Here is a 72,089-nt window from a genome sequence, read left to right as displayed (position 1 = left end):
CATACCGATGAGACATCATCTGAGACAATGAATATAATAAACTTATAAGGATATAAATGAATGCTTAGAAGGCCTAACCAAAGATGTCCACAAGTTTCTACGAATACTACAACTCAACTAGTAGGCGTAAATCTCCAACGTCACCAAGAACTATATACAAAACTCAAGTATGTAATATCTATAAACAACAAACAGATCCAGGAAAAATGGAGTTTATGAACTCTTAATTGAGAGGACACCCCTATGGAAAAGGCCGATCAAGATATCTGTTCAAACTTGCAACAAGACATGCAACATTCCCAGGCAATGAGACATTAGTACGAATTTAGAGGTACAAATATGTAAGGTAGGAAATGATGTCATAAATAGATGTGATCGAATGTTTAATAGATATACCACTTGAAACTGTAACTCTAATAGCCTCCCTGAATGGCATCTAACTTTCTAGTGTTTAAATATGCATTATATAATCGTTTAGTCGTATATCGTGAGTACATATATATATATAGTTAGAGATCTAAATGCATGACATACCCAAAAAAATGCTAGAAATTGTGGCGCCTTCCGGTAGAGAATCGGCATCATATTCGCCAACTTGTGGCCATATGTGTCTCATACTTATAAATATAAACAATAGGTCCCATACCTTTCAATTATAACTCGGATGTAGAATGCATAGCATGTCATGTAATGAATTTGTAATGCATTTATGTTACCTTACACATGTTTACAACCTTGGACCATTGGAACATATGTTCTCATAATTCGGTGTTCATTTTCATATAACATGTAAAGGCCTCATAGAACCTCATACAATTTTAAAACAACCTAAGTGCCTAACTTGACTTAAGAAAGATATCTTAAATATGAGGATATAGAAGAGGAAATCAAGGTGCTGAAACAATCTTTTCGCGAAGTCATTTAAATCCCTTACAACCATTTAGGTCTAAAGAGTTATAATGGATTCAAAGCTCTTCAATCGACTTCAAGTTAGAAAATCATTCTTCTAGAAACTGATAGGCAGAGTAACATGCTTAACTTGATTTATATGAATGACTCCAAATTGATATTAGTATGGTCCGTGTTAGAAAATATGTTTCTTCACAAGCATATATTAACAAAAACAATAGGGTACAAGGTTTAATATTCGTATCATTTTCAAATAAAATTTTTGTAAAACGTTTTGACAAGAAAGCGTGACTTAATAACTCCCCAGGTATAACACGATAATTCTCCAATATTTTTACCTAAATTCATAAGAGAATAGCTCGCTAATAGACTTAAGAAATAAGAAACTTGATGGAGGATAAATTTACCAGCAACACACTTCACAATTACACAAGTATAAGAACAATACGATAGAATCAAAGCATAACATCAGCTCACTTCCCAATGCCCTTCATAGAGGGTCTTTCTAGGAATATAATAGTAAAAACAATTCATAGATAATCTATAAATTTTTAGATTTTGTGCGATACGAAAAAGATAATTTTGTCTTTAACATACATGGAATAAAACCTTGCAGAACCTGGTGTAAAGCAAACAATTTTATTTAGATGGTAGTATCTAACGGTAAACATATTTCCCCCCCAATTTCCTTCACCGAATAGACAACAACAATGACTCAACCATCAGGTAGCGTTATAAAAATTTCACATTAGCACAAAAAATCATGGTGTATTTTATCATCAGTAAAGACGTTGAATGAATATGAATATATATATATATATATATATATATATATATATATATATTTATGTATGTATGTATGTATGTATGTATGTTATCCCATTATGAATAAATCCAGATATTGTATATATTTATGATAAAATACATGCACTTTTTTTAATATATCATATTTAATAAAAACCTTGTATCAATAAAGCCTATCTCATACCATAATAATTTATTGGTACACCTAGACTTACCAACTCAGTTAAGAAAATTCTATTTATTTCTAATTCTTTTATAAACTAAATAAATATGATATTAACTAAAGAATTTTTCCAAACAATATTTAAGAAATTTTAGGAATATAGTAACATGCAAATATAATTTTTTTTTACATAAAAGTTAGATTAAAAAATCAGTATTATAGAATAACACATGGTGATGTAATAAAAGTCTCAAATTTTTGCTCTCGTAATCCTATGATGTGTACGACGGATATCCAAACAGTCAAGGTGTTATAAGTTCTCTTTGATTTCCTCTCCATTAATGACACTAAACCAAAAAAGGTTACATTTATAAGGTCTGAAGCATATGAAAGAAGTTCACAAAAATTGAAGGATAGACTTTATTCAACTCTAGTGTTGACATTACCAAAAGGATCAGATTGATTTGTTATTTATGTGATGCCTCGAGGGTTGGATTATGATGTGTCCTTATGCAAAATCAGAAATCCATTCCATAATTGATGAGTCCACAATTTGGACTCATTTAGGATTTTATTTTAATATATTTGGTGTCCTCAAATGCATAGTTTGTGCCAATAAATTATATAAATCATTGAATTTAACGTATTTTGATTAACAAACAAAGAATGAAGACTGATAAGAAAAAAAGGAAAAAAGTAGCTTAAAGAACGAAGAAAAGATGTCATGATGATTGCCAAAACAATTAGGCAAGTCGCAGAATTACTACGATCTCGCCTAAAGTTCTAGTGCGCCACAAAAGGAGAAAATCAACTTGGCAATGCAAAGGAGAAGTTAGCATGTCACGGAATAGTTCCATGATGCACTTCTAGATCTCCCAAAGTTAGAGAACTTAAAGATGCTAAAGTCCAAATCAACAAGCCAATTGAATTGACTGAGGAGCGAATCGTCATGTTATTCGGCGACCTCAACTTATTGCATCAGATGGATCTTTGCAACATATTTTTGGCGACTATAAACGCATGTTTGATTTATAAATTTAAAAAGGATATTGTGAAGAAGAGATTTTTTGAAGCAATTATACATTATTATTAAGTTTTCAAGTTTTTGCAGTGGAGAACTTAGGATAAATGACAAATTTTTCCTAGCTTTGAAGATTCAAAGATTTCCATTTTTGAGAAATAGGAAGTGGGGTGTTGACATTTCTTCATCTTTGAACTTTATGAAGATGATATTCATATTAGTCAGTTTATGGAAACACAATATGGTATTGATTTCTACCTTTTTATGATGTTCAGATAAAATTCTAATACTTGGGGTGTGATTATGTGATTATGAGTTGAATCGACGTTGTCGTATTGCTTATTGATAGTTTAAATGTTGTTTAAACGTGATTTGATTCAGCAACTGTGGTTGAATCAAAAGGGTTGTACTTTCAAATGCAACATTACCTTCTTGTTCTTAGCTTGTTCGAGAGAGATGTTTTAAAATAAAGATTACTGAATTGATGGTCTGTCGGTATTTGGGTTTCATGGGTTCAACTCGAGAGAGTGAATCGTAAACCCTCTTCCACACATTCAGCTTAAGAGAGTGAATGGATTAAATCAAAGGTTGATCTTAATTGCTGCTTATGGTGTTTGAGAGTGTTTTCAGGTAAATTGTTCGAGGGAAAGGTTGTCCCTATTAGAGTCTAGCTAATTCATTGATGTACAACAATTTACTATTAATTTCAAACATGTTTACCTTCTCCTATAATCCAATCACATCCCTAAACCCCATTTCTATATTTGTTACTTTCGTGTTATTCAAAACCCTTTATTATTTGACACTTGTGTCACCCTGAACTTCTATCATGCTATTATTCCTTAATGTTTTTACCTATGCTTGATTTGAACATATTCGTGCTTTCGTATTAATTCTAAAATATTTACCCCCCCCCCCCTTGTGAGTTCAACCCTAAGCCACTTAGTTGGGTTATATTAATGACTAAACACCGTTGACACTTAGAAATGGATAAAATGTTGTAATATGCAAAATCAAAATGGCTCAACTACCGGGGAGTGGTGTAATTTGAGAATTTCTGGTTAAGATAAATTTTGTTCTTGTTTGTTATAATTCAGCTTACTTAACTTTAGTTTTGATTTGCTTGTTTATGTGTTGAAACATGAAATATGTGTGAGAACAGAAGAAATGGTACACAAGTATACCACCAAGATTACACCGGAAACCTCAACGATGTTAATGGGCCTAATTTTATTGACACTTATCTTATAGGAGGGATTTTTTTCATTCGCTTGCCTCTAGTCAAAGTGTAAGGAACCTTAAATAAACTAGTGAAACTAGAGCCTAACCTATGCGCATTTGAGTTTGGTGTGTTGTATGATGGTATTTGAGGTTGTTTTATGTTGTCCCTAGTCATGGTTGAGGTGTTTAGGGGTAAGAAATTAAGCTATGACTCCCAAAGAATCACCCTAAGGTTCCTTGATGAGGAACCTAAGTTTAAATTCTAAGAGCAAAATGAAAATACAACGTTGGACATACGGATGGGGTTCAGACCTAGTAGGTCCATCCATGCCAAGTTGTTGGCCTCCGTAGGTCAATTGACATAAAGCAAAGTTTTTGACTCAGACAATGGGCAAAGTTTCTATAAATATATGGACGACTATTTTAAGTCATTTAAGGTATTTTAATTGTATTAAAACATTAAAAACCTATTTTGGATTTCATTATTCACAAATTCCTAAAATGAAACCCTTCAAACTATCTTCACTCTAGAACTCCATGGGAGATAAGGGTCATGTTAAAACTAGGGTTGATGATTTCAAGGGCTTTATTCTTCAATTTTGTGGGATTCTTCAAGTTAAAGGATGGTGATTCTTCATCCTTTATTAATCTTCCATTAAAGGAGACAAACCAAAAGAGATTTCAAATTATTTTAATGATCAAAATCCTTTTTTCAAATCTAAGCATGGGTTTATTGATAAAACTATTTCAAAGAAGTTGTATTGATTAATCATGGTTTTATTAATGATTATATGTTTATTTTACATTGAACTCCTTAAAGAACCCATGATTTCCCTAAATCTCTCTATTATTTAATTTAATTGGGAATTGGTTTATTTTGAAAGAATAATGTATAGAATGTGATTGCATGATGTTAGTTTGTGAATTTATGTCAATGTTCATGTCTTATTATGGTAAATTATTGATGTTTTAATGATGTGAAAATCATGCCCTTGAAAAGTAACATATGAATGATATCATAATGAATTGCTTAGAAGGATGATGAATTGTTTTGGAATTGTGTCAATCATCTTGTCTCTGGTAATATCTTAGATTTATGGGTTGATATTGATCTTAATTATATATAATTTTTATAGATTGATGTGTGATCAACTTTAGGTAATTATATGAGGAAATTGAAGTATTGTCATGATGTTGTGTATATTATTGTGATGTGAACGTGGTTAATGTGGTTTAAGTTGTAGAATATGGATCCTATGTAGATGTTAATTTATTTTGATAGAAAGTATACTCTCTTAATGCTCATGAATATTAATGATGAAATAGGAATTAGTTTTCTATAATGTAATATTGTATCCTGGCTTTGTAGACTTAGGTGGCCTCTCATTGATAAATTAATACTATATTTAATGTGATCTCTTAAACTGGTTGGCTTTGAAATCCTCTTCTTGATTAATGATTGTATTTATAAAGTTTCCAAATGAACACATCATGGTATACCATAGGTTGGTAGCCTCTTTTTGGATGAATGAATGTTAAAATTGTTAGACCTCATTTTGGTAATATCTTCTTAAATGGATGTCTTTTTCTAGTAGACCTTTACTTGGTAGCCTTATGTTGAATCACAAATTAATTTCTTGGTTTGGGTGAACTAATGTTTGTAGACTCCCTATAATTGACTTATAAGGTATTTTAGACCATATCTTAACCGGTACACCTAACGTTTGTTGCCCTTCATGATGAGTCTAGAACTCTATGTGAATGTAAATCCTTGAAGGGATAGAACAAATGGCGGTGGACTCCTTCTTGTGTGAAATGATTAACCTAAGGGTAGACCATAATGTGGTGGCATGTGGTGGTTGTTTCTAATGAAAATCAATGAGCTATCCCCTATACCTTGAAGAGGCAGACCCAATGGTGGTGTCCCTTCATGTATATGTGTCGTGGGTTGGTAGGCCTAATGTTAGTGTCCCTTTGAAGCACACCAAGATTTTTTTAATGGAACTACCCTAGGGGAATTTCGGGTAAGCACCGAGGAGATATGGTTAGATGGAGGTTGTACTAACATTAGGCCAAATCTCAATGAACTTCTTGCATGTCCCATAATTATGTTTCCACATAGGATATAATCTAGTGCATTTATTCCTAGCTAATGTTACTGGTCTACCTTGTGCCAGTAGAACACTTTTTTATAGTGTGGGGATATAATTCTATATTGCATGACTTTTATCTATTGGTGTATTTCAGTTTATCATTTATACCCATCTTGTGCGATGTTCACTCTAGCTACTTGATAAATACTAAAATGTTTAGGTTGTAGTATGGGATGCTATCTACACATGGAACGAGTAGAACTGAAGGTGCTTGAGTGAGTTCCTTAAGTCTTAATGAATAATGTGTGAAGTCCTCTAAATGAATAAATGTACTCTTGTATTAGGTAAATGAGGATGGTGACTTGAGGTCTAGTGAATGAACAGGATTCAATTTTTATACACATAAATCTAAATATGCATGCTACTTGCACCTTGCACAAGTATGACCTAGAGGTTTTCTTTGGTAATACCTCTAATGTGCCAAGTTGATTTTATGTAATGTTTACGACTCTCTTATATTTATGAAATAAGTTACTTAACATTTCATGTTGAAATGTAAAGGTTCTTGTCAATTATAGCCTTTACGAATACATAGGTCTTGTATAAAGAAGTAGTATGGGCGGCCACTTTATGTTTTACTAAAGTTTGTCTTAGGGTAACTTTATACAAAGGTCGTAGAATGTTTAAATGACTTAGTTAATGTATTCTGTTTATGTAGTGAATGTTTGTACCTGTTGATTTATAAATTCTTTGGGGTGAAGTTGAGAAGGTAAAGATAATGGCTTACATGAGATAATTTCATTTGCATGTTTGTTGTGACTGATGTGATTCCTCTTTTGCTTATAACCGTGATGTTTTACTACAATGACATAAAGCATTATTTTCAATTCAAATATCTGTTTCATCATGTTTTTGCATGGTCATCATACTTTGTACATAATTGTCCTAACCCTATTCTTATCCAATTTTACTAAAATGTAGCATTTGAAGATATAGGTTTCTATGCTTGAAGGATATCTTTGTATTTACTTGAACATGTTGACTAGGCGAGTCCTCATAGTTCGAGGACAACACCCATTGTGTTCTTTTATGTTTTCTAGTTTTGTTAAAGCTTTTGTATGGGATTAGTCCCAGTGTTGTATTCAATGTCTTAAATGGTTTGAGACAAAGTGTTCAATGTCTAGAAAGTCTTCCACTTTTAATGAAAGATGGTTTCGATTGTAAAAGAAAGATTAAAATTCTTATCTATTCAAGTATCTTATTCAATGACTGATAATAGAGTCTTCAATAATAACCCTTTAGGGTTGAGTATGTCATGTTACGAGATAGGGGTGATTTTGGGTGGTGAAAAACATGGTATCAGAGCACAAGGTTTTGATAATGTTCTTAGGTTATCTCTAACAACATCTAGAAGAGTTTTTTCATAATGTGAAGCGTGCAACATAACGAATAGGATGATATTGGATGCTAAGGAAGTTTCACTTATAGATTCTTCAATCGTGCCATAGATTTTAACTCTATAATGTCTTTCTATTGTTCCATATGAGTAAGTCATTAGAGTATGACCTCTTTAATGGAGTACGTTAGAAGGTGTGGAAATGGAAGTTTAATTATGATGTCAACTATGCATTTGTGACTTGTTATGTGTGAGATGGAAAATTATATTTTTTTACCTTATGTTAACCTTATTGAGGTTCACCCTTTAGTGGGGGATAACATGATGAATATAATGGTGTTGAGAGTTTCAGTATCCTTGTCTTTTCCTTCTATAAGCTTGAGATATAGAATTTCCTTGTAGCTCATTTCATGTTTTTGGGTGATGAGTGGCAATGAGTATTCCATGTCTTCTTTATGATGTTCATGTTGTTGCTGACATCTTTCTTAAATGAGAAAATGAACCTTATTATATGTGTTACTCATAGTGATGTGCATCTAGCATGGTTTGCCTAATCGCTTTATGAGATTAAATGTTGAGCATGCTTAAAGTTGTTCTTGAAACAATTGCATATCTTACATAACGTTTTTGCGGTGAGCATGGTGTTTTTTTGGAGAATGAAGTTCCTCCTGTTAAATGAAGAATGTGATGCTTTGATGCATAATGAGTTTGTAGATGTGATTCCTACCTCTTTGTTGTTTTTTTCAGACTATGAATGTGTAGTTGATGGTTCCTCCTAGTTTTGTGTCATGTTTATGATGGTACATGCTTTATTGGGGGCTGTATTGAGTTGTTACCCCTAATATGTTTAAGTTTCATTCGAGGACGAATGTTCCTAAGTAGGGGATAGAGTAAGGAATCTAATAACAAAGTAGTGAAGCTAGAGCATAACGTGTGCACATTTGAGTTTGGTATGAAGTTGTAAGGGGATTGAGGTTGTTTTATTTTGTCCCATGTCATGGTTTAGGTGTTTACGGGTTAGACATCAGGTACGACTCCCCAACAACCACCCTATGATACCTTGAGGAATACCCTAATTTTAAGCTCTAAGACCCTAATGAAACCACGATGTTTCCTAAAACATGGTGACATACGAATGGGGTTCAACCACATTTGTCCATCCGCCTCCCGTATATAGCCTCCGCAAGTCAAGGGGAAGAAACCCAAGTTGCAGCCTCAAACCATGAACCATCAACACAGTTCGTCAATGGACTCACGATACATGAATCCATGGCGTGAATGACAACTAGTTTGCTGATGCAGTCTCGACTAGTGGGGGGGTGAATAAGTAAATTCACCCCAAGTTCCTACAAAATTTATGGACGGTTGTTTTATGTAGTTTAAGGTACTTTAAGAGATTTTAAACATTAAAAGTTATTTCGATTTCATTATTCACTTTTCCCTAAATCAAAACCCTTTGTCCCGAAATATCTTCGCTCTAGAACTCCAAAGGAGATCAAGGTCTAGTTAAAACTAGGGTTGATGATTTCAAGGTTTTTCCTCTTAAATTTCGTGGAATTTTTAATGTTTAAGGTTTGGTAATCCTTCATCCTTGATTAATCAAATATACGAACGATCCAAACCAAAAGATATTATAACTTGATTTTATATTGTTTAATCATATATTGAAAGAGATCAAAGTCTTTCAATGATTAAAATCCTATTTTATAATCTAAACATTGGTTCATTGATAAACACAATTTAAAAGAAATTATATTGATGAATAAAGATTTGATTTGTCATTATAACTTAATTTTATATTGAACTCCTTCAAGAACCCATGATTTCCTTAAATCTTTTTATCATGGAATAATATAGGGAATTGGTTTGTTATGGATGTATAATGTATTGAATGTGATTGTATGATTCTAGCTTGTGAAATCATTTCAAATGTTATGTCTTATTATGGGGAATTATTGAAGTGAGATGATGTGAAGATCACGTCCTTGAGAGGTATGGTATGAATTTTATCATGTTGAATTGCTTATCAGGAAAATGAATTGTCATGGACTGATGTCAATTGTATTCTCACTTATAGTATCTTTGATTTATGGGTCGAGATTCATGTGTAATGATATACAATTTTGATTGGTGTGTTGACCACTTATGGTGGAGGTTCTTACTTACTTTGTACATTGTAATAATGTTCTTGAAGGGATTATATGAGGAAATTAAAGTATTGTCATAATGTTGTGGATATGATTGTGATGTGAAGGTGATTCGTGTGGTTTTAATGGTAGAATCTGGATCCTATATATAATATTCATGTATTTTGATGGAAAATATATTCTTTGTTAATGTTAACCACTGTTAATTATGAAATAGGATTTTTTTTCTAAAATTTAATGTTGTATGTTTGCTTGGTAGATTTAGGTGGCATCTCGTTCATAAATGAATGCTATATAGAATTTCATCTCTTGACTAGGCTTTGGAATCCTCTTCTTGATTGATGAATGTATCTTGACTAAATGTCTAAATGAACACATCTTGGTAGACCTTAGGTTTGTAGCCTCTTTGTGAATGAATGATTGTTGGAATTGGTAAACCTAATGTTGGTAGCCTCTTCTTTAATGAATGTTTTGGTTTGGTAGACACATAGTTGGTAGCCTTGTCTTAATGAATGAATGTCTTGGTTTGGTAGACCTAATGTTGGTGGACTCCGTATGAATGAATATTAAGTTATTTTAGACCATGTCTTGAACAAGTAGATCTAATGCTGGTGGCCTTTCATAAGGAATCTAGAACCCTATGTTACTATAAAACCTTGTAGCGATAGACTCAATGATTGTGGACTCCTTCTTGTGTGAAATGTTGAACCTAGGACCGATATACATAAAGTGGTGGCCCTTACTAAAGATGTTTTTAATCCTTTACACCTTTAATAGGTCGACCTAATGGTAGAGCCTTTCATGTGAATGTATGTTGGGTTGGTAGAACTAATGTTTATGACCATATCAAGAACACAAATATATTATTAATGAAACTAATCTATGGGAATATAGTCTAAGAACTGAGCAGATATGATTAGATGGAAGTTCTCACAACGTTGGGCCAAATTTCAATGAACATATTTCATAACCCATAACTATGTACCTAGATATGATATTAGCAGCGACAGATTCCATCTAAGCTAATGTTACTGTTCTACCTTAGGCAAGTGGACCACATTTTTATGTTGTGGGGATAGAACAACAAATTCCATGATTACCTTTCATATTCTATGTTAGTTAAATACTTATTCCCATCTTTTGGGATTTGAACTAGTGCTACTTTATAGGTACTACAACATGCAGGTAGTATTATGGAATGCTATCTACACAAGGAACGATTACGCTTTGAAGGTTATTTAGTGAGTACCATAAGTCTTAATGACAAATGTGTGAGTCTTCTAAATGTATAAATGTCCTCTTATAATAAAGTTAAAGAGAATGGTGGCCTGAGGACTAGTTGATGAAAGGGATTTAAATGAAGTGATTGAATAATGTTGACTCTTATATGTGTAAATGTAAAGATGCATGCTATAGTTGAATCATGTTATGAAATGTTTCCTTATAATGTGTTATAGGGTATGATTGTGCCTTGCTTATGGGGACTTCAAAAGAGTACTTAGTTTGAGTAGTATTATAGAATGCTACCTGCACCTTGCACGAGTATAACATAAGGGTTGTCTAAGGTAATGCTTCTAATGTGTCGAGTTGGTTTATGTAATGTTTATGCATCTCTTATATTTATGAGATGAGTTACTTAGCATGTCATGTTTAAATGTAAAGGTTTTTGTCTATTGTAGCGTTGAGGAATATCTAAGTGTGGTATGAATATGAACATGTAATATGGGTTTCCACTTTATGTCTTAATTAAATAGGGTAACTTTAGACAAAGGCCATAGAATTTTTAAATAACCTACATAATGTATATGTTTATGTATTGCATGTTTGTACTAGTTGAATTATAATTTCTTGAGGTGAAGGTCGAAAGGTAAAGGTAACAACATACATAAGATACTCTAACTTGCATGTTGGTTGTGACATATATTATGCCTCTTTTACTGATGTTCATGATATCTTACTAAAATAGCATAAAAGCATGACTTTGAACTCAGATTTCTATTCCTAACATGTTTTTGCATGGTCATCATACTTATTACTTAATTGTGCTAACTATATTCTTCTCCAATTTTACTAAAGTGTAGGGTTTGGAGATATTGGTGTTTTGTGCTTGAAGGATAGGTTTCTATTGTGCTTGTAGATGAAGAGTTGATGAGTCCTCATAGTTCGAGGACAAAAACCGTTGTGTTCCTTTATGTCTTTTAGTTTTATTAATGCTTTTTATGGGCTTAGTCACAATATTGTATTCAAAGTCTTAGATGGTTTGAGACAAAACATTCAATGTCTAGAAAGTCTTCCTCTTGATATTTAATGAAAGATGTTTTCGATTGTAAAATAAGTTTGTCAATTCTTCTTTATATTCAAGTATCTTATGAAATGAATCATATATGAGGATTCTATAATACTCCTTTGGGGTCGAGTACGCCATTTTACGACTTGGGGGTGCTCTCGGGTTGTTACATGAATGGAAAACGGTGTTCTGTATCACTAGTACTGTGTTGCAACTCTTTCAAAAAAAGGGGGTTTTCAGTGGTTTTGCTCATGAGGTTTCTCATGAGCACATTAGAAACTTTGTAGAAATTAGTGGACCATTCTTCTTCGAGAATTCCCAAGAGTTTATTAGGTAAAGATTTTTCCCGGTCTCTTTAATGGGAGAAACATGTAAGTAGTTGGCTGAATTTCCACATGAATCAATCAAATCATAGAAGGAGTTGTTCCCCTCTTTTCAAGTGCAATTTTTACCTCCATCGAAGATGATAAATTTTCAGGATAGCATGCAGAGGTTTAAGCGATTGGACGGTGAGCCAATTCATGAGACTTGGTTGCGGTTTAAAAGTTTGTGCTCAAAGACAACCTCATGGCTTGTAACCCTCCGAAAGTCCATGACTAATGCTAGAGCCTCACATAATGAACTAAACCTTAAAACAATGTTTCTAAGCCTAAAATAATTTTATAAACAATTTAGGAAGTTTTAGAGTCAACATGTCAAGAAACGCCTAATATGTTCGGAAGCGAGTCTAATTTAATTAGTGAAACGTCCTTAGATTTCAAGTAGGTTTAGAGGTTTCGTATAAGGTATAATGGTATTAAAATGACATTAAATAGGTAAAACCATGTATATAGGGTGAAAACGTCCAGGTACGACCCCCCAAGGGTCCCCCTAGGGATCCACGAAAAGATCCCAAACATGGCTTGGCAAACTGCCAAAGCAGTAACAAAAAGACACAATGAATAAATGTGTCCACTTCGCGGATTTGAAGGGACGTTGGTAAAAAATCACGTCTACGTCGCGAGCAGGTCGCAAACATTACTGTCTAGAAAATTTTAGAAAATAATGCAGGAGAAGCTCCACGTCGCGGACTTCTTCCCACTCGAAAATTTGAAATTTGGAATTCAAGTTTGACTTCATTAAAGAGTCAACTTAAGTAAGGGTCTTTAAGATATTTCATGGGAGATCTATGTATTGATTTTAAATTAGTTTTTTCTGACATTCACTGACTTAAATCAAATCCCAAAATCAAAACCAAAAGCTCTCACCTCTCTCTACTTTGTCTCTCTATTCAACCTCCTTTAGAAGAACAAGAAAACTTGAAGAAGAAGACCAAATCTCTAGGATTTCACTTGAATTTCATGGATTAATATTCATTAAGGTATGGGTTCTTCATGGAACACTTCAACAGTCTAAGAATTATTATAGAGCCTAACATGAGTGTTAAAAGGTTTAGAAAGTTTTTGAAGGTCTAGTATAATGTATACAAGTCAGCTATGAACTTTAGAAACTAAAACGTCAAGTAGCATCCATGACGTCCGGAAACTGGTTCAATGAGGTGCTAGTGTGACATAGCCTATTTGAATAAGTTTTAGGAGTCGGAAAAGGATAAAAATTGGTGGAAGGGTGTCCAACACGTATTTGAGTTAGTTCATAGTCAAAACATCTGGGACCAACTCCGCAAGGAACAACCAAGTTCCCTTGAGGAGGACCCTTGCATTTGCGGTCAAAGGCACTAATGTCGACCAACGGATGCAACACACAATCGGTTGTCCAATTGACGAGGCGTGGAATGCTTATGTTGATGGTACTGGCGGAGGGGCAAACCGTCTCTATGCAATCACTAGCTTCCAATAGCAAGAGAATTTTCCAGATGTTGTCACGAGTATGATCAAAGTCTTTACTTTTGATGTTTATGTATTTTTAGACCCAGTAGGAAGTTTATCCTTTGTAACTCCTTATGTTGCAAATATGTGTCAGATTCTTCCGAAGAAACTTTGTGAACCTTTTGGTGTTTCTACCACTGTTGGCGAGTCTATTCCAGCTGAAATAGTCTATCGTGAATATCCTATCTCTATCAATCACAACAACACTATAGCTAGCCTAGTAGAGTTGGACATGGTAGATTTTATGTCATTCTAGGTATGGAATGACTCCATTTTTGTTATGCATCAATAAATTGTAGAACTTGAGTTGTCACGTTTAAATTTCCTAATTATCTAGTCATAGAGTGGAGTACCTCCTAATAGAACATTAGACTTTGCCATAGACATCATTCTAGATACTCGTACTATCTCTATTCCGCCATATAGAATAGTACCAACAAAGTTAAAGGAGTTGAAAAAGTAACTAAAAGATCCAATAGATAAAGGTTTTATTCAACCAAATGTCTCAACTTAGGGAGCTTCGGCCTTATTTTTGTGAAAGAAGGACTATTCCCTTAGGATTTGTATGGATAGACTATGGACAATTACGTAAGGTGACCATCAAGAATAAGTATCCTCTTTCAAGGATAGATGATCTTTTCGACAAAGTTCAAGCTGCTTCTTGCTTCTCTAAAATTGATCTTAGATCAGGCTATAATAAGTTTAAAGTTAGGGAATGTGTTGGTCAAACGATAACCTTTAGAAATAGATGTGAGAATTATGAGTTTTTGGTTCTCTTTTGGGTATACAAATGCACCTGCAACATTCATGGATCTTATGAACAGATTCATTTAACCCCATTTTGATATGTTTGTAATTGTTTTCATTCATAAAATACTGGTTTATTTAAAAAATGAAGAAGATCATTCTAGTCACCTCATGATTGTTCTGCAAACTTTGAAAGATAAGGAGGTATATTCCATGTTGTCGAAGTGTGAGTTTTTGCATTAGTATGTGGCATTATTGGGCCACATTATATCTGGTGATGTGATTAGAGTTGATACTTAAATGATTTAAGCGGTTCATAGTTGATTTAGACCCACAACTCTAATAGATATAAGGAGTTACTTGGGTTTGACTGGATATTATAGGAGATATTTTGAAGGGTTTTCATCTATGTTGTCTCCTTTGACCTAGCTAACTCAGAAGACTGTCAACTTTCAATTGTATGAAGCTTGTGAGAAAAACATCTAGGAATTGAAAAAGAGATTGACTATCGCTGCAGTTCTGACCTTTTCGGAGGATACTCAAAGTTTTGTTGTGTACTGTGATGCATCAAGAGTTTGTTTGGGTTGTGTGTTAATGCAGAATTGCAAGGTTATAGCGTATGCCTCTACACAATTAATTGTTCATGAGAAGAATAATTTGAATCGTGACTTAGAATTGGCTGTTGTAATTTTTTCTTTGAAGATATGACGCCTCTACTTCTATGGTGTTAACGTTGACATATTCACAAATCACAAGATCCTCAAATATATGTTCAATCAGAAGGAGCTAAATATCAGACAAGGGAGGTGGTTAGAACTACTCAACGATTATGACATGAGTATTCTGTACCACCCGGATAAGGCTAATGTGGTTGTTGATGTATTAAGTAGGTTATAAATGGGGATTACCACCCATTTTGTTTAAGACAAGAGGGAGTTAGCTAAATATGAGCACAAACTTGCACGCTTGGGAGTCAGATTTATGGATTCCACAGAAGGAGGGGTATTGGTGACTAATGGGGCTGAAAAATCTCTAGTGTTAGAGGTGAAAGAAAAGCAACAGAAAGACCCCATTCTTCTTGATTTTTAGGAGAATATTATAAGTAAAGAGTATTGGCTTTTGAACAAGGGGGAGATAATGTTTTAAATGATTTAGGTAGGTTAAGTGTACCTAGGTCAATGGATTCCAAGAGAGGATCCTGGAAGAGGCTCATAGCTCCATATACTCCATTCATCTAGGTTCCACCAAGATGTACTGCAATTTGAGAGAGGCATATTTGTGGGAAGGCATGAAGAAATACATCGCTGAGTTTGTTGCCTATTTCCCGAATTGCAAGCAAGTTAATGTGAAACACCAAAGGCCTTGAAAGTTGGATCTGAATATAAAACTTCTGTAAGGTAAGTGGTAAATAATTAATATGGACTTCATCACGAGATTGCCAAGGTCTCGTAGGCAAAATGATTCTATTTAGGTGATTTTCAATAGAATGACAAAGTCAGCCCATTTCTTGCCGGTTACGATTACCTATCCGGCCTAGGATTATGCAAAATTGTATACTCAAGAAGTGTTAAGAATTCATGGAGTACCCATCTTCATTATTTCATATAGAGGTGCACAATTTACTGCTCGGTTCCAGAAGTCATTCCTGAAAGGTTTGGGTTCGAAGGTGAACTTAAGTACTGATTTTCATCCTCAGATAGATGAACAAGCAGAGTGTACTATCCATACCTTAGAAGATATATAAAGAACTTTCGTTATTGATTTCAAAGGGAATTGGGATGATCACATACCTCTTATTGAGTTCGCATACAACAATAGCTACCATTCGAGTATCTAAATAGCTCTATACAAAGGTATTTATGGGAGAAGATGTAGATTTAATATTGGGTGGTTCGAAGTTGGTGAAGCAGGGCTGATAGAACAAGATATAGCTAACCAAGCTATGGAAAAGGTGAAAGATTGAAAACGGCAGAGAGTTTCCAAAACCTACATAGATGTTATGAGCCGACCGTTAGAGTTTGAGCTGGATGGATGGGTATATATGAAAGTTTCACCCATGAAGGGTCCTATGAGGTTTGGTAAAAAGGGGAACCTGGTCCGCGATACAATGGTTCTTACAGAATCTCCAACAGAGTTGGCAATGTAGTATATGAGTTGGAGCTACCTTAGTAGTTAGTAGCGGTTCACCCGATATTCCAAGTGTAGTTATTGAAGAAGTTCTTGCGTTATCCTTCATTGATTGTACCAACCAATAATGTTCAAATTAGGGATATCTTATCCTATGAAGAAGTTCCGGTTAAAATTTTGGATCATCAAATTCACAAGTTGAGAAAAAACGAAGTTGCATTATTAAAAGTCCTTTGAAGGAATCAATTTTTAAAAGAAGAGGCTTGGGGAGCTAAGGATGATATGACCAATAGATATCGACATCTCTTTGAATTCAGAGAGAATACACATAAAGTTACTATATTCTCTTCTTAGAACATTACAAGACTGTGTGTAAGAATGCTAGTAGTCACTTTTGGTTGTTTAGTGTCGAAATGATTTTACTCTCCTTAAGCTAGTGAAAGAGTTCTCATTCCATGATGAATGTTCCCAAGGGGGAGATATTGTAATATTTGTTAACCCAAAATAGCTAGAATTAAACAAATAAGCTGAGATTGTTATTTTTGGAAAGAATTGGAGAAATACTCAAATAAGTGTAAAAGTGAGTTTTTTTTAATCATTTTCAAATGTCCGTAATTTCTAGCTTAGGATGAGTTAGAGTCATTTCATTATTTTTTTTGAAATCCCCTGAAGAGATCTTTCCAACGCTACCAAGTTTGCTTCTTCTCGATATTGTATAAGAGAGATATATATATCAGGGGCTGTTGGATTGAGAAAAATCCAATTCCGATTTTAGTAAGGGTAAAATTGTCTTTTCACCCTACTATTTCCTAATTTTTTTAAGGGTTCATTACGGGTAACATGAAGCCTAAATTAACTTTTAGAAAATTGAAATACATTTAATGATTGGGAGAAAAGACAAAAGAAGAAAGAGAGAGGAGAAAAGGCTAAGAACTCATCAAGAACGCCAAGATCGTTGATTGAAAATCGTCGGGAGTGTTCCCCATGAAGGTATGTGAGATATTTCTCTGTTGGGTTCATTCACCCATAGACAAACATGTTTCATTATTTGATTTTTAATAGATTTGTTTATGAATATTTATGTTCTTGATAAAAAATTATTCAATTCTTATTGGTTGGGTTGTAGCATGTTCTAGTTGATTTGGTTCCTTTTTTGGGTTGTTTTTTCGAGTATTATCTATTGGTTCGTAAGGTTATTTGTGATCCTAAGTGATTGGGATGAGATGTATGGAAGGTTAGAAGGTTTATAGATTAAAAACGTATAAGAAAAGTCAGAGGTCCCGTTTTAAAGGCCATGGGGCGCCACACCTACAAAAGCCGCTTTGGACAACCTTACTCTGATAGGTTATGTAGTGTCGCACAAGCCAGAGCGCCTCCCAGCAGAGTTCATTCATCAAGCTTTAGCGTTCATGCCTCTTAGAGCGCCTAGGATCTTTTTTTGTAATAGTTCCTAAGTGATGTACATACGTTCCCTAGACGATTTCAATACTCTAAGGTACATCTTAACATCATTAAATCATCAATGAACATGAATCCTGAACCTTGAATCCATAATTTAATTCAAGGAAAGTTGGGATCAAAGTAAAGGAACTTAAGAAGTCCAGTCTAAAGCTATGAAGTAAGTTAAAGTAATGTTTCTCAAAACTTCCAAGAGTATTATTTAAACGTTTTTAACTTTGTTTTAAGGTCAAGTTTATAGTTAAAGAGTTGAGTAAGATCAAAAGTTTCAAGTCAAGTTAAGAGTAAAGAGTTGGGTTTATTTCTCAAAATATACAAGGGAACTAAGTATTTCCTACAAAGTTTATAAGTGTTCTTACATTTAAGCTAAGAGGAAATTAAGATTTCCTTACAAAGTTTTGAACAAGAAAAAGGAACATAGATTCTAAGAGGACTTTTGAAAGCTAAAAAGGGTTAAGAAAATTATCTCAACCCATAGGAAGGAGGTTTATTTAAAAAGATGAGCTAGAGAATATTTTGGGAGAAGTCTTGAGCATCGACGAGGGGATGAGAGGTCATATTAACTTAAGTCTGCATGTAAACAACGTAGCCATCATGTTTATTAATCGGTCATACTTTTTAGATTATCACATGAGTTTAGCAAGTGGATCCACTAGCTTGAGGATGGTTTATGCTATGGAAAAGTATAGGACATTTCTAGAAGCGTGGGTGAGACGTTGTATCACGACATAAGCTCATAATGGTGGTTTTGGGTTAGACAAACTTCAACATAACTATATTACTTTCATATATACATAAAGTTGAGTTTTCTACTGAATTTTCTTTGATAAATTGAGTTGCTTTATGGTTTTACCAGCTTTTTATATATCCATGTGTTCTAAATTGCTCTACGTACATACATTGAGTTGAAAAATTCTTGAGTGGAGTAGAGCTAATGTAAGTTCATCCTATACTCATACACCGTAAGTTGTTGTTTAGAATTACAACTCGCATACTTGTACATTCAATGTACTAATGCCTTTTGGCATAAATCGTGTTATGATGTAGATGGAAGAAACTAGGATCAACATCATGCGCCTATTTATCCAGTTTAAGCACTCAGATTCATTGATGAGCCTCCTTACACTCCATAGGATCCTTTTTATGCTTTTCAGACTTGTTTCTTATTTAGAGTGTTGTGGGTTCTGTTCAAAAATTCATCTTAGTAATTATGGAACCTTCATAGATAGATATTCAATTAGTTTAGGTTAGTCTCTTTTATTTCAGATATTTCATTTTGATACTAAAGTGTCATTTCAGCCAAGACAATAATTTTAGTCAATTCTGATATTGTGCTTGTTTTATTATTGAGTAAGTAATCTGGTAAGTTAACTAAGTTTGACCAAGGGTTCGCTCAAGACCAACAATGGTCATTGGGTGCCAAACAGGTCTAGGGTTTAGGCTCGGAGCGTGAAACATTCACCGAGAAGCTTGAGGTTGCCGAAGGAAATTATTAACTTGCCAATGGCACTGAATTCCTCACTGAAATTCTCCTTGATCACCCATTGTGTCCACCCGTGTAACATAAATTACACTTTAACTTTCGGTGAAATAATACTTGCTCGCTGAATGTTATAGGCGATACGCCAAAAACCTTCCCATTTCCTAGTTGCGAAATATTTTTGAAATTTTAGAGTCAATCCGTTTGGCGAGCCAGACCTAGCTTGCTATAGTGATTTGGCGACTCACCACCAAAAAACATTCCCATTCCCTTGAATTTTTTCCCTATGATTTGCTTATATTGTAAGGAAAAAAATTTGCATGCCACCCCATAAAAAACACGAGGTATCATGATGAATAAAGAGGGTGAAATCCTAGAATGATGAAAAGGAAAGAGCTTCCATAGGGAAAAATGGCAAGAGCTAGAGATCCATATCTGAACGAGTTACTACTTGCTCCAAGGATGCTCTACCTGAGCCCGAGGATGAACAACCTTTACAGTACTGAAGCACTAAGATCTGAGCTAGATCTTGTTGTCACTCCACTAGGGTCCCTCCTTCTCCCACACAGGCACACTTAGTGTTAGCTAAGGCACCTCATATGGATCCAATGCAACTATTCCCTCCCCCTAGGCTTCTCAACACGTTGAAAGGTGATGGCTTGCAAACCATCCTTAAGGTGAAGATCCTATCGACAGAAGGCCCTGAGATAAAGTACTCAAATGTGAGGTGATACAACATTAGCACAAGTTTCAGATTTTCACCAGACCCCGATGCGTCTATGTTCCTTCATTGGTTCGGGAACAATATGCTACATATGGTTAGTTGGTGCAAAAGAGTAAGAAGAAGTGAACTTAGTTCAAAAAGGTTAATTAAGTCATGGTCCGAGCCATGGAAGTTAGGTGGTGCAGTTTTCAAGAGATCCACGGGGTTTGAGAGGTCTTGGTGAAAACTCTATCCCTGGATGAATTAAAGGGTTACATTAGATTCCTCTTTTCGATGTCAACCCGAGATGGATACAGTTTGTCTTTAAATCGTGAAGAATGAATTGAATGTAGTTGCCCATACTTGTTCAAATTCATCAGCAACTCCATTATGCCTTCCCTGAATGAATCCATCCTCGGATATGTGAAAGAAGATTTCCTAGGATTGATTTTATAAAGTAGGCGACTCAACTTGGGGTTCATCATTGAGCATGACACGGACAAGAGGTCCAAGAAGACACAAACTTCTGTACTATTTCTGTGAGTGATCACAGAGTATTATAGGCGTGTTAGAGTCCCTAGGGATCCGACTAGTGATACTATGGTCACTCTGTCTTCCTTCACAAACATCTGGTGGATTGAGCTTTACCCGCAAGAAGAGATTGATCGAAGGAGCAAAGCTTCAACGGATACTTCTTTAGAGGCTAATGTTGATTCTACACTTGTATAGGTATCTTTGCCTACACCAGCCTCCAGGCATTCAGGTATCTCTGCTTCGACTTCCTCTACTTCAACGACTCTAAAAACCTCTACTTCATCCCAGCCAACCAGTATTACTCACGCAATGATTCCGAAAATGTGGCATCTAGCCCATTCAGCTTATGACGGCGACCCGGCTTGAGAGATCCATCACATGGATGATCAAGAGCAAGATTTGTGTTTCAGTACCCCTTTCAAGACATCCACTAATACTCACACCCCGAGAGTCAAGATTCGCGAGAGTAGACATGGAGAGAGCTCTGACATTACGACTTTGAAAGATAAAGTAGTTGATCTTATGATGGACGAAGACTATCAAAAGTTTACCGACTTAATTTTATTTCAGAGGCTGGAGATAATATGGATGCTCTTGAGGTTAGAGATTCATCCGGTTATCAAAGGAGAATTACACAAGAATAAGGCAGAAGCTGATAAGTCGAATGTAGATGCCAATGAGGTACAGATAGTGATACGAGAGAAGAGCATATACGAAGACTTTCCCGATCATGAAGATACAATTGTATACTCGGTGATCCAAACATCGCGTCCAGAGATATTTACTGTATTCTATTGTAGAGAAAGTCTTTCTAAGGTTATTCTGGGTACTAAGGCCCATGATCCAAGTGATTCACCAGACACTCATGCCAAGATAGATGGAGCGAGTGTTTAGACATGATCTCTTTTTACCTCCCTCTGTGTCGTTCATTATTTTGTCTTTTGGATATTATATTTTTTTGTATTTTAGAACAAATGATATTTATTCTGGGTGGTGAGACCCACATTTATGACGTTTTGTGACTTTGGTTTATTTTATATATTAGGTTTTTCAGTGATAATTGTGTCTTGCACAGTTTATGTGAATGATTGAGCTTTGACTCCTTGTTTTTATTGAAAATGATTTCAGACAATTCCAAAAAAATTATGCCACCTCTTATGTGTATTGAATGTGTATGTTCTTTAGAAAATTTGAGTCTCAATCTTGATCAACACCATTGACTTGAATAGTGCTCATAATCGAACAAAAATTAATGTGCAGCTAATATGAGACCAAATAAAGTTGCATAATATTATGTGAACTTTTTTCATCTCATTGTGACTAGCAAAGTATTGAATGAAGTCTCTTGTGATGACAATTGCACAATAGCAAAAATGCGGAGTCTTGTTAAACATTGGTATCAATGTCTTGTTTGATGATCTTACCATGAACCATGTTTCATGTCGCCTATTAATTGAGACGTTGGTCCTGTTTACTAAGTGATTCTACATCATGTTATGACCATAAGAAAATTTTAAGAGTGTAAATCAATTTGACATTATACCTCTTTTTATGACCTACCTTATCAATGTGTGGACCGCACATGACCACCCTTTGAGCCTTAACCTTTTCTTGGAAGAAACTTTAGGAAAATGTAACCTTTCTATATCTATTACCTAGAATTTTAATGATTTGTGGTTTTCTTAAATAGCAAACATGTGACAAACATTTAAGTTGGGGGTATGGTGAAAAGAAAATTTAAATCAAGAAGTATATATAAGTCTCTGTTGACTTAAAGTCTTGAGAAAAAAATAGAACCCTTCCATAAAAAAAAAGAGAAAGAAGAAAAGAATGAAACAAATAATGCAAAAGTTGACAAATAAAGCTTTAAAAATGCAACAAAAATTATGGTTTCGAACTGTCCATGGAAGATGAATAATGAGGTGACTTTCGAGTAGAAATGAGAATGATTAAGAAAGGAAAATGAAGTTTTGTTCACACCACATATCATGAGTATACAAGTCACTAAGCCTAAATGACCATATCTTTGAACTCAGTTCAATTACAAGTCATATAATTACCTTTTTCTATATCTTGAGTGAGCTGAAACAAGTGTTGATTGGAAAATACGGGAAACCTATAAGCGAAATAATGCATTGTGTTCATCTTTGTGAGTGTGAGCGTTAATCATGATTCCGGAGCTTTAAATTGTGGAACCATTATGTGTAAATATGGAATCTTTCTTTATGTGAGGGAATCGTTCTTTGGCAATGTGCGTCACCACTTTCTTCGAGTGCAAAATTGATATTTGCATGAGTAAGTTGACTCTTTTTGGTTGCATTCCTGATAGAGTCTTGTGTACCAATGCTTAAGGCATCCTTTTTTAACTGCTTACCTTGAGCGAGCAAAAGTTTGTGTTTGGGGATGTTGATGAGTTCACGGTTCAGACTCATTGAGGATTTTATTTTAACAGATTTAGTATCCTCAAATGCGTACTTTGTGGGAATAACTTATGTAATTCCTTGAATTCAAGATATTTGGATTGAGAAACAAACAATGGACAATGATGAGCAAAAAGGAACAAGGAGGCTGAAAGAACAAAAAAAAGAAGGCATGATGATCTCCTAACTGATTAGGCGAATTGCCGAATGACCTTGATCTCGCCTAAATTTCTAGTGTGCGAATCTTTGAAGGAGAAAATCAACTCGGTGATAAAATGAGCAGTTAGCATATTGCCGAACTATTTCGCAATGCAGTTCTAGACCTCCCAAAGTTGCACAACTTTAATATGTTGAAGGCAAAATAAAAAAAGGTTATAAAATTGACCAAACGGAGGATCCAGTGATTTGGTGATACAAACTTATTATGCCGAATGGACCTTCACAATACATTATATGGAGACTATAAATTCATGTTTGAATATTTAGTTTAAAAAGAATTTTGTGAAGAAGAGATATTTTTATGAAAGTAGACATTATTATTTGTTTTCCTATTTTTGGAGCGGAAAACATAGAATAGAGATTGTAGGTGAAAGGAAAAAAAAACCATGGTATTTGACACTTGTGTTCCCCCCGAACATGAATCCTGCTATTATTCGTAAATGTTATTACCTACGATTTATTTGAACATACTCATGATTTACTATTTATTCTAAAATATGTACCACTCTCTATAGGATTCGAACACAACTCACTTAGTTGGGTTATATTACAGACTAATGATCATTGACACTTATAATTGGATGAAGCATCTGGATACGTGAAATCACTTGCCTCAAGTCAACATAAAATTAATGATAGGAATGATCCTCCCATGATCTTGAACTTTCGGAGATAATTTTTTCCTTAAAGATTTGGAGGCATTATTTATATTATTTTCATGTAAATATTATTACCGACCACAACATTTTGAAACATGTGTTTAAATAGAAAGATTTGAATCTTTTACAATGGACGTAGCTTGACTTATTGAAAAATTATGATGTGAGTGTTCTCCATAACCTGGTAAGGCAAATGTGGCATCATATGCTCTTAGTTTATTATTAGTGAGAAGTTATGCTCACGTAGAGGATCATAAAGAGGAGTTGGTTAGAGATGTTCACAAATACGCCCACTTGGGTCTTCGACTAGTTTACTAGACAATGATTTGTAATATTAATCAAATGGCTCAGAATCATCCATTGTGGTGGATGTGAAAGTCAAGTAATGTTTTGATATGAATTTAGTTGATTTGAAAGAAGAGATGCTTAAGAAGTATGTCAAGGCTTTCTATCATGGGGGAAATAGTGTGTTTTGATATCAAGGTCATTTGTGTGATCCTAATTTTAATTTCTTTAGAGAACATATATTATTAGAATCCTATAATTCTCGATATTTATCACCCTCAAGCCAACGAGATGTATTACGACTTTTGGAAGTTGTATTGGTTGAATGAGATGAAGAAGGATATTGCAGCATTAGTGGATAAGTGTCCCAATTACAACAAGTGAAAATTGAACACTAGAAGTCGGGAGCTTTATCTTAATATATTAGGATTCCTACTTGGAACTGGAAAGATTTCAATGTGGACTTCATTGTTGGTTTTTCATGCACAAGGCAAAAATATGACTTGATTTGGGCTATCATGGATTGAATGACGAAATATGCCCATGTAATCCCCATCATAGTTTCTTATTCAGGGGAGGACTATACTAAGTTAAATTAGAGGGAGATGGTGAGGTTGCATGGGGTACCATTTTCTATTATCTCTGATCATGGTACATAGTTTACTTTATTGTTTTGGAAATCTTTCCAAAAGTGTCTTGGTACTTATGTTACATTTAGTACTACATTTCATCGACACACAGATGGTCAACCGGAGTGTACAATTCAGACTTAGAAAGATATGTCAAGGGCATGTGAAGTTAACTTTAAAAGTAACTGGGATGATTATTTGACATTGGATGAGTTTTTCTATAATAATAACTATCATTCAAACATTGATATGGCTTCATTTGTGCAGAACCCCAGATTTAAGATGCGGCAAGATAACTATTTTTAAAATTGTAGGTGATAACCTACAAAAGCAACCCACAACACATGGATGAGACAACCGATCGTAGGTGCGTTTCGTGGTTGGTCACCCCCAAGGTTAAGTTAGAGGTCCAAAACCATGGTCAGACCAAGTGACAATTGATGAGATCGTCGTTCATGGTTGAGGGTTGTAGTCCATACTCGCTAGTTCCAATTTCTATCAACAGTTGACAACCGTATAGGAAAAACCTTAGGTCAGCCCATGGTCCATTGACTGAGGATCGTGGTCGGTAAGTCAACAGTTAGTTCAAGGGTAGTTGAGCCTTTTCCTAATTATTTGATCCATATACTAGTCATTTTCGATGCACTAAGACCCATATATACACGTTTTAAACCGCGAACTTCCCCAATTAAAAAATTAATCTATCAAATTTCTAAAAGAAGAACAAGTGTTCCTCCTAAAATAATTCTCCCTAGAAATCTTGAAGAATAAGGGTTCAAGGTAGGGTTTACTTTTCAAGTCTCCCGATCCTCGATTGAAGGGAAGCAATTGGCATTGAGGTATGATAGTTTTCATCCATGGATTCTTTCCATTAATGAAGTTCCTAAATTCTCCAAATTCAATGTAAGAAATTCCCATTTAAGTTAGGGTGTTTTCAATTGCCATGGGTTCCCTTGATTATTGATTTAAATGAATGAATTATATTCTCTTAAGCATGAATTGATGAAATACTATGATTTATGATTATTCTCTTATGAACCCATGTAATCTCCATGTTTTTGAAGTTATGACCATAAGATATTGCATTTTGATTATGAAAGAAGAGACATATGAAACGAAGAATGTATTGTTAGAATTAAATGAATTTAAGATTAAATCCATATCTAACCCATGTTTTATAAATGTTGATGGTTGAAAATGAATTGTGATCCCTGATAGGTAAATCGTAGAATTATGCATGTTTTTAAGAAATATATATAAATGTTTCAAGGATATTTTAAGAGTGAATTATCAATGATGATGTTGTTGTTGTTGTGTTGTTTAAAAGATTTTTCTAGTAGACAGATTTAAGCATGATTATTAAATGATTTCCAATATAATAAGGATTCTAAGGTTCAAAATTCTCCTCACCTAATTGAATCAAAGATAAAGAGCTATCCGAATGAAACTAGCTTAGATTGATTATTAAATGATATTTTTACCTAAGTTGAGTTATGACTTAACTTGGATTGCAAGATGACATGTCCTTCCATGGATAAATTAAACAAGCAAGAAATTACAATTCTGTGAGATTTATGCTCACCAGAAAGATATTGAGATAGAGGCATTCCCGTTAATAGATGTCGGGTTTTTAATAGTAATCTCCTTATCCCTTACCTCTTTTCCCTCATAGGATAATTTTCTATATCATTGTCAGCTAGTGGATCCACCTAAGCTAGAATTTCATGGTCCTTATCTTGATAAATAGGATAACTCACTACACCATTTTAGGTCTACGGCAACACTAAGTCTTCACAACGCTCATAAACTGTTGCCTAATATACTTTTGGGAACACTTTTAATGTGTAGGCAATGATTTTGACTTTTAGCTACATTAATTTTAGCAACACTTCTAAAGTTTACTCTTTAATAGGATAAACTACACTTTATAAGTGTGTTAAAATATGATATAATTGGAAACACCTATTTGCATATATGACCACACTTCTAAAATGTCCTATTTTTATAATTGAAAGAACAACACTTTATAAGTGTTGCCTTAAAATTTTTCACTAAAACATTTAATTTTTTCACTCTCCCTCAAATTATTTTCAACTCTCCCTCCAATTTTTATTGGCCAAAAAAACATTAATAAATCATAAAACATTTAACTTTTGAATCTTTACTCTTTACTCCCTCCTTCAGTTTCCTCTTTCACTTTTCTGATTTTGTGAAGAAACTGAAGAACCAACTGAAGGAGCTGAAGAACCAACGTGAAGAAAGCTGAAGAACAACATGAAGAGTAGAAATCGACCCAGAACAGAGATGAACAGGTGAAGAGCTGAAGAGCTCAAGTCGTTTTCTCCAATAACGATTTCTTCAATAGTAAGTACGATTCTCTTTTTCAATACGTTAGCCGAAGTGTTTGATTTTTTGTTTTGTGTTTAGAAAGAATGAATGTTTTTGGGTTGTTGGAAAGATGATGAATTGATGCTACACTTTTCTATCAAGTTTCTCACTTAAGAACACGATTTCAAACAGGTTTAGTTGTTTTCCAGTTCACTGCCTGAAGAAAGCTACTCGTCCCCTTCCAGTTCACTGCCTGAAGAAAGGTAATGTTGTTTTCCTCATAGTTTTTGGTGCATATTAACTCTACCCTCCACTTACTCCAGTTGTTTAATTATGTTGTGTATATTGTTGTATTCCCTGACCCACTCGTGGGGCTACACTTGTTTGTTGTTGGTGAAATAATAGTAGTGCACATAGTTGAATATCACAATCTGCACATTGAAGAGAACCATTAGGTTTTGATTTGTTGTGCTACGTCATAAGTAATATATAACAATCTGCACATTGAGATGATCTCTTTTCTTTTGTAAGATATCAAATATCGGTCAATCTTTAGGTGGGGGTTGTTGGTTTGTAAACAAATACTTTTCCCCTGCTTGGCCACAAATGATTTTGTAAATAGGTGACTCTGTGGTTCTTCCTTTGCTTTTCATGTTAATTTCTGCAGATGCTTAAGATTTTCTTTGTTCTTAATCTTATTGTTGGTACTGTTGCTTCTTCATGTTTAAGGTCTTTCTTGCACTACTAGGTAGATCTTGAAATCTGTGATACTGCTGCCTGTTTTCTTGGTTAATAGATATGTTTGTGATGCAATTAGCTAATTGATTAACTTCTCCAAATATATGTACTATCTGGATTGGAATTGTTCCCATAATCATATGCATCTCCTCTATCTTATCAATTAAACTCCAAGTTAACCTCCACTCTCATTGAATAATGTTCTTCAGACTTAGAGAGTCAGTCTCTAAAATGGCATTTGTGATCCCACACCTCTTTCAATAACTTAGTGCTTTCCAAATTGCTGTGATTTCAGCTTCAATATTTGTCGTGTTGCTTATGCTTTGTGTTTATGCATATACTAGATTTCCTTGGATTCCTATTATACAAAATCCGTAAGAGTGCTCTCCTGGGTTGACTTTGCTAGAACCATTTGTTCTCTCTTAGGTTGCCTTGGGGTGGTAACAGGGGATCTATGATCTTGATTCACTTTTCAACAATTGCAATTTATTGCACTCATAGAAAGGGTGGTAGGAGAGGAACAATGATGTAATCTTGCTACTCTTGTCAAGAAGGAGATGCAATTTCTTCTTGAGATCGCTGCAGGTGTTAGTCTACAAAAATCACCAACACTCAATGATAAAAGTCTCAAGATAACCTAATAATATTAAAGAGTCTATCTAATAATCCAGTGTCTAACAATGCGGAGTCTAACCTCAAAAACGAGGTTTTTCGACGGATCATCGTGGCCACGATAGACCGTCATGGACTTCGTCGTCCCACACTTCTACTCTCTTTATTATCCTCGACGGCAAGTATGAAGGATCGTCAGAGACATGACGGTCCGTCTAGGGTCTTCGTTCCAAAATACTTAAACTCTTTGAATATAGGTACTGGATTACTTCTATGAACTTCATGACGAACCTGCAGGACGGACCGTCAAAGACTCGACGGACCGTCGTGGACTCCGTAACCCCACACTTAGACTTCCCCATCTTCCATCAGCAGCTTCACTACGCTGCCAGAGCATGACGGTCCGTCGAGGGTCTTCGTTCCAAAACACTTAAACTCTTGGAATATGGGTACTGGGATCACTTCTCTGAACTTCATGACAAACCTGCAGGACGGACCGTCACACACTTGACGGACCATCGTGGTCTCCGTAACCCCACAGTTAGTCAGACTTCCCCATCTTCTTTCAGCAGCTGCACTACGCTGCCACCTACGGACCGTCCCAAGCACGACAGAGCGTCACAAGCTCCGCAGGTGGTCTCTTCTACATTTCTTCGCTCAAAATATCCGCATTTATCTATGGACATATTTATGTATATCCTATTAATTGTACTTATTTTTTCATTTATAGTATCATCAACATTGAAAAACATTTGTGGAGGATTAAAGGCTTGATTTGACATAGTGAAAGACTCATGACTAGGTAAGAAACTTTTATCATGTCATAACACATGATTCTGATAGATTACTCATGACTTTTAAAACTTATTTGTTAACTGGTTAATGATTATTGCTGAAAGACTAAATATTGATATATTCTTCTAGGAGTTTACATATCCCATCAAAGGATTGGATGAATTTAGCAAGGTATAGCAAAGAGTATATTGATGGCATTGAATCATTTCTAGATTTTGCTTACTCTTATGGAGATCCTCATGGAGAGAAAATTCAGTGTCCATGTGCGAAATGTTGTAATATTCTTTGGAACCGAAGGAATGTAGTGTATGATCACCTAATATGCCATGGATTCGTTAAAGGCTATACTATATGGATCAATCAGGGGGAATGGAATATCCAGTTGAATGTTGATGATGATATGGATTACTTGTGTGATGATATTGATGGGTTGTGGAATGATCAATTTAGAGATGTTGTACAGGCTAGAGGAGTTTATGATTGTCCAAATGAAGATGCCAAGAAATTCTATAGCTTACTTGAAGAGGCAAACCAAGAATTATGTTCTGGTTGTATAGGTTTCTCTAAATTATCATTCACACTTCGCTTATATTTGTTGAAGTGTTTACATAGATGGAGCAATGAATCATTCACTACTCTTCTAGAGTTATTAAAAGAGGTGATGCCCGAGTTGAACATTCCTCAGTCTTACAATTAAACCAAGTCTATGGTTAAGAATCTTAGTCTGGATTATGATAAAATTGATGCATGTCCAAATGATTGCATGTTTTTCAGGAATGATCATAAGGATGGCGAATTTTTTCATACTTGTGGAGCTTCACAATATATTCAAGCTCCTAAAGTTGATAGTGAGCTTGAGTCTTCGAAAACACAACATCGAGTTTCTGCAAAGACTTTGAGACACTTTCCAATAATTCCTAGACTCAAAAGGCTATTTATGTGCTCAAAGACGGCAGATTCTTTGAGGTGGCATGAAGAGGAACGTTCTAAAGATGGAAAGTTAAGGCACCCCACTGATTGTCTAGCATGGAAAGACTTTTATAGGGTGCATCCAGATTTCGCACAAGATTGTCGCAATGTGAGACTTGGCTTGTCAAGTGATGGATTCAATCCATTCGAACCATGAGTATATCACATAGCACATGGCCAGTTATGTTGATGATTTATAATCTGCCGCCTTGCATGTGCATGAAATATGAATATTCCATACTTTCTTTCTTATACCTGGACCGCAATCACCTGGAAATGACATTGATATTGACTTACAACCATTGATAGACGAGTTAAAATTATTATGTGATTCTGGGGTTGAAACATATGATGCTTCCAGAAATGAAACTTTTGAAATGCGGGCAGCTCTTATGTGGATAATCTTTGATTTTCCTGCATATGCAATGTTATATGGTTGGAGTACAAAAGGAAAGTTTGCTTGACCTTTTTGTAACTATGGCACTAATTCTCGCTATCTTAAACATAGTCGGAAAATGTGCTATATGGATCATCGTGTTTTTCTGCCAATGGATCATCCATGGAAATCAAACAAAAGATCATTCAATGGAAAAACTAAAATGAGGCCTCCTCCAGCTCCTTTAAAGGGAATTGATGTTCTTAATAGCTTACGTGATTTTGAAAATGTGTTTGGGAAGATGAAAAAGAGATCAAATGATGGCCCATAGAAAAAAAGGTCAATTTTTTTTGAATTACCTTACTGGCAGCACAACTTGTTACATCACAACCTTGATGTAATGCACATAGAGAAGAACATAGTTGATAGCATACATGGAACTCTTTTGGATATTTCAGGAAAAACAAAGGATCATGCAAAAGCACGGTATGATTTGAAAGATATGGGAATCTGGAAGAACCTTCATCCACAAGATACAAAAGATAGTAAGAGAACAAAGTTTACAATGGCGTGGTTCTCAATGACAAATGGAGAGAAATCCATCTTTTGTGGAGTTTTAAAGACAGCCAAGCTACCTGATGGTAGTGCCTCCAATATATCTAGGTGTGTGCACTTGGATGAAAGAAAGGTGTCTAATTATAAAACCCATGATGCTCATTTCATGTTACATTACTTGCTTCCAATAACAATTAAAAGCATTCTTCCTGATCATGTGGCTATTTTTTGATTTGTCTAAGTTCCTTCTTCCATCATTTGTGCCGAAAAGTAATCACATTGGAGGAACTGGATTGCTTATAAGTAGAGATCATAGAAAAAGTAAATCAGTTGGAGCGAATTTTTCCTCCTTCATTTTTTGAAATCATGATTCATTTGCCTATTCATTTGGTGAATGAAGTGAGATTAGGCGGCCCAATGCAAAATCGATGGAGGTATTCCACTGAAAGAGAAATGGGTAAATTCAAATCATACATTCGCAATAGGCGTTTTCCAGAAGGTTGCATAGCAGAGACCCGAGTGGGAATAGATTGCATGAATTTATTCTCAAAATATCTGCATCGGGGTGTGCATACCTGATTTAATAGGAGAGCACGAAACAATGATGAATGTTACCCAAGTGACGCAGAACCTGTGAGTTTATTTTCTAACAAAGGAGTTCCTTTAGGAGCAAAGAAAACTGATCCAATCATTTTAGATGACAATTCACTAAGTCAGGCACATGCATACTTATTGGGAAATTGTGACGATGTGCAAGAATATATTAGGTACCTTAATTTGAATATAGCATTCCTTTTGTATAATTAATTTTTATCTTATTTAATTTATTATTTCAACAAATATAGTAAATGTCTTGCATAGAGAATGAGCAAGAGGTTAATAATCAGTTACGATGATCTAAATGGAGAAAAGCCAAGAATTATTGTAAAAACTTCTCTTAATGGTTTGAAACACGTGCATTGCAAGAGGATGTGCCTGATTTGATAAAACAATTGTCTAGAGGACCAAATTCTATTGGAAAAAGATATTCTGGGTATCTCATAAATGGATATAGATTCCATGTTAGGAAGCGTGATGCAAGGAGTAAAACACAAAATAGTGGTGTTACACTAATTGCCTCAACTACAAGCTTTGCAAGCTGAAAGGTTAAAAATCCGACTGCTGCAAATTTGACTTATTATGGTGGAATAGTTGATATTGTTGAATTAAACAATTAACAGCCATTTTAAGGTTTTTTTATTTAAGTGTGATTGGTATGAGGTTGAAAAATATGTTTGTAGCCTTACTTATGTCTACTTTAACAAAAGATGCTCTCAGGAAGAGCCTTTTGTGCTTGCATCTCAAGTACACCAATGCTTCTATGTGCAACATCCATATGATCAAGATAAACATTATGTTATGAAGACTGTTCCAAGAGAATTGTTTAACATGGGTGCTGAAGTTGAATCTAATTTCCCACAAAGTTATGAAAATGAGCCATCTGAACATTCGAAGGGTCCATATATACAAAAAAAATAATGGTGAAGTACTCTTAACAAGGACTGATTTACCAGAAACAATCATTGATGTGCCTGTGGAGGAATTTGTCAATCAACAACTTGGTGTTGAGTATGAAGAGGAGTTTGAAGATGAGTTCAAACATGAGTCTGAAAATGAGTATGAAGATGAGTTTTCAGATGCGTTTGAAGACGAGTCTAAAAATGAGTATGAAGATGAGTCTGATGATGAAGTTGAGTCTGAAGAAGAGTCTGAATAAGACACACCATGGGTTTCATTATTGTTGTGATGATCATATAGTGCTCACTCACTGTTTTTGTAATATAATAGTTTTTTTGGTAAAATACATTAATATATCTAATCTGTGGAATGTAATATGTTGCCTTCTTAACTGATTATTATTTTATTATAATTCTAGCTTATTTTTGCTTGATTTGGTTGTTTGTTATTTATATACTTTCTGGTTTCATTTTATTATCAGGCAGTTGGCATTAAAGGCATTCAACTCTATAGTTTGAAGATGCTTCTCGTTTCGTCGTTGTCCCGAGTTTTTCGCTCCGAGAGAGGTACAACTCTTTACCTTTTATTAATTTAAGTTATAAGAAGCTCTCCAGTTTTTAAATGTGGATGCAGCCAACGACCTCTTTTGAGGGAAGAACCCCACCAAGGATTGGAAACATTGGGCATGTGACGCGAATAGCTAACAAACTTGTTCAACTAGGGAACAATAATAATTGCATACAGTCGCGTCTGCAGTTGTTTGAAATATCTTGTTTCTTATGTTATCAATTTTTTCTGTTTGTTCATGCAGTTCTTCCAATTTGAATCCATCCTTCTACTTCTTTCACTTAAACAATCTTATTATTTTGTAGGTTTACTTACTATTGGGAAACTAATTGAAGAGATTTAAACAAATAAAAAACAATGAATCAATCAACAATGCTAAAGAAAAAGGGTTTGAATCCAAACAAAACTCAAAGTCAATTGAAGAATCTGGATGTTGATATGCAATACCGATCAAGTGCTGAATTGGCCAACAAATTCAAGATTAAGAGAGAACAACTTGCAAATTAACGCAATGATAAAGCTAAGAAAGAGCAGGCACCAATATCACATAAAAGAAAGAATTTTGAGGATTTCTTTCCACAACAAGGAAAGAGTAAATTGCTTGGGCACAAATCAGTCATTCAATCGTCTTCAAGGTAAGAGCTTAGAAGCTCACGTATGATTGCAGGGAAAGGTCAAACTAAACAGAGGTTATTTCAATTTGAAGAGTCCATTCAAGATAATGGAACTAAACTTCCTATGAATAATTCTAAGTTCCATACGTCATTCAATTAAGATGTTACTGCTTCAGCACATGCGACTGGAACAACACTAGGTAATGGAGAAGCACGACATGATATTCTTGATCTACCGAATTGCAAACAGGTAAAGAGGAAGCCGCTCATACCAGCTAGTACTCTTGATCAGTTTCTAAAAGATCCAGGGATACACAAAGATGATGAAACAAAACGTGACAACAACACAACAAGTGATGTCGGATTTATGCATACTCCTATTATTAATGAACATAACAAAGGATTGGATGATCGTGTGGAACAAGAAGAGGAAATTGACATCGATTGTAGTACAAAAGGTATGTTTTTAACCTTGTAAGATTTAGAACTCATTATAAAAGAAATATCTTATTTCATGTCTGTTACATCAATCAAGAAATGTCGAAGCCAAAAAAAGTTCGAGGACATACAACATGTAAGGATATTCATGAAAGAAATTCGGATGAAATAAATGAGGTGACATTTGATAAAGGAAAAGCGGTGGGACCAACTAATAAGATAGTGTCACAATTAAGCAACTTTATAGGAACAATTGCAAGGAATCCTAGATTCATCAGCTTGATGTACACTAGTTGGCATGTGGTGCCAAATGATACTAAAAAGAGCATGTGGAAATACATTAATGTAAAAACAACCACTCTTTAGAATTCATATTTTTTTTTACTTACTGAAACTAAATATATTTTATTTTGCATAGTCCAAATTTCTACCTCTAGTAGAAGGAAAGAAGTGGGTGATGACTGGTCTTCATGATACTTGGAGGCGACACAAGCAAAAAATTAAAAAGTATTTTTTTGATAAAAACAGTACCCTTGAGGATATGCTAGCAAAATATCCTGATGGCATTCCACATAATCAATTCCGCCAGTTGATCGAGTATTGGAAACACCCAACTGTTCAAGTAAGGTTAAAATAGTGCATTTCCACTCATCGACTAATTCTCTGTCATATCTATTCTTTTTATAGATATCAATTCAATTATCTTTTTTTTAACAATAGGATATATGCGATATGAATTCTCAAAACGGGAAAAAACAAAAGTGGAGGCATCGAATGGGACCTATTAATTTTGCTAGAGTACGCGTGGCATTGGTAATACTTAGCTGACATTTCATACAAAATTTGTTTTTCATTTTTTTGTACTTTATAAGATCTTACTGATTTTTTAAAATTTCTTTTGATATAATCTGTAGCGGGCAGCCAAAGACAACAACGAAGAACCATCAAAGCCTAAAATATTTATTGCAACTTGTACCAAGATTGGAAAGGAAATCCAAGCTAATACCTAGATTGCAATAGTAAGTTTTTCAAAGAGGATTATTAGTGAACTTTGTTCTGACATAACATTTATATTGTGGGGAGTTTCACTACATTAAATTTTAATCACGTATGCCTTCTTCTTCTTGTGCAAGTTCGAGGAGATATCAACTATTTGTCGACATTGTTTAATTATTTTTTACGAAAATGAAAAAGTTTTCATAACGTTTTAATGCTTGATAGATATCATAGGATTGGAAATGAAATAGTACTTACAATTCACTATGGATGACAATTTTATTCAATAGGCTGTACTTCAAAATCGCCAAAATTCTGGGGAAACAGCTGATGATGCATTTAGGGCAGTGTTTTGAAAGGAGCAGCCTGGTCGAGTTAGGTTCTATGGTAGATCAGTGACAACAAGTTCTTTGAAGAAATATGAGGAAATTAACAATCTAAAACAAAAGCATGCCGATGAAATCACTTCTCTAAAGGGAGAATTGAGAGAAGAAATGCGACATTTATTCACTCAATTGCTGCAAAACAACCCTGGATAGAATTTTCAAGATATACTAGGGTGTGTTGGATCTAACATTGCTTCACCTATTGATGCAAGTAGTGCACAAGCTGTAAGAGGCACAAATCTTCCATTTTCTTCGGGGTCAGCTCAAGATTCGGTTCTTCAAAAGGTATTTTGTATTTCAAATTCTCTGTTAATAGTGTCAATATTGTTTTTCTTCTAGTTTAGTTTGTGTTCTTTGTAATGAAATTCAAAACATGTTTTTACTTGTCTAAGTTTAGTCCACGAATTTATAACTGTTAAGATTGTTTTTGTTTTTGGTTTAAGCATTCGAATCGTTAGTTGAATAACTATTCTTTTAGTATTGTGCAATTGAGGAGTCTGTGGCTAACACATTAATGTGCTGCAGCCTTTGATTAAAATGTCTACATGCAAGATAATTATAATACTATTTTTATTAGTATAGAGTTTAATGGTTTGCAAACCTTTACCTTTGTAGGGTAGAGAAACCATCTAGATCTTGACCATTAATACAAGATCTTGTGGGTAGATTTACTATGTTTGATAGATCCTTAATGGTTACTTGTTTAAACTACAAACAAGGCAGAGAAAATTGGAGAGGAAAATCTGCAGGGGATTTTCTTGCTGCCTGGTCCTCTATTTTTTGTTCACGGTCTGTTAAATCTTTACCTTGTTCAAGATTTTGTTTGTGTCTTTTTATAGCATTCTTCTCTTCTTACTAAACATTTCTCTTGTCTGTATTTTTTGTTAGTGTCTTTTTTGTCCACTGTCTGATGATGAACCTTTCCCTAGAGATTACTTCTCTTGGAATATGGGTATTAGGATTACTGGGATTACTTCTCTGAACTTCATGACGGACCTGCAAGAAAGACCGTCATAGACTCGACGGACCGTCGTGGACTCCGTAACCCCACACTTAGACTTCCCCATCTTCCTTCAGCAGCAGCACTACGCTGCCACCTACGGACCGTCACAGACACGACAGTCCGTCGAGGGTCTCCGTTCCAAAACACTTAAACTCTTGGAATATGGGTACTGGGATTACTTCTCTGAACTTCATTACGAACATGCAGGACGGACCGTCACAGTCACGACAGACCTTCGTGGACTATGTAACCCCACACTTAGTTAAACTCTTGGAATATGGGTATTGCGATTACTTCTTTGAACTTCATGACAAACCTGCAGGATGGACCGTCACGGTCACGACGGACCGTCGTGGTCTCTGTAACCCCACACTTAGTAAGACTTCCCCATCTTCATTCAGCAGCTGCACTATGCTGCAGTTTTTGAAAATATTATGTCATGTTTTTATGTATTGATTTTTGTGGACACTTCTAAACTATGTTATGAACCTTGTTTCCACTGGTCATCACTGGTTTGTTTGAACTACTTGTGTGTAATTTTTACATTGATGTTTACAATAGAAGACTGCACAAATTAAACTTTTGAAGTTTAATTTTTGAGAGCCAACAACAAGAGATTGCACAAATGTTATAATCCTTATAATCTGTAATTTTTACATTGAAATTTTATTTAGATTTGTATTGGTTGTCTTACAGTGAATTCTCTCTGAGTATGCACTTTCACAATTAATTCACAAACTTATTGTTTTATTTTAAATCTGCAAGAAAATGCGAGTAATTGAATTTGAATTTGGCAAGAAGTAAACTCGATCCATTGTGGCAAAAGATGAAGAAATTTTTGTATTGTTGTCATATATGTTTGAATGACACTTTTGGGTTTTGGAACTTGTTGATATTAGAGATCTTTAAGCAATCACATTCTATGTTTTGGTCGTACATGAAATATTTCTCGAAGTTTATTTGAAATATTTTGCTTCAATTTAATGATTAATTAGTTCATTTTGTGTTTTAGGTCACTTGTATTTATGTAATATATTATATATATTTGTGCTACATGTAGGCTTATAAATGTTGAAGTTACACTTTGTAAATGTTGCTTTAGGTAGATATAAAGTTTCACTTTGTATTTGTTGCTCTAGATGAGATATAAAATCCACACATTATAAGTGTTGCTATAGATGAGATATAAAGTAACAATTTATAAGTGTTGCTATAGCTGATATATAAAGTAACACCTTATAAGTGTTGCAATAGATGAGATATAAAGTTACATTTTATAAATGTTGCAATAGATGACCAATAAAAGGCAACACTTTTTAAGTGTGACCAATATATCTGAAAAGGCAACGCTTTTAAGTGTAGTCTAAAAAAAAAATAGGTGTTGCTAATGCAGGTTTTCAAAGCGTGCCCTTATACCTATTTGGCTACGCTTTATAAGTGTTGCCAAAGATGGCAACATTTAAAAAGTGTTGCCTAATGTCAAAGGTTACGCTTCGTTTGGGTAGCCCCTAAAAAGTGTTGCTGAATGTCAAAAAGTGTAGCCTTTTCTCAAAGGCCACACTTTTTGCTAGTTTAGGCTACACATACGTGGTGTTGTTGCAGGCTGAAAATGGTTTTGGTGTGGGAGACAGCAGAAGATCATATTATATCTCACATGGTTTCTCTGTCAATAAATCTACTTTACCACACTAATAATGAACTATGGTTACTACAATAGGTATCTCACATGTTTTAAAGGTTCTAATGATGTTAGCTTGCGTTGAGCATGTGTTAAGAATCATGTTTTCTAACTTTCCTATATTATGAGTTATCTTGGGCAATTTTTTTTCATGAAATTTCCCATTTTAGCATGATTTAAATGTTTTATGATATTTATCATACATATAAATTGTTTTGAAAATAATGTATACTCTTGCCTTCATTTCCTATAATGTAGGGTCCTCTGTTTCGTGTCTAGTTGTTGATTGTAAAATTTTTGAACTTGGTGAATCCTTATGCTTTGAGAATGAAAATTTTCATTATTTTAGTTTCTTTATTATAATATATTTTTTTCATGATGTATGAGCTAGGCCCAATATCACTTGATTGTAATAGCACTACAAGAAATTAAGGATTTAGCAACAATTATTTTTGTTGCTATATAGAGGATGTTGTTGCAAAAAGTACTTTTGGCAACAATATAAAAGTTGTTGCATGTTTTTGCAATAAACGCTGATGCGAAAAGTTTTTGCAACAACATAATATATTGATGTCAAAACTTACTTATTGCAACAAAAATAATTGTTGCCTTAAATGACTACAGTTGTTGCTTATAAAAACTTTTGCAATAAAATATAGTGTTGCCAAAAATTATTTTTTTACCAACAAGGTTAGTTGTTGTAAAAAAAAGACAAAAAGTTAGTTAGTAATGTGTTAGGAAGGCTTTTTAGCATCAATAATTTTGTTGGCAACAATTATTTTTGTTGCTATATAGAGGATGTTGTTGCAAAAAGTACTTTTGGCAACAATATAAAAGTTGTTGCATGTTTTTGCAATAAACGCTGATGCGAAAAGTTTTTGCAACAACATAATATATTGATGTCAAAACTTACTTATTGCAACAAAAATAATTGTTGCCTTAAATGACTACAGTTGTTGCTTATAAAAACTTTTTGCAACAAAATATAGTGTTGCCAAAAATTATTTTTTTACCAACAAGGTTAGTTGTTGTAAAAAAAAGACAAAAAGTTAGTTAGTAATGTGTTAGGAAGGCTTTTTAGCATCAATAATTTTGTTAGCAACAATTATTTTTGTTGCTATATAGAGGATGTTGTTGCAAAAAGTACTTTTGGCAACAATATAAAAGTTGTTGCATGTTTTTGTAATAAACGCTGATGCGAAAAGTTTTTGCAACAACTTAATATATTGATGTCAAAACTTACTTATTGCAACAAAAATAATTGTTGCCTTAAATGACTACAGTTGTTGCTTATAAAAACTTTTGCAACAAAATATAGTGTTGCCAAAAATTATTTTTTTACCAACAAGGTTAGTTGTTGTAAAAAAAAGACAAAAAGTTAGTTAGTAATGTGTTAGGAAGGCTTTTTAGCATCAATAATTTTGTTGCAATAAACATATTTTTCTATACATTTAGCAACAATTTGTGAGTTGTTGCTACATAAATAATACACATTTTCTTTTTCTAAATTTTATACAAATATTTTCTACACTTTTAGCAACAATTTGTGAATAGCCTGTATATACACAATACATGTTTCTTTTAGAAACTTCTTCACAAAATAATATTAAGAATAATATAAATTTGAAAAGGTCAATATGATGAAGATTGATATCCAAAGAACTAAATACTTATGCAATAAACGCTGATGCGAAAAGTTTTTGCAACAACATAATATATTGATGTCAAAACTTACTTATTGCAACAAAAATAATTGTTGCCTTAAATGACTACAGTTGTTGCTTATAAAAACTTTTGCAACAAAATATAGTGTTGCCAAAAATTATTTTTTTACCAACAAGGTTAGTTGTTGTAAAAAAAAGACAAAAAGTTAGTTAGTAATGTGTTAGGAAGGCTTTTTAGCATCAATAATTTTGTTGCAATAAACATATTTTTCTATACATTTAGCAACAATTTGTGAGTTGTTGCTACATAAATAATACACATTTTCTTTTTCTAAATTTTATACAAATATTTTCTACACTTTTAGCAACAATTTGTGAATAGCCTGTATATACACAATACATGTTTCTTTTAGAAACTTCTTCACAAAATAATATTAAGAATAATATAAATTTGAAAAGGTCAATATGATGAAGATTGATATCCAAAGAACTAAATACTTATAGATGTGTTTGTACTTTTAGTAGAAAATAATAAGTAAGTCATTAGTTATATTTTAATCCTACTAGCTAGTTATAACTTTTGAATTGTCCAATCTTCCAATAGTACTTGTATTGAAGCAATGGTTCAATTATGCATGTTCATCCTGCAAATAAAAGATAAATATAATTATAATTTGATAAAGCAAGCTATAAAATACACAAATATAAATCTAAAAGAACAGAGATATTCACATCAATACACTCAATAATACACCCAAACACAGTTTAATTTCATGATAAATCTCCTTAGTTTCTTTAATTATTTCAATTGAAAATGACCAAAATTAGAGACACTTTGTAACTTGTATAAATAAGAGAGCGAGATTTTTCAGATTTGGCAAAGAACAATCTGTTCACTTAATTTCTTCAACCCCAAGAATGTCACATAAAAATCAGATTAATTCTATAAATTGTAACGGAAGAGAGTGAGATTTCCCAGATTTGGCAAAGGATCATCTGTTCACTTCCTTCAACCCCAAGAATGTCATATGAACAAAAAGATGTCAAAATTAATCTTAATCTCCTTTAGTAATAAATTTTTTAACAGTTTCCAGATTCTAAAAGACTTCCTTATTCCCTTCTTATAAAAACAGACCAAGAGCATTAATTGAGTTCAAAAAGAGAAAATAGCTAAATGTGAAAACACAAGAACAACTCTCTATGTGTAGGGATTTTAATAACTATTTTTTTTCATAATCAACTTCCTGTTGGCATACTACTCTCCAAATCAGATGCAGACAATATCTCATCAAAAGTGTCGAATATAACCATCCGTCATATTTATAATTTCAAAGCTAGAGAATTTCTCTAATATTTCTTGGTATATACTACTCCAAATAAGATGAAGACATATTTAATAGCCTTGTATTTGTAAAATGGTGCATTCCTACGACAGACAATGTAACCTTGTATTATCACGATCAAGAAATTGAAAATTACAAAGATTACCAATATCTCATAAATCTTTCAACTCATTGCAATTTTCTAGTATTAAATATTGTAATTAACATAAACTATGTATGGGAGAAGGCAGTGTAGTATGACTTAACTCTTAGAGCTGGGATTGAAACAAGAGATATTTAGGAAACATACCTCACTTGATTTCTTCTTTTTAATCTCTACAATTTTTTCCTCAAGTGATGATTTTTCACTCAAAAGCCTCTTTTTTGTTTCTTCTGCGGTACGCAACATACAACAAGCTTTCAACTCTTCATGGATCTTATCAAAGACCTGTAATTAGTGAAGTCACATGAGTTTGTATTTTATGAATACTATTCTGGATAAAATATAAAGGCCAAATAATAGTTTTTAGCATTACCTGATTATTTGCGTCGGCCAATTCTTTCGGAGTAGTTTTCTTTGAACCTTGAGAACTCAACTTTGGAAGCCGCATTTCTAAGTTTCGCTTCTCTGTTAGGGCAGCCTATAAATTAAAGAATGGCGCAATAAAATGAACGATTGTCCCCTTGATAAATCAAATTGTATCACATTTAAATAATACCTTAAGCTCTACATCTTTTTCATTGCACAATGTATTGAATTTATCACAATCATAAATAGCCATTTCTAAGTTTTGCTTCTCAAAATTCAAGACGTCTTTCAAGTTATCCAACTCTTTCTGCATCTGTGATTCTTGATTTTTCTTTACATGTAAATCTTCCTGCAATTGCTCACCAACATAAAGATTATAAGCTTTAAGTAAATATATATCAAAATTGTATTTTTTTGATTTAATTAAAATGATTGAAGGATATGCATTGATATATAACTAACATAAGGAGATGTATTACTAGCCCAAACAAAAGTTGTACTAATACCTACTAAATACTCCTAATTGTTACATTTACTAAAAAGATAAATAATTTAAATAAAAATTACTTACCCAATTGTTATTCATTAGACATGTAGAACTTGTCTCATTAGAAGTAGTTGAAGTTGTAAAGATATTGAAAATTGAAGCAGGAAGGTCATTCTGTTAAATATGGTACAAATTAATAACTTAGTATGTCGATAAAAGAAGAATAGAATGAGGAAGAGGTGAATATGTATAGTGAGAGTTAAAAAAATTATGTAGCGATGAAACATCTACTAATTTAGTGATGTATACTATAAATAAATACCTTGGGATTCTTCAAATGAGATACTAGCGCCATCATGCTCTCTTTTAACAATTTTTGGTCATGCACTAAACGAAATTCCATTACTTCTCGGTTCTTTCCCTCCTCTTCAAGTTGATTCTTAACTTCCATTAGTTTGATCTCTACACTCTCTCGTTTATAGCGTTCTTCTTCTGCTTCCTTTTGTTGTGCTCGAAGTTGTTCTTGAATTTCATTTCTAGATATTCTACTTGCTGACTTAATTCCAGATCCTTTACCAAGAATGTACTTTGATTTTTCTGCCATTATTTGCACAAATGCAGCATTAATAATAGGATCCACATCGGTACCCTCGTCAATATCTTGAATTTTTTCAGCAATAACGTCTTTCACTTTGTCCTACAAAAAAGGTTATACAAACATTAATTCTTCATATAATTTAAATAAACTCACTCTATTAATAAAGGTTAAAGACAAAGTACATTGACTTCAGCAGAAGCACTAGTAACCCATTGCCCATTTGGCTTCATGTGAGTTATTTCCCAAAGTTTTTGAAAATTTGGCTCTTTTCCAGTGGTTGTATTCCTCTGTCAAAACAAATGAAATTATGTTATTGTTCAAATTGTAAGAATAATCGATCAAAAGAAAGACATATATCTCACCGCTTCATAAGACACCGCTTGAAAAGTTTTTCTCCAGCAAATATGATTCACTTCTTGTTTTGCCTTGTTATTTTGTTTCTTTCACTCATTTTCTGCATTAATTTAAAGTTAAGAAATTTATTTTGATATGAATATATAAGAAGTAAAAAAATACATCAAAAAATATAAAAGGTTGAAATTTTCACTTTTAACTACCTTAAATTCATCAGAGCTGAAGTAGTCTACCAAGAATTTCCATTCAGTTTCATTACCATCTGTTGGTATATTTTGTAGACTCTCCTCTTTTGTAGAAAATTTCTTAAAGTGATCATGATGTCTGCTCCGACGATATTGATATAAATTTTTTGCTGTTTGAAGAATGGTATCACGATTGTGTTGTATGTTCGAAAGCTGAAAGGTGTCCTGTAATCAAAACAATATAAATAACTAATTAGTTCCAAGTGACAGTAGAGTTCCTGGTGGAAAGAAAACCCCTAACCATATACTAATCAAGCTTGTAAAAAAACTCCTCTCCTCATTCTCCCAACAAGTTTCTACCATCCTAATCACATTTGGCGTTGAGTTTCGAAAGCTGTTAGTAAAAGGAGAACAAACACATAGTCCAATAGATGAACAACATTTGAGTACTCAGTCAAAGACAAGAATAACAATTGATAGAGGAGATGCAATGACAATTCAAATGAGTTTAAAGCATTTCTTCAAGAGTCTTCAGTGTCATGCAGCGAGCCTGATTGCATTTTCTATGGGATCACTCAGCTGGCTGTCTGCTTAACAGTCCTATATATTTCAGTTCTTCATCCCAGGCACACATCAAACTGATAAGGCAATAAGTCTACATTTTCTGCTACACGTCCTTGATTCTGGAGCTAGTTGATAAGTTTCTAAGTGTCCTTTCTATATATAGTTAAATGAACACTTGATTTTGTGGATTCAAAAAAAAAAACCACATCATGAAAATTATTAAGTAGGATATGAGATAAAACGAGAAAGGTAAAAGATTTAGGTAATAGTACAACACATCACATGTACAGAAAAAGTAACTAGTTGGAGAAGCATTGACTAGCATCCTTAATACAAAGGGGAGAAGCACCATACCTGGCAGTTAAGGGGAAGCCACAAGTCCCTGGAGGGGAGGATTACATCACCAGAAATACTATTACTGGACATTACCAACAACAACAACAAAAAGATACAGAGACCTAGAAAATAATAAACACCACTATGAAAAATTTACCATTTCAACAAAAGATAACGACAGAGAACACAACTAATTATTCATGCTTTGTCTATCCATCAATTATAATACAAAAGAAAGCCAAATAGCTGAGCTTCTTGACGAGATAAAAGAGGCAGAGAACTACATAATAAGAGATATCATAACTAACCATTTACTATTTCAACCAAAAAAAAAATTATAAAGAGAAAAGAACATTACCAGCATATAAGCAACAATTCTATTCTTTGCTAGATCAGGAACTCCCTTCCAATTCTTCACATCATGTCTAGCATTATGGAGAACTTTCACAGAGAGCTCGGTAATAAAATCTTTAGCTCCAGGACCTACTGCAACTGTTCGATCTGGTGGAATGATCACCTTCAACTTTCCATTGTCATTTTCCTTATGTTTCTTTTGGGTTGAAATCCTTGTTGTCTTTCCTCTTCCCTTGATTTTTTTTTCTTCAAAAATACATAAAGATATGAAAATATATGTAAATAAAACATATATTATCTAGATATTTTGAATAAAATACAATTTAACAAATGGATAAGTTTACCTGGAGCGGGGATTGCACTTACATCAGTAGTTTCATTATCATTAGAAATATGCATATTTTTCATCATGGTTGGCTGCAATTAACAAACAAAAGCAATGCCAAAATAATAAAGTGATAAAATAATGTTCAAAAATTAAGAGAAACAAGTAAAATTTCTAAGAATAAATATAAAGAGATATGCGAAAAATAGAAAATAGAAATTAATTGTTTCGGTAAGTGAAAAACAAAGCTTCTATGAACAAACTTATTCAAAAAATTTTTATCTTGATGACAAGTTGAAAATCAAAACCAATCATCATCCTCAACTTAATCGTATTCACTAGTATCTTCATCTATTTCAGAATCACTGAAGTCATCTACATTTTCGTGATCAATATCATCTATAACTACTAAGTCGGCTGCTTCCTCGTTATTTAGAGGTGCTTCAACACTCACTCCATCAATATCTTCTCTTTCTATTCTGATGTTATCATGCTCCAACTCTACTTCTTGAATTGTTTCTCCTTTTTCAACTAAGTCAATCAATTGATATTGTTCCATTTCATCTTTTTGATTGGGAAGATCATACAAATGTCGTGGTCTTACCCTTATCACTGATGCCATTTTTCACTTTGACCATGTTTCACATAATACACTGATTGAGCCTGTGAACCTAGAATGAATGGATAACTGGTGTAATGAAGTCGTGTTATATCTACACAGACAAATCCATATTCATCTTTTTTGTAACCTCTACTTTGACTACGACCTTGAGGAGGAACTTCAAACCAATCACATTGAAATAACATAACGGATTTATTGTTCATATATTGGATCTCTAAAATTCTTCTTATCCTTCCAAAATAATCAATATTTCCTGTATGTTCATCACTCTTCACAACCACACTACTATTTTGAGTTTTCAAAGCTAGCTCAGATTCCATTGTTCGAAATCGAGAACCATTCAAGATATATCCGCTATAACAAAAAACTCGAGGATCTGGAGTTCTTGCCAAAATTAGTAATTCTTCAGTAATTCGGTTATCACCATTTTCCTTTAAATGTATCACATGTAGTATTTTAATTACAAAATCACAAATAATATTAATGTTATTTAAAAGAATAAATATGCAAATCACCAAATGAATGATTTTACCTTTTTTTCAAACCATAAAGGAAATTCCTCCTTGTGTCTCTTTGCTACATTTTTATTATTCTCCTTTGTTAAAATTTCTAGATGTTCCCTATACTTGTGGAGATTTTAAACAAATAAAAAAATTAGACATAATTGTTAAGTGTTTGTAAGAAATTGATTTAAAGGTAAACCATATCTTACTCAATCCAAGGTCTAACTTTCTCACAATTTTGGAGAATGTAAAAATGAGCCTGATTGATTTCTAAAGTATTCAAATTAGTCCAGGAACCCCCTGCTAGTGGTTTACCATGACAATTAAATATAGATAAGCTATTGTTGTCAATGTTAAAAGAATTAGAATTCCTATATGGACGATATTGCGTTGTTTCCATATCGCTCAAATATCTAGAGAATAATGTAATGCATTCCCCTGCAATTTGACCCTCAGCAATTGATCCTTCTACACGATAATTTTTGCGTACATAACCTTTCAAGGTTCGTAGGAATCTACAAAGAAAAATATTAAATTTTTAAATAAATTTAAATCAAAAGAATAGATTTAAAAAGTAAGAAATCAACCTTACAATGTAATACATCCATCGAAATTGAACAGGACCACCCAACTTTGCCTCATTTGCCAAAAGAATTGCCAAATGAACCATAACATCAAAGAACGTCGGCATGAACACACGTTCTAATTTACATAGTGTTACTCGTGTGCTTTTATCTAGCTGATCTAGCTTCTCCATAGATAACTTTTTAGAACACAAATCATTAAAGAACAATGAGAATTCAATTAATGGGTCATGTGCATCTTTTGGTAAAATTTCTTTAATGATAAGTGGTACTATACGTTGAAAGAGAACATGATGATCATGACTTTTAAGCCCAAAAATTTTAGCTTCCTTGATACAGCGACTAATGTTAGAAGCGTAAGCATCGGGAAACATAACTTCTTTGATGAGCTGACAAAATTGAATCCTTTCGGCCTTAGACATCGTATAACTTGCTGGAGGAAGTATGTATTTATCCCCACTTTTTTATGGGATGAAGGGACTTTTTGATCTTCATTTCTTGTAAGTCCAATCGAGATTTCAGGGTGTCCTTTGTTTTCCCTTCAATATCCAACAATGTACCTAACACAATTTCACTAATATTCTTTTCAATGTGCATCACATCCAAATTATGTCTCAACAATAAAGTCTGCCAATATGGAAGTTCAAAGAATATACTTTTCTTTTTCCAATTATCATGTCTTTCAGTATCTCGTTTTCTTTTTCTTGTTTTGTCATCAGCAGACCTTTGCAAAGAGGTATTAATTTTAACAAGCACATCTTCACTATTCAAAGCATGTGGTGCAATTCTTTCTTCCTTTGTATTATCGAAAAAACTTTTATTTCGATGATAAGGATGATTCATCTGCAAGAACCTACGATGACCCATATAACATTGCTTTCGACCATGTTTCAAGTAAGAAGAGCAAGTATGCACATGACAAACTGGACAAGCTAATTTACCTTTAGTGCTCCAACCAGATAAAATACCATAAGCAGGAAAATCATTGATTGTCCACAACAATGAAGCATGTAATTGAAATTTTTTTTTCATAAAAGCATCATAAGTCTCAATTCCATCCCCCCATAAGAATTTCAAATCATCAACCAAAGGTTGGAGATACACGTCAATATCCGTACCAGGACCTTTCGGTCCAGGAATAAGTAAAGACAACAAAAGATTAGATTGTTTCATGCATATCCACGGGGGAAGATTATATGGAATCAAGATAACTGGTCACATGCTATATGAATTACTCATTGAATCAAAAGGATTAAAACCATCTGAAGCAAGTCCAAGTCTTATGCTACGAGGATCTGAAGCAAAATTTGGATATTTTTCATCAAAACTTTTCCACGCCAACGAGTCAGCAGGATGTTGTAACACTCCATCATCAACTCGTTCATCCTTATGCCACCTCATTTCTTTTGCGGTTCCTTTAGTCATAAACAATCGTTGTAATCTAGGTATAATAGGAAAGTATCTAAGAATCTTTCTAGAAATTCCTTTCTTTTTGTTATTCAAATTACCCGTAGCAACTTCACTATTGGAATCTTTTCCTTTTCTCATTGTCCATCTTTTTTCACCACATTTAGGACATTGTTCAAGATTCACATATTCCTTTTTATATAAGATACAGTTATTAACGCATGCATCTATCTTCACATAATCTAAACCCAAATCTTTTATTATCTTTTGAACTTCATAAATAGAATCTGGGAGCACATTTTCTTTAGGTAAAGCATCACTAATTAATTTCAACAAAGAGTCAAATGAAGTATTACTCCATCCATGCATACACTTCATTTGAAAAAGACGCACTATAAAAGAGAGTTTGGAGTACTTTTCCCAACTTGGATACAATCGATTTTCTGCATCTTTCATTAACTTATAGAATCTCTTAGCTTCTGTATTAGGCTCTTTGTTCGGAGACTCAGTTGTGTCATTAAACTCATCACTATTGCTGGGAACACCATGATATATATCATGCAACATTTTATAAATTGGAACATCATCATTTGCTAAACTTGAATCTTCACTAACATTTGTTTCATCATCTGAAGAAAGATCTAGCTCTCCATGATGAATCCACTTTTTACATGTTTGATTCATTCCAAACCTACACAAATCTATTCTCACTTCATCTCGCGTTATTCAAAGAACATTATTGCATTTTATGCACAGACATTGAATTCTTACACCATCCTCAAGATTAAAAAATGCAAAATTCAAAAATAGCTCCACACCATTTAAATATTGTGGTAACGCGCTATTTCTAATAAGTATCAAACTTTTATCCATTATATACTTACCTACAACAATTTTAAAATCAATTAAAATAAAGTTATATGATTTTTTATTTTTAAAAAATAAAGAAAATGTTAGAGAAAAACTTCATATTATAAAAGGTCAATATAAAAATCTGAAAGTCCTTGTAAGACCAGTAATTATTTTTTTGTATATGTACATCTACGAACATCTCGAAAAATAATTCTTATATTGTAATGACCCGTTTAGTCGTTTTGAACAGCAGATTTTATTTCTGGAAAAACAGGCTGAGGCGACGGACCCGACGACGGACAGTCATGGGCACGACGGACCGTCGAAGGGTCTCGTTTCAAAACACTTAGAAAATCTGAAATTAAGTACTGAAAATCGACTCTCTTAACTTCGTAACGAAATGGATGAACGGACCGTCACAGACTCTTTGGTGGAAATTGAGTCTCTGAATTTTGCGACGACCTGCAAAACAGACCGTCGCAGGTGCGACGGGCCGTCACACGCTGCGTAATCCCAGTCTGAGTCGTATTTCCTCAATTGTTTTAAGGGACGTTTTTGACTATTCCTGCTTTAATTATATAGTTAGTGGGTTAATGTTAATAAGTCCAATTACTTAGGGGTTAAAAAAGGTAACCTTAAGTTAATTAGTGGGTTATTATTGCCATCTTTTATTCTTAATTATATGCTAATTAGGGTAAAAGAAAGAGGGTTTTGAATAAAGAAAATAGAAAGAACAAGAGAAAGAGAGAGAAAGTCGAACGAGAAAGAGGAGAAACGAAGAGAAACAAAGCTTGGGAAATTGCTTGCTTGATTACTAATCTTCGGTGGAGGTAGGTTATGGTTTCTCTTACGATATTGGTAGTAAACTCTTAATAGCGAATGATATGTATTGATAATATTGTAAACCCTGCTATGTGCCTAATTGTATGCTTGCATGAATGTGATTATATGATTGTGATGAAATAAGCATGATGAAGTTATTGAATCCCAAATCTTGCAAAACCCTAATCTCTTTGTAATGATGAGGCCTTGGTATAAAAGAAGGCGTGATTAAATAAAATAATGAGATTGATGACTCCTTGGTAAGAAAGAAGGCTTGATGAATTGATAGAAGGAGATTTAGGGGATCGGGTGTCAAGAACCGACACGTTTATTTAGGGGATTGGGTGTCACGAACCGACACATAGATTTAGGGGATCGGGTGTCACAAACCGACAGGTAGATTGAGGGGATCGGGTGTCACGAACCGACACGTAGATTTAGGGGATCGGGTGTCACGAACCAACATGTAGATTTAGGGGATCGGGTGTCATGAACCGACACGTAGATTTAGGGGATCGGGTGTCACGAACCGACACATAGATTTAGGGGATTGGGTGTCACGAACCGACACGTAGATTTAGGGGATAGTGTGTCACAAACCGACACGTAGATTTAGAGGATCGGGTGTCACGAACCGACACGTAGATTTAGGGGATCGGAGTGTCACGTTCAGACACATAGTAGTAGGGGATCGGAGTGTCACGTACCAATACAAGAGGATTAATGAATATGAGGGAGCGGAGTGTCACGTACCGACACAAGAGAAATAAAGATAATGAATATTAAAAGATGTTAATATACTCAATCTAATGAACATAATTCCCAAATGAGTATGGTATTGAGACTTGAGTCCTCATGTGTGAACTTGACGGTAATTGTTAATGATATAGTACTTGCTGTTGCTACATGTTGAGTATCATAGTTGATTTTATGATATTACTTGGTATATATTGATTTCTATTTTGAGTTGGCCGATGATATCTACTCAGTACCCGTGTTTTGTACTGACCCCTACTTTTATGTGTTCTTCTTGTTTATTTGTGGAGTGCAGCAAACGTGCCGTCATCTTCGACTCAACAGTAACTCTAGCCAGTCTTCATTACTACGGATATCAGGGTGAACTAATGCTTCTAGCTTGGACTGGATCTTCCTCTTCATGTCTTGATGCCTTGATGTTCCGGCATGGACTAGCTTTTATGTATTTTTAGCTTCTTAGAAACTCTTAGATTTAGTAATTTGAAGTAGATGTTCTTGTGATGATGACTTCCAAATTTTGGGAAATAATAGTTATTGAATGGGTTTTTATTAATGAGTTTAAGTCTTCCGCATTACTTTATGTTGATATTACATTGAAATGTTAAGGTTTAGATTGGTTGGTTCGCTCACATAGGAGGGTAAGTGTGGGTGATAGTCGCGGCCTAGTTTTGGGTCGTGACAAACTTGGTATCAGAGCATTAGGCTCGTTAGTCTCATCACACAAGAACGAGTCTAGTAGAGTCTTAAGGAACAGTAGGAGGACGCCTTTACTTTTCTTTGAGTGGCTATAAGACTTTAGGAAAATTCCATTCTTTCATTCTTTCTTTCGTGCTATTACTTGGGTCCAATTGGTATCTAGGTGATAGAAATTGGTATCTGACCATCTTCACTCTGTTTCGCATATGGTTAGAACTAGAGCAACAACTACGCCAACACCAACATCGGCAAGACAAGAAGCTTCCGAGCCAGCCACTAGGGCTGTAGCTCGAGGAAGAGTAGCAGCAAGAGGTCGTGGGAGGATGTCCTCTAGAGGAAGAGGACGAGCACCTAGCCCGTCTGATACTAGGGTGGTGACTCCCCCACCGACTGAGGAAGTGGTAAGAGAGGGTGAGGAAGGGGAGAATGAACAAGTGCAAAATGAGGAATTGTCACCCCAACCTACCCCAGAGATGATCAATCAGGTTCTCGCTTATCTTAGTGGGTTTTCTGATCAGGGTCAGGCCCCTCCAGGGTTTTCTGCACCAACACCTCCGGTTTCAGAGGTACAACATGCAGCCACTATGCCTCCTCGTATGGATGCCTCATTGGACATAGGCATGTTTCCACGTCTGACTACTGGGCCTATAATGACAAATGATCAGTATGAACTTTTCAGTAAGTTCTGGAAATTGAATCCTCCAGTCATCAAGGGTGCTGAATCTGAGGATGCTTACGATTTTCTGGTTGACTGTCATGAGCTACTACACAAGATGGGTATAGTAGAATGGTTTCGTGTTGAGTTCGTGAGCTATCAGTTTCAAGGGAACGCCAAAATGTGGTTGCGGTCACATGTTGAGGTTCAACCAACAGAGGCACCACCTATGACTTGGGCCTCATTCTCTAGCTTTTTTATGGAGAAGTATATCCCCCGGACTTTGAGGGATAGGAAAAGGGATGAGTTATTGATCCTAGAGCAAGGTAGGATGTCGGTCAATGCATATGAGGCTAAGTTTCGTGCACTATCCAGATATGCCACCCAACTTTGTTTCAATCCACAAGAGCGGATTCGTCGTTATGTGAAGGGGTTGAGGTCAGAGTTGCGGATTTCAGCCTTATAGGTAGCGACTACGGCAAAATCCTTCCAAGAAGTGGTAGATTTCGTGGTAGAGGTGGAAGGAGTGAAGCCAGATGAATTCACCATGGCATCGATATCAAAGAGGTTTCGAAAGGGAGGTGAGTTTAATGGTTCTTACTCTAGAGGACAGGGTTCCGGAGGTTACTCAGTTCGACCCATTCAGTCTTCACTACAGACTGTAGTTGGGGGTCCACCTCAGACCAGTCAACACTTCTGTGAGAGACCTATGCTTGAATCTAGAGAGTGTTATGGATGTGGGGAGACTGGACATATTAGGAGGAATTGTCCCAAGCAGAGTTATAGACCCCGAATAGCTAGAGGTAGAGGTGGTCATGGTAGAGGTCGTTATTCTGGAGGACGTGGTGGTCTAGGTAATGGTGGTCAGCAAAACGGCCGGGGTGATGGGCAAACTGGAGCCACTACATCACAACATGGTAGGGGCAACGGACAAACAAACGAAAGGGCCCATTGTTATTCTTTCCCTGGGAGATCGGAGGCGGAGACATCTGATGTTGTCATCACAGGTAATCTTCTGGTTTGTGATTGCATGGCTTCTGTATTGTTTGATCATGGATCCACATTTTCTTATGTATCTTCCTCATTTTCTAATGGTCTAAATTTACATTGTGAATTACTTGATACGCCTATTCGTGTTTCTACTTCGGTGGGTTAGTCTGTGGTAGTTGAAAAGGTATATAGGTCTTGTTTGGTGAACTTTGTGGGGAGCAACACTTATGTAGATTTGGTTATCTTAGAAATGGTTGATTTTGATGTAATTCTGGGTATGACTTGGCTTTCTCCGCAATTTGCGATCTTGGATTGTAATGCTAAAACGGTGACGTTAGCCAAGCCTGGGACAGATCCGTTAGTGTGGGTGGGTGACTACACTTCCAATCCGGTGCGTATCATCTCCTTTCTTTGTGCTAAGAAAATTGTTAGTAAAGGGTGTTTAGCTTTCTTGGCACATCTCAAGGATGACACTACCCAAGTACCTTCGATTGAGTCGGTTTCGGTGGTCCGTGAGTTTCTGGATATGTTCCCCGCAGATCTTCCTGGTATGCCACCAGATAGGGACATTGACTTCTGTATTGATCTTGAACTGGGTACTCGCCCCATTTCGATACCCCCTTATAGAATGGCTCCCGCAGAGTTAAGAGAGTTAAAAGACCAACTTCAAGAGTTGTTGAGCAAAGGCTTCATTAGACCAACTGCATCTCCTTGGGGTGCTCCGGTTTTTTTTGTAAAGAAGAAGGATTGGAGTTTTCGGATGTGCATAGGCTACCGGCAGTTGAACAAGGTAACCATAAAGAACAAGTATCCTCTTCCTCGCATTAATGACTTGTTCGATCAGTTACAAGGTGCTTGTGTCTTTTCTAAGATTGACTTGAGATCCGGTTATCATCAATTGAAAATACGGGCAACGGATGTGCCAAAGACTGCTTTTAGAACCAGGTATGGGCATTACAAATTTGTAGTGATGTCTTTTGGTCTTATGAATGCCCCTGCTGCGTTTATGAGTTTAATAAAAGGGATTTTTAAGCCATATTTGGATCTCTTTGTGATCGTATTTATTGATGATATACTGATATACTCTAAAAGTAAGGAGGAACATGAAGAGCATTTGAGAATGGTATTGGAAATGTTGAGGGAGAAAAAGTTTTATGCCAAGTTCTCTAAGTGTGAGTTTTGGCTAGATGTAGTGTCCTTCTTGGGGAACGTGGTTTCTAAGGATGGAGTGATGGTGGATCCTTCTAAGATTGAGACAGTGAAGAATTGGGTAAGACCTACTAATGTGTCAGAAATAAGGAGCTTTGTTGGGTTAGCTAGCTACTACCGCCGATTTGTCAAGGGATTCTCCTCTATTGCTTCCCAACTGACGAACTTGACTAAGCAAAATGTTCCATTTGTATGGTCGGATGAGTGTGAGAAAAGCTTTCAGAAGATCAAGACTCTGTTGACTACTGCACCAATTCTCACCTTGCCAGTGGAAGGTAAGAATTTCATTGTCTATTGTGATGCATCCTATTCGGCTTTGGGTGCAGTGCTAATGCAAGAGAAGAATGTGATTGCTTATGCTTCAAGACAATTAAAAGTGCAGGAACGTAACTATTCAACTCATGATTTTAAATTGGCTGCGGTAGCGTTTGCATTAAATCAATGGAGACACTATTTATATGGGCTTAAGTGTGAGGTCTATACGGATCATCGTAGCCTACAATATGTCTTTACTCAGAAAGAGTTGAACTTGAGACAGAGGAGATGGATGGAACTACTGAAGGACTACGACATCACTATTTTGTGTCATCCGGGGAAGGTGAATGTTGTAGCGGATGCTTTAAGTAGAAATGTGGGAAGCATGTGAAGTCTAGCTCACTTGCAAGCTTCTAGACGCCCATTGGCTAGAGAAGTTCAGATTCTGGCTAACGACCTTATGAGATTAGAAGTAAATGAGAAGGGAGGATTTTTAGCTTGTGTGGAGGCAAGATCTTCCTTCCTTGACAAGATTAAGGGAAAGCAATTTAATGATGAAAAATTGATCCGAATCTGAGATAAAGTGTTGCAAGGAGAGGCTAAAGAAACGACAATCGATGAGGAAGGCGTTTTGAGGATTAAGGGAAGTGTATGTGTACCCCGCGTGGATGATTTGATCAACACTATTCTGACAGAGGCTCATAGTTCAAGGTATTCGATACATCCGGGTGCAACCAAGATGTACCGTGACCTAAAGCAACACTTTTGGTGGAGTAGAATGAAGCGTGATATTGTGGATTTTATTGCCAAATGTCCAAACTGTCAACAAGTGAAGTATGAACACCAAAGGCCTTGAGGAACACTTCAGAGAATGCCCATTCCTGAATGGAAGTGGGAAAGGATTGCAATGGATTTCGTGGTTTGTCTTCCAAAGACATTGGGAAAGTTTGATTCTATTTGGGTAATTGTTGATAGGTTAACTAAGTCTGCTCACTTCATTCCGGTCAAGGTGACTTACAATGAAGAGAAGTTAGCCAAACTTTACATCTCGGAAATGGTGCGATTGCATGGGGTTCCACTCTCCATTATATCAGATAGAGGTACGCAGTTTACTTCTATTTTTTGGAAAACATTGCATGCGAAATTGGGTACTAGGTTGGACCTTAGTACTGCGTTCCATCCTAAGATCGATGGTCAGTCTGAGCGAACGATTCAAGTGTTGGAGGATATGCTTCGTGCATGTGTGATAGAATTTGGTGGTCAGTGGGATAGCTTCTTACCCTTAGCAGAGTTCTCCTACAACAATAGCTATCACTCAAGCATTGATATGGCCCCATTTGAGGCACTATATGGGAGAAAATGTAGGTCTCCCATTGGGTGGTTTGATGCATTTGAAGTTAGACCTTGGGGTACTCACCTTCTGAGGGAATCGTTAGATAAAGTGAAATCTATTCAAGAAAATCTTCTAGCGGCGCAAAGTAGACAGAAAGAGTATGCAGATTGGAAGGTTAAAGACTTGGCGTTTATGGAGGGTGAACAAGTCTTGTTGAAAGTTTCGCCAATGAAAGGGGTGATGTGGTTTGGTAAGCGAGGTAAACTTAGCCCAAGGTATATTGGTCCATTTGAAGTACTTAAGCCAGTAGGGGAGGTGGCTTATGAGTTAGCCTTGCCTCCAGGGCTGTCCGGAGTGCATCCGGTACTCCATGTGTCGATGTTGAAAAGATACCGTGGGGATGGAAACTACATTATCCGTTGGGATTCAGTGTTGCTTGATGAGAATTTGTCTTATGAGGAGGAACCTGTTGCCATTCTAGATAGAGAAATTCGCAAGTTGAGATCAAGGGAGATTGCATCCATCAAAGTTCAATGGAAGAATCGACCCGTTGAAGAAGCCACTTGGGAGAAGGAGGCAGATATGCGAGAAAGATACCCACATCTGTTTACAGATTCACGTACTCCATTTCGCCCTTGTTTTCCTTCTTGTGATCATTCGGGGAAGAACGATGGGTAAATTGGTATCTATTGTAACGACCTGTTTAGTCGTTTTGAACAGCAAATTTTATTTCTACAAAAATAGGCTGAGGTGACGGACCCCACGACGGACCGTCATGGGCACGACGGACCGTCGCAGGGTCTCGTTTCAAAACACTTAGAAAATCTGAAATTGGGTACTGAAAATCGACTCTCTGAACTTCGTAACGAAATGGCAGGATGGACCGTCAAAGACTCTTTGGTAGAAATTGAGTCTCTGAATCTTGCGACGACCTGCACGACGGACCATCGCAGGCGCGATGGGCCGTCACAGGCTGCATAATCCCAGTCTGAGTCAGATTTCCTCAATTGTTTTAAGGGACGTTTTTGACTATTCCTGCTTTAATTATATAGTTAGTGGGTTAATCTTAATAAGTCCAATTACTTGGGGGTTAAAAGAGGTAACTTTAAGTTAATTAGTGGGTTATTATTTCCATCTTTTATTCTTAATTATATGCTAATTAGGGTAAAAGAAAGAGGGTTTTGAATAAAGAAAATATAAAGAACAAGTGAAAGAGAGAGAAAGTCGAACGAGAAAGAGGAGAAACGAAGAGAAACAAAGCTTGGGAAATTGCTTGCTTGATCACTAATCTTCGGTGGAGTTAGGTTATGGTTTCTCTTACGATATTCATAATAAACTCTTAATAGCGAATTATATGTATTGATAATATTGTAAACCCTACTATGTGCCTAATTGTATGCTTGCATGAATGTGATTATATGATTGTGATGAAATAAGCATGATGATGTTATTGAATCCCAAATCTTGCAAAACCCTAATATCTTTGTAACTATGAGGCCTTGGTATAAAAGAAGGCGTGATGAACTAAAATAATGAGATTGATGATGCCTTGGTAAGAAAGAAGGCTTGATGAATTGATAGAAGGACATTTAGGGGATCGGGTGTCACGAACCGACACGTATATTTAGGGGATCGCGTGTCACGAATCGATACGTAGATTTAGGAGATCGGGTGTCACGAATCGACACGTAGATTTAAGGGATTGGGTGTCATGAACCGACATATAGATTTAGGGGATTGGGTGTCACGAACCGACACGTATATTTAGGGGATCGGGTGTCAAGAACCGACACGTAGATTTAGGGGATCGGGTGTCACGAACCGACACGTAGATTTAGGGGATCGGGTGTCACGAACCGACACGTAGATTTAGGGGATCGGGTGTCATGAACCGACAGGTAGATTTAGGGGATCGGAGTGTCACTTTCCGACACATAGTAGTAGGGGATCGGAGTGTCACGTACCGATACAAGAGGATTAATGAATATGAGGGAGCGGAGTGTCACGTACCGACACAAGAGAAATAAAGATAATGAATCTTGAAAGATGTTAATATACTCAATCTAATGAACATAATTCCCAAATGAGTATGGTATTGAGGCTTGAGTCCTCATGTGTGAACTTGACGGTAATTGTTAATGATATAGTAGTTGCTGTTGCTACATGTTGAGTATCATAGTTGATTTTATGATATTACTTGGTATATATTGATTTCTATTTTGAGTTGGCCGATGATATCTACTCAGTACCCGTGTTTTGTACTGACCCCTACTTTTATGTGATCTTCTTGTTTATTTGTGGAGTGCAGCAAACGTGCCGTCATCTTCGACTCAACAGTAACTCTAGCAAGTCTTCATTACTCCGGATATCAGGTTGAGCTAATGCTTCTAGCTTAGACTGGATCTTCCTCTTCATGTCTTGATGGCTTGAAGTTCCGGCATGGACTAGCTTTTATGTATTTTTAGCTTCTTAGAAACTCTTAGATTTAGTAATTTGAAGTAGATGTTCTTGTGATGATGACTTCCAGATTTTGGGAAATAATAGTTATTGAATTGATTTTTATTAATGAGTTTAAGTCTTCCGCATTACTTTATGTTGATATTACATTGAAATGTTAAGGTTTAGATTGGTTGGTTCGCTCACATAGGAGGGTAAGTGTGGGTGCCGGTCGCGGCTCGGTTTGGGTCGTGACATATATCTACAACCTCTCATATAAAAGAGTATAAAATAGATAAGATTAGAATAGATAATCAATTTAAATTCAAATCAACATGTAATATTTCACTATCAATACAAAACACTTAGAAGAGTTAGAAATATATCTCTCCATATTGATTGAGATGTTGAATTTCCACGGTACTAGGACATATTAAATGTATCTTTAACATATAGCAGAAACAGCATGAATAAAAGTATGGTAAATATGGTTATGCAGGCAAGTTATATGTCATATCTTAAGTGAGAATATAACAAGTTCATAGGCACAAGCAACAAGTTGGTAAACTGAATCTTCAGACAAGCATACACATGACCAAACTGTATTACATCAACATTATTACAAAATGTAATGAAGAACATGAAATAAAAAAAATTAATTGTGATCACACCTATTTACCACTAGAAACAGGTTGTAGTATTGCTCCAACACCAACAACCTTAGCATTAGCCGTGTCAATTTATGGAGGATTACACCCTGTAGAACAATAAGCCATGATAAGAATATTAGTATAATTAATCTAAAAAAATTTATTATTCAACCAATGTTTTCATCTAACAGAAGAAAAGAAAATTTCCTCTTTAGACACCATACCTTAAAACTAATGAGACGTTGTTTACTGTAAAATGATGCTGACTGCTTACTGCTTTCACTGTGCTGTCCATTTTTTTTATTGAAAAAAATTAATTCTTCTATAGTAATTATTATAGTATTTGCTAATATATGTAATTGTTATTGAAATTTTGAATATTTATATGTGCAATTAAATATTTTAATTTTTTATATTGATTCGCGCCTCGATTAAAAAAGGCGAGCGACAAGGCGAGGAATAGGAGTTGGTTAGATTTAGACATGGAACTGGAAGACGAAGTAGGGGAAGAAACTTTTTTCTTTTTTGGATTGTGATCTGGATTGCAGGTTTGGGAGAGGCCTTCGGAAGGGCAGTTTTCTTGGTTTTTGAGGTAATGTTCTTGGTATGCCTATCCCTACGATTTACCAGATAGCGGCAGTGGCACACTGGAGGAATATTGTACACTAGATGGATTACCTTTCTTTATACAATTGGGGAAGCCTTGAATTAAGATTTCATCTCCCATAAATCTGAGATGAAGACCTTGTTTAGCTTATTCAATACTTTTACATCGAATACAAATGCCTTCATCACTAAAACAAGATTCACGACACCAAGTTGCAACACTTTTTAACTATTTAAATCCTGGCATCCTTAACTAAAACTGATCGGGTTATAAGTTATATGGTAGGAAAATTGCAAAATATCTCTACAGAAGCTACCTCTATCACTGCTGAAGGAATGCAACCAATCTGCCAACTAATCAAGAATCAGTAACTACTGTTCTAGTTATACCAAATTACCAGCGGGTTTAGTTTTTAATCTCCAAGTAGTTATATCATAATGTTTAATCTTTGAGTATGTTGAAAGGTGAAAGAAAGAAATAACAGGATGATACAATATCTAAAAGAGGACAATTTCTTGCGAATCTCAAAGACAACAAAGGGAACTTTACTTTAATATACGATCACTCGGGTCTGCCTTTTCACGACCTGATCATTGATTTTATTAATGAAGTAGTGAATAGACTAACAAATTTAACTGATTTCCTTTATTATTTGGTAAAACATGCACTTAATTTACCAGAAGAACTACCAACTCTTTTTGAGGATCATGCTGCAAATGAGAGATAGCACTTGATGTCACTTCTGCTAAATTTGCCAAATACATTCTTGTATATGGTTAACACATACATAATAGTCCCAACAATAGATGACTACTGTATGAGTCTTGGAGCTGCAACAACTCTTTGTGGAGTTGTAATTGGGTCTATGGTTATTGCTCATGTGTTCTCTTCAGTGTATTTTCCGTTCATGGTCAAATAAAAAAATAAACGAAGCCTATTTTGTGCAGCATCATGGTCCTTCTTGTCGGGAATACCTTATATGTACTGGCTTATGACTTCAACTCGATATACTTACTTCTAGTTGGACGTCTATTTTGTGGGCTTGGTTTGTCAAGGGTAGTTAAAGCACTGATTGTGTTCCTCTGCACCTGCGAATGAAGGCTTCAATTGGTTTAACTGTAAGTGCACTTGGAATGGCATGTTGTCTAGTTGTATCCTACTTGTTACAAACTATCTTTAAGTTCCTAAATATAAGTTTTAACTAAAAACTTTACTAGGCTGGATAGTGGCTCCTGTATGGTTTGTTTACATGTTATGGTTATGTACTACCTTTAGAGAACCTCCAATGTTGGAACTAGAGGATGTTCTGCTACCAAAATCCAATAGTAAGAAGATTGAAAATGACTTACTGCATAAAGGTATTACCCAAACATTCCTTTTATGTGCAGAAGAGACAAAACAAGACGAAGATGACGATCAAGATTGCGATAATCATAGTGTGCTTAGTAATAGTTTTTAGTTTCTATGTCACAATTCCCTATTCTGTACCACAATATGTATGTTCAGCTCTAATCACATTTGTAGTTATTGAAGTACTCGAAGAGTTAACCTTAAACTTCTATCTCGAGCCATATGTCTTCAAAGCATTCTTAGGGAACCTATAATGGTGAACTACTTTCAACGGGAGCTGAAACGTTAGATCAAGTATTTGGTCAAAAAGTGAATTCTATAAAATTTTAAAAGGCAACAACATATAGTAACTAAACATATCTTGCACATAACAGAAAAAATAAGGCACACACATTAATCAATGAATAAATAACAAAGCATACTTGATATTTTAAGACAAGCACATTAATCTACAGCCGAGAAGGTCTTGAAAATCATAGAATTGTATAAAATTATTGACGTATCTGTCTCTTAATCCATTTGACGTCAATACTTTGCCATGGCTATATATGTTTCCCTCCAGATACACAAGAAACTCTAACAATTCTTAATGTTAGATACAGATAGGCCTTTGTTCAAATTTCAGAACACCTTTTCTTTTGTTGTGCTAACAAAACAAGTCTTGTTTTTTTCCTTGGAACACACAGCACCACATAAATAAATAAATCAAAAACACCCAAATAACAGTACTAGCAATTTTGTTACTCAATCGTACTAGTAATAACTAGTAGTAGTAATTTTGTCACTAATCTCAGCAAAAAGACGGAAAAAAAAACCTTAACAAAGCAATTGAAATCTTAGAAAATAACCTAGGAGACTCAATCATTAGATAATCATATGCAAGAATTAACAAAACTTTGTGAAAAGAAACTAAATCATTCAGAAAACTCACCTATAGACTTCACCAGGCCAACAACGTTCTTCTTCAGTGAATCAGAAAACCTAGCTTCAGTTTTCCCTAAAACTGAAGAAGCACTACTTCTGGAAAAGAAAACTAAAAATTTGTGAACTTCTGCAAAAGAAAATTGGCAAAAATAAAAAAGCCCGTGATTCTTTTGGCGGAAAACTAAAAAAAAAATATTTTGCCACAATATATGTATTGTCAAATTAAATATATTAGCAACAATAAAATATTATTGTTGCCAAATATTTTTTAAGATAGCAACAAATTAATTAAATTATTGCCATTATTTATGTTGGGCAACAATATCATCATGGTTGCAAAAACCTTGTTGCAATTTTTTAATATTTAAAATTTATTATATTAATTATTATTAACAATATAATATCGCAACAATACTAATATATTTGACAACAACAAAAATATTGTTGTTGAAAATTTAAAAATCTACCAACAATAAAATTAAGTTGTTCCGACTTATCAATATAAGCCAACAATAATATAGTTGTTGCTATAAAGTTGTTGCTAAATCCTTAATTTCTTGTAGTGTAGATGGATAATGAGAAAAATGTTTTAGACCTATGCTTTGCTTTTACTTCAAATGTTGCTTTCACCTATTATGTTTCTATTTCTGGTATTATAAATCTTAGTGGCTTGTATTGGTCTCTTCGGGTCCTATACGCCATGCTACATCAAGGGTGTACCCCTGGGTTTTGATAAATCTGGTAATCAAAGCACAAGATTTAGAATGTCTCATCAGCCTTATCGAGTAGAGTGTTGTTCATGAGTGTGAAGCGAGCTACATTTATGAATGAGAGACCACAAGATTTTTTGGAAACTTCACTTCTTTCCTTACTCTAATTTGTGCAATAGAGTTTATCTCTATAAAGTCTCTCTCCTAACCCTTATCTGATACTCTACAAGATATGGCTACTTGAAGAGCTTACGTCAAAAGGAATATGAGGGAGTGCAGAACAAGAAGCTTCTCAAGATCTGGTCTATCTTTTTACCGTGCAAGTGACTGATGCGGAGTTTAGGGATGCTTTTCAGTATAGTCTTAAGCAATGGAATCCAAAGCCAATAGGGAGTTTGACGTTCTCTTTAACCGAAATGCGGGTACAACGATATCTATAGTGGGGACTTTACTAGGATGAATCATTAAGAGTTTCATGGTTCAAAGGTTGAGAAAGTTCCTCAAGAGTTCATTAATGAGGTTTACAAGGTGTGATGATTATGGTAGTGATGCTGGTGGAAAAGGCGGAGTTGGCAGCTTATCAACTAATAGGTGCTACTCAAAATATGTCAACCAATAGAAACAATGGAGAATGACAGATAGAATACTCTTGCTTGGGAAATGTCTAAGGTTGTCTTTTTTTGTAGGTTCTTTCCCCTAGAAATAGGGGAAGTAAAGGAACTTGAGTTCCTCAATCTTCTTCAAGAAAGTATGAGTGTCAGGGAATATGCTTTGGAAATCAAATCTATGTAATTATGTTGCACCAATGGTTTCTAATTTTAGGGTAAGGATGGGCGAGCTCGTTTCGGGTGTATCCAAAATAGTTGTTAAAGCTTTTGGTACCTCGATGGTCCTTTATATCATGTATATCTCTCATCTAATGGTTCATGTACAACTTATCGAAGAGAAGAAACTTAAGGAAAAGTCTAGGGAGACAATCAGGGATAAAACTAGTGACGGAAATTTTTCTCATGCAAGGTATGATGGACATGGTAATCTTAAGTTTTAACAAACTTTTTCTTGTCAGCTCCTCTTTTCTTCAAAAAATATATGGTGTCAAACCCTAGGCCTCAAAGAGGGAATGGTCGTAGATTATCATTTTCTATATGTACTTGTGTTAGGTGTTGAAAGAAGCACGAGTGTAAGTGCCTAGCAAGCATGGATTGTTGCTTTAGTTGAATTAAAATTTGTCTTAAGATGAGGGATTTCCCTATGCTTACAACAAAAGGAATTGAGGGCATGCAAGCTTTTTCTATTAGTTCGAGTTCAAATTCTCCTAAGAAAATTGGTTCTATGCACTTCAAACTCATGGTGAATGATAAATTACTCCTGATGTGGTTGTCAATATGATTGCAATTTTTTAAACATCATGCCTATGCTTTACTTGATCCATATGCAACCTTTTCTTTTGTGATACCATATGTGGCTTTGAGGTTGGATGTTCTTCCAGATGAGTTGTTAGTTCCTTTTGTTTGTCTCTACTCTACTCTTGTTTGTTATTCTAGTGTGGCTAAGAGGATCTACGGAAAGTGTCTCGTTTCTTTGTCCTATAGAGTTAGTATTGTTTACTTGGTAGATATTTAAATGCGTGATTTTGATGTTATCTTGGTGATGTATTGATTGCACTCATGTTATAATTCTGTTTATTGTAGAGCTTGTGTAGTCATGTTTATGTTCCCAAATGAGCCTATCCTATAGTTAAAGGGGGAAATTTTATGCCTAAGGGTATTTTTTTCTCTTGTCTTAAAGGTAAAAAGATTATTTCTAAGTGTTGCATCTTCTATCTAGCTAGGTTGAGGGATGTAGATTTCAAAACCCTTCCTCTAGAGTCGCTCCCTTTGGTTAACTAGTTTCCAGAAGTATTCCCAGATAATTTACCCGGTATTCCTCCCAAAAGAGAAACAGACATCGGTATTGAGCGTCTCCCATATACACAACTTTTTTCTATTTCTTCTTATAGAATGTCTCCGGAAGAACATAAAAATTTGAAAGAACAATCGAAATACTTATTGGATAAGGGCATCTCCGATCATTCCCTCTATTGTACTCTCCAAATATAGAGTCCTTTATTTTCTCAGACAACCTAATTCAACCCAATTCTTTTTTTACTCATAAAAAAGTCTCATCTTCTATCTCCTTAATATTACATTATTATTTCCATTTTAATTTTTATTTCCTTATTTCATCATATAAATAATTTTTTTCTTAAATATCACTCTATAATCTATATAATCTTTATGTAAAATATAATTTTAATCATTAAAATTATTCATTTAATAATAAATTATTTAATTCTACATAACAAAAATTTGACAAATATTATATATAATACGTATTAGCGAACAATTCAAATCAAAGTGAAACTATTGATGAACTATTAATGTATCATTACTTTTTCATCATCGTAAAAATTATCTTAAATTCACATAAATATTTAACTTTAAAGCTAATTACTATCTCCCGTTAATGCTCTATCAATGATTATGAAGCTCACAATAAGCAATTTTTTATCCTTATTTTTTTATTTGTAGCTAAATATCGTTTAATTACCGATTTAATCTTGTATCCAATTATTTTGTATACTTATTTACTCCCCTACTCAATTTTTAACTATTGCATGAAGTATTTTCATTCTCATTAAAAAGTGTAGTTTAATCATGTATCAGTATAGCATAAACATGGGTTGTTTGAATTGTCGTTTAAATTTTATGCCTTCTTCATAATAAAATATAATTATAATTTTTAATTACATGTTTAAATTGAAAAATACTTTTAAAAATAAAATTAGAAAAATTTTTAATTCGGGATGGAAATACTATACTTATCAATAATATCTTCTTAGATATTATATGACTTGAAAATATTTACAAATATTGGACAATTTATTAATAGTATTTTATAATATACATAATATTAAAATAATTTCATATTATACATTTAAAGGTTATATTTCTAATAATAAGTAAAACAAAAAAATTATTAATTTGGATAGAAATAATAATTTTCAAATAATAGAATTTTTAGAGTTTATATTAAATTAGAAAATAACTATAAATAATAATAAAATTAATTAATTATATCATCAAAATAATATTAAAATAATCAATAAGTGAAATAGAGAGGTGAATAGTAGTTCTCCAAATGTGGAGAACTACTATTAATTTCTTAGTAAATGGAGTATATAGAGTAATACGAAGAAGGGTTGGAGAGAACATGTTTTTTTACACTCTAAATATACAGAATAGAGAGTAAAATTGTGGGTTTGAAATAGTGTAATACATATAAGTATCCCTCCCGTTAAATCTTGCACATCATTACGGCTATGGGTGTGTTTAGTGTTAAAGAAAGTAAATTTTACTTTTTTTTATCATAAAAGAAAGGATTTTTAAAAATTAAAAAATTGCCTTTTCTAGTAAATGTGGAAAAAATAAGTTTCAAACAAGTCTCGTTCCACATTAATGGTGATTCTCCCTGCAAATCAAGACACCTAATTCAGTTTGCCGATCCGAGTCCGAAGGTAAAAAATATGTGGAAACTTCTATGGGTAAAAAACACCCTATCTTCATTCCTTCCCTATACCTCCCACCTCCCCACCCCTCAATCCATTAAAGACATTTGCAATTACATGGCTACAACAACTTGTTCCGTTAAAAGTGTCCAAAATATATATTTTTAATCACTTTTTGCATCATTTACTTGTATCTGCGGGTGTCCAATCAGACACCCAGACTTGCATGTGCCTCCATCACTGTTTTAATCCCCTCCTCATTTCCCTTTTTCCTTGTCGCATTTTTTAAAAAAAAAAATCAATAAAAAAAATTTAAATCTCATAGCATAATCCACATGAGTTTTTGTATGAAGTAAAATATGTTTCATTTTACCCATCAGTTGTTGACTAAAGCATTTTTAAGATATCTTTTTATTATATTTATTTTCTCAAATTTAAGAAATGTAGCTTCCCATCTTAAAGTAAAAAAAATCATATTTCTTTTTCGAACATCTGACAATAACACAAGTCATGACTCCTGATCTAGACGTGCATCCTGTCTCCCAACCCTAATATCGATCAACACATCATAACTTTTATCACCATGACCTAGATGAACATAGAACTAGCCCATTCTTCTATCACGCTTTAATTGAATTCTTTCTTCTACAATCATCCTCTCCTATGTGGATCTTTCTATAAGTGAAAACACTGTTGTCCGACAAAGGAAATAATGAGAAGCTTGAAAGGTTATAAATTTCATTGAGTCGGGCCCATACACTATTAAAGTTGAGAATTGGACGTGAGTAAAAATTGGGGTGGGGTTAGTTCAAGAGTTTGGATTAGATCCAGAGTTGATGTTCGGTGTTATGACAAGGTTGGATCCCTAATCTCATGTTGAGGACAAATTCCATGTTGGGATTAGTATTGCCTCGTTGGGGTTCAAATTTTAATTTCTGATTAAAGTGAGGAATCTAGAATAAAATTAGGATCAGATCTGATGTCATCGTTTTTTCATTTTAAAATTTTTACTTCCTTCTATGGATAGATATCCAATTTATTCATCGTACAACTAACCGTTATATTTTTTTTCAAGTTTACCTTATATAAAAGGCATATGACTTTTTTAAATTTCTTATCTATGACTAAATAAAAACACAAAAAATAAAATTTGTAAATGGTGATGATAATATAACATTAGCAATAATGATTGTCTAGTGAGAGGGATGGAGGTCCGAATTTTTGCTTAACTTGTGAAATTATCCACACTATTGCGCTGCTCAATTTTAAGTATATTATCAAAAAATATTATTTAATTAAAAAATGGACTTTATTTTGGAACCCAGGATAACCCGCAACACCTACCACCTTTGTCACAGCCTCTGCCATTTTGGTGAGCACCTATATGGAGAGCACTTTGTGCACACTAGGTGAACCCCCCATTGTGTAATACCCTGCTAACAACATATCTTGTGTTAACAACAGAAGACAAGCCCTTTGCGACATGCTCGACTCAAAAGGCATTGAGTGAGGAGGGAACACGGGTAACACTTTAATATATTGGCATAAATGTATCTCTTAATTTGACAAGCTCCACGTAGGACACAAATTATCATTTAAAACGCCACATAGGACACATACATGGCAGGTTAATTTTATACAAGTTAAAGTTCTACTTGAACACACTCAATGTTGGATGGCATCGATACTAATTGAAATTAAATGAAATGACATATTTATGTAATATACCTATAATTATTTACAAATTTTAAACCCTCATAATGCATAAATATGTCCTTTAACTTAACTTCAATTTGTATTCATACCCTCCAACTTTGGCTATACATAAGTCTACACTTAAACTTGTATAAATTGAACAAGTAAACGCAGATCTCCTATGTGATTCTACAGGAGTAGTACATAAAATTGTCTTGTAGCATGACGTGTTGATGATGTGACTAATTCTTCAATTTCATGCAAGTTTAAGTGTCGACTTGTGCATGCCTAGAGTTGGAACACGTACATGTTAGTTAAGACTAAGTTGAAAGGGCATGTTTATATATTATGCCTTTATTAAAATCTGCACCAAATGTTATAATTTTCCATCCATCAATGATGAAATCCTTTTTCTTATATCGACCGTGAAGAATGAAAATCTATTATCATGGTTGGATTGAATAAAAAGGTACAGTCATTGGCTTTTAGATATTCTTGCAATTAGCATAGTACTTAAGTGAAATCATGATTTTTGTTTCTTGACATATTACATTTTGTGTTCTTGCAATTGCTGAGTAATCCCCCTACGCAGATGGTATAATATCAACACTATGTGAAGTTGTGAACTTTATAGAATTTTTATCAAGCCAAAATGATTGAGAATACTTTTACTTGTTGTCATTAATGAAAAGGATGTTAACAAAAAAGTTTAATAGTATTAAAAGGTAATAAATCAAGAAGCATTGATATTGTTAATAGATTAGACGGACCAGTGGCGGATCTAGATATTTTACCAAGTGGGTTCAACATATAAGAAAAAAAAGAAGAAGTATTGAGTGAAGAGAATAAAATAACAACAAAATAATGATTTATTGTGTCTGTTTGAAGTCTCAAAAAGGAAATAATTAATTGATGTAAGTGGGAATCAATCACACAGTGTATCATTGATCATACCACCTTGCCATTGGGCTATGCATTACTATTGGTTTATGTGGCGACAAATTAACTATACATGCACACATTATTTCAAAAATTGATTGAATGTACATGTATATACAATGTATCTATTCGACAAAGTGGGTTGATATAAAATCACGTACGAAAAAGTAGGTCCTCTCCTGAGAAGGATCGATATGAGATCTTGTAGAAGGAAAATAGTTGATGTTTTGGGTGTGATGTTGTAGATAGTTGATGATAATAATTAAAAACAAGGTACAAGGCATTTTTTATTAAGCTTGTATTTTCTTTCGCCGAGGCCAAGAGAAAGAAACATGAACGATAATTAAGTTACCACAATTTATGAGTTGGTAGTTTGGTATTTATTAAAAGATATTGCTTTGATATTGATGACGAAGTTGTTTTAAACAATGCCAAGGTTAAAAATATGGTTGTAGGGGGAAACAAGTAATCTTATTGTTGGACAAGAATGTTTGGATATGTCATCTATTGTACCATGTGGTAATATTATTGTTCATGTTGCCTTTGAATAACTTGGTGATTACTTAGGTGTTGTTGTTATGGAAGAAGTACCACGCCACATTCATTGGAATTGCTTAGATTGCTTATAGGTACATATGAGTCAATGAAAATTTAACTATACCTATAGAATTTCTATTTTATGTTCTTAAATAAGATTTTATATCTAACATGTTTTCACATTTATTTATTCTTCGATTTAATTTTTTTGTTTATTTAGTAATTTAAGAAAACACTTACTAATTTTTAAAATTTTTGTTTTTGGTCAGTAAAAGATTTAATATATTAATAATAATTAAGAGGGGCAATCTATAAGTTCATCTACTACGATGGTATGCCCCATTTAGGGTCACATACTGACCCTGGAAATTGTTTAAAATATTGTTTATTAATCTATTGTACATAGATAAGAGAGAATGTCTGCTTCCACTTGTTATTGGGCATGCACGGGAGGAACTACCTAGCAAAATTTCTTGTTCATCAAAAACTGCCAACTTCGTCCCCATTCTTGGCCAAGATGTCTACTACTATATTTTGGTCCTGAAACAAGTTGATCATCTTGGTATTTTCAGTTTTTGCATTAAGTACCTGCACTCATCAAAAATATTTTTATATAGTGTATTAGTGTTATTATTTAAAGCATTTGAATAGTCTCAAACAAAATCAAAGTTTATTCTATTGAGTGAGTCTGTGGTCTAGAATTATTTTGAGCCCTCTTCACATTGCTAATAGTTCAAATCTTATAGTTTTTGTGTGGGGAGTATGCTTTAAAGCTTAAATGATTGAATGGTATAGGTGATTTTCCTTTGTAGTGCTTTTATTTTGCACTGAGTAAACTGTACTCATTGGCCTAAGAGATGGCTTGATGGTCACTAATGGGACACCTTTGGCCATTGAATGTGTTGTAATTCCATTTGAATCAGCTGTTCTAGAGATACAAAGGAATGAAAGTATTCTGGTCTATCCATTGGTTGAAATGTTTTTCCCTAAGTTTATACCATTCATTGGTCCAATTGCTCTCATTTCTCCTGCGCGGTTGCCGCTATTTTCTTTGACAACATTCCAGAAGTTGAGTAAATTTTTGCATTCGAAGAAGATGTGACTAGTGTCCTCCCTTGGGTAACCACAATAGTGGCATTTTAGATTGACATTCATTCATTTTTGTTAGAGGGAATACATTTTGGTCAGTCTTTGATTGTGCAAAAACAAGAAGAATGTTTTGATATCATTGGGTGCATTTGCAGCCCAGATCCAATTAAGTTTCTCATTGGGCACCCCAGGGTGATTAAATGTTTTATCCTCAATATAATTGTATGTTGTGATTTTCATGAAGAAGATATTCCTTGCCAGCACCCAATATAATTTTTATTCTTTGTTCCTTCTTGTGGGAAGAGGTGGCGGTTAACTATGCTATTGGTACACTCATGCAATTCAAAGGAAAGTTCGTCAAATTCCCATTATATATTGAATCACATATGAGGGCATGCTGCTAAGGAAGGCCTTGGTAAGCAACTACCCGAAAAGTCATTTGAGGAATTTTATCTTTCAACCAGCCATATTTTTCTTCATATTGTCTATGATGTATTTAAAGTCAACATTCATATTCTTCTGGTGGAAGATTGGAAACCTTAAGTATTTCTCAAAGCTTTTTAAGGATTCTATCCTCAAGAGAATGGAACGCATGGTTTAGTATGGGTGGTGGTGTTTTTATGATTACTTTGGATTTGGAAAGTTTCCCAGAGTTTGTGGAGAAAAAATTGAGTATCTTAGAGGTGGCGCTACAATTTGTATTTTCAGCTTTAACTAACATACAAGGGTCAAAAGAAAAGAAAATATGGGATATTTTTAGACCTCATGCAATGATTGTCATGGGGTCTTTTGTTTTTGTACTAAAGGTCTTTCAATGGCTCCGTAGAGCCCATACACATGATGAAGACATAAGGAGAGAGGGGTCTATTTTTCTAAATCCCCTTGAGGGTCTAAAGAAGCTAGTTCTCTTTCCATTGACAAGTATGCCTATAAAGCTAGTACAATGCAATAAAGGATGATTTTGCAGATTTTACTAGGGAAGTTGAAGTACAATAGGGTTTCCCTTATATAGAAGTATCCTAATCTGTCAAAGGATTTTTCGAAGTTAATATTGAGGGTCATGTCAGAATTTAGGCCTTTAATCTTCCAAAAAGAAGATATGTATTCTTGCACTATGATAGCATTGTCTGAAGATCCTTTGTTTTATCCAATGAAGGAAGGACGGATGGGTTTTACTCAATTTTCAAAGATCTTTATTACAATCTTGTAAGTTTTATTGGACCGACCAATGGGCTTGCATCTTTTGGGGGTTAAGCGGTTAGGCCATTTCGGTATGATGCATAAGAGGGTTGTGTTATTTAGGAAAGGCATGTGGGACTTATCAAAAGCAATTTTAGGGAAGTCCCTGGTCTTGCTACCAACAATGTTCGAATATTTTTGGTAGAACATGTGGTGCAATCCATTAATCCTATGAGCTTTGAGTGGGTGGAAGGACTTGTGGAAAATGGTGATTTCATTATCTCCTAGGGGAGTCAATGGAGTTG

At 34.6% G+C, this 72,089-nt stretch overlaps 2 protein-coding genes across 4 annotated transcripts; both read right to left on the bottom strand.

The window, feature by feature from the left end:
* Positions 1-40,690: 40,690 nt before the first annotated feature.
* On the bottom strand, positions 40,691-62,271 carry LOC101244754 (kinesin-like protein KIN-14E). Of its 3 annotated transcripts, XM_069292530.1 has the most exons (13): positions 62,096-62,271; positions 59,229-59,314; positions 45,457-45,529; positions 45,117-45,358; positions 43,877-44,083; positions 43,682-43,773; positions 43,502-43,606; positions 43,044-43,418; positions 42,806-42,895; positions 42,425-42,583; positions 42,242-42,346; positions 42,016-42,153; positions 40,691-41,027 (listed from the first exon to the last, which is right to left on the bottom strand). In XM_069292530.1, the coding sequence occupies exons 7-13, from the start codon at positions 43,547-43,549 to the stop codon at positions 41,013-41,015; spliced, it is 930 nt and encodes a 309-aa protein (XP_069148631.1). In that variant the 5' UTR covers positions 43,550-43,606; positions 43,682-43,773; positions 43,877-44,083; positions 45,117-45,358; positions 45,457-45,529; positions 59,229-59,314; positions 62,096-62,271; the 3' UTR covers positions 40,691-41,012. The 3 variants fall into 3 exon arrangements, with proteins under 3 accessions (XP_069148631.1, XP_010314577.1, XP_069148632.1); XM_010316275.4 differs by lacking the exons at positions 59,229-59,314; positions 62,096-62,271 and having other exon boundaries at positions 45,457-45,594; XM_069292531.1 differs by lacking the exons at positions 42,806-42,895; positions 45,117-45,358; positions 45,457-45,529; positions 59,229-59,314; positions 62,096-62,271 and having other exon boundaries at positions 43,877-44,016.
* On the bottom strand, positions 47,597-49,237 carry LOC101244468 (uncharacterized). The gene is made up of 2 exons (XM_004252659.2): positions 48,382-49,237; positions 47,597-48,270 (listed from the first exon to the last, which is right to left on the bottom strand). Exons 1-2 carry the CDS (start codon positions 49,235-49,237, stop codon positions 47,597-47,599), a joined length of 1,530 nt encoding a protein of 509 aa, XP_004252707.2.
* Positions 62,272-72,089: the final 9,818 nt, after the last annotated feature.

This window comes from Solanum lycopersicum, chromosome 12 (genome assembly GCF_036512215.1).
Source record: "Solanum lycopersicum chromosome 12, SLM_r2.1".
Classification (NCBI taxonomy): Eukaryota; Viridiplantae; Streptophyta; class Magnoliopsida; order Solanales; family Solanaceae; genus Solanum; species Solanum lycopersicum.
Note: the sequence above shows the minus strand (reverse complement) of the source record. Positions and strands in the feature narration are given on the sequence as shown.

Excerpts from the sequence above, each read along its gene's own strand:
- LOC101244468 (XM_004252659.2), bottom strand. The coding sequence starts at position 49,237 with ATGAATCAAACATGTAAAAAGTGGATTCATCATGGAGAGCTAGATCTT. Across the intron at positions 48,271-48,381 it reads TAATCCTTTTGATTCAATGA|GTCCTGGTACGGATATTGAC; the intron begins GTAATTCATATA and ends CTGGACCGAAAG.
- LOC101244754 (XM_069292530.1), bottom strand. The coding sequence starts at position 43,549 with ATGAAGCCAAATGGGCAATGGGTTACTAGTGCTTCTGCTGAAGTCAAT. Across the intron at positions 42,584-42,805 it reads GTCTAATGAATAACAATTGG|GAAGATTTACATGTAAAGAA; the intron begins GTAAGTAATTTT and ends GAGCAATTGCAG. Across the intron at positions 42,154-42,241 it reads TGGCCGACGCAAATAATCAG|GTCTTTGATAAGATCCATGA; the intron begins GTAATGCTAAAA and ends CACTAATTACAG.